Below are 70,556 nucleotides of genomic sequence, written 5' to 3' on the forward strand. Positions count from 1 at the left end.
GAAAAATATTAATCGTTAGATGCAGCCAGTGCATTTAATTGAATAATCAATGTGATAAAATATTGTTTTATAATCAGTAAAAATTTAAATTTTAAAATATTATCTTTCTACACACCAAAGTTTTTTAATGCCATTACATAATACATTTAATTAACAAATTTTAATAAATATAATTAAAATATTAAAAATACTAATTTGCCCCTATTGATAGGATCAATTTGATAGAAGCATTTTTGTTTAAATAATTAGAAATAATTTCATTGAAAGGACAAGAACGCAACTCGACACCGTCAAATAATTTGCTGAGAGTGCAGCGAGAGAAATTGTAATTTCTAGGAAACTTAGTTTCACTTTCAATAGAAGTTTATGCTGACTTTGTACTGCCAGCTCAGCCCACCAGACCTCGCGTGGATGTGTGCGTTAGCAGACTCCATCATTGCACGACCCCTACAAAAGAATAATTTGCGAGCCGTGTGCTTTAAACACAGCTTAGCGAGACAGCCTGCTGCCATATTGGCTTTCCTACCATCTTTAAAAAACACAACATTCTCAAAGGGAGAGGGTGAGATCGCTTGGACGGAAGCTTGAATTTCCGGCATTGGCAGTTTTGAGGATCTTTAAGAGCAGAACAGTGTACTTGTTTTTTATTGATGAATGAGAATCATTTTCTCTCAAATCTATAATTGTTTTCTGATCAACAAAATTCTCAGAGGAAGACTACTACGAACTTAGCTAGCCGGAAACAAGCTGAAGAGCGTGTTGAGAGAGCAGTAGTGCGGATTCAAGCCATGTTCCGTCCGAAGAAGGCACAGGAAGAATATCGAAGGATCAAATTGACCCATAACCAAGCAGGCTGTCTCAAAGATGATACTCTGGTAACTCGCCACCCTTTTATTGGTCAGAATTTTGGAAATGAAAGCCAAACCGATGTAAATTTCGAAGTTGATGGTGAAGAATTTGCAACTCACAAGCTACTTCCTGCAGTACGCTCACCAGTGTGCATGGCACAAAGTCAAACCGATGTAAATTTTGAAGTTGATGGTAAAGAAACTGCTGCTCATAAGCTGGTTCCTGCGTATAGGGCACAAATTTCTGGTCCAAGGAAGTATCAAAACACTCAATTCGAGGATTCATGGTCTTCTTCATGTGTGAAGAGCGGGAAAAACTTGAAGAGGAAAAAGTTTGAAGAAGAAGAAGAAACGGAGCAAAGAGATGATGCACTTAGTCCAACGAAGTATCAAAACACTCAATCTGCGGATTCATGGTCTTCTTCAAGTGTAGGGAACTGGAAAGACTCGAAGAGGAACAAGTTAGAAGAAGAAGAAGAAACGGTGGAAAGCGATGATGCAACTACGTCTACAAGGATTTTCTTTTTTGAGCCGGGATAGCCAGTAGGGCCCTGACCAGTAGGGTAAAACAAGATTCGAGAAGAACATGCTGATCGTACACCCTTGAGTCCATGGGTTGGCTTATTGTGGTAAGAGTTCCCAGCGACCTTTGACTTTTGCCCATTGGCATCTCCTCTGTTTTTGTTATGGCTTGAGATTTGAATATATTTTTTTTGCATTCCAATTATAATTCGATTCAAAAATTTTAAATTGTAATTCAGTTGGAATAAAAAGTGAGATCTGTAGGGTTAAGATTTAAAAATTTTAAGTGATTATATTTTAGTCTTTTCATCGTGGTAAAACTTTTTATTTTTTTCTCTTTTTTTTATATTGTGTGATTATACAATTTATATATATATTTTAAATTTGTATGCTAGTCATAACAGTTTTATTTTTCTATGTTTTTTATTTATGATTTGTGAACAAGGGTGCTTCACAATCCAATGATTGATTGGTGTTGTCTAGCAATCAAGATACAACAATTGCATTACATAGCCAATGAGGCATCAAAATACACCAAGGACCAAAGAGCAATGGGGAGGATACCACCCATATACAAGGAAGCTTTATCATCAAGAAAACAATTAAGCTACCCAATCTCCAACTCTATTAGCTTGACTAATGAACGATATTTGAAGATTTATCAACCTATAGTGCAAAAACCATTGAATACCTCACAGGGCATCTATCCCCCATGGAACATTATCTTGAAATGATTGTTCGCTTGATTTGAGGACTCAAATTGCAAAACGCAGGGAGTGGGCGAATCCGGTAACTATGGATCAACTTTCCTGAACAAATATTTGTCATCACTGGTATCTCTCATGCAATGGCCTTTTTAACTGAAACGACTAAGGTCCTTTTCTCTTTTCCTCAGTCACAATTTTGTGCTGCCCATGTTGTTTTTGATTCCATGTTAATGGGTCCAAGTAAAAAGAGAGCTTATTTCTCTAATTCTGAAACATCTCCATGTTCAGGGAGAAAATGGCTGCAGATCTTTTATCTGCAGGGGCAAAGCCAAACTGGTCTCATACCCCACTTCAGAAAACCCTGGTGGATGCACTGCTGCTGATCTTGCATCTGCGAAGGGTTATGATGGCCTAGCGGCTGACCTGTCAGAAATGTTTTTAGTAGCACGTTTCGAGGATATGCGTATAGCAGAAAATGTTAGTGGCTTGCTGCAAACTAAGTGCAACTGACACTGTAAACTCTATGAACCTAAGTGAGGAGGAGCTCTAATCTGAAGGATACTTTAGCAGCTTATCGAATAGCTGCTGATGAAGAAGCACGTATATAGGCTGCATTCAGAGAAAATTCTCAAAAAGTACGGACTAAAGCAGTCCAGTTTACAAATCCAGAGGATGAAGCATGAAATATAGTTGCAGCAATGAAGATTCAACATGCCTTTCACAACTATGAGACACGGAAAAAGATGACAGCTGCTACTCGTATCCAGTTTAGGTTTCGTACTTGGAAAATGCGGAAGGAATTCCTTAATATGCGTGGACATGCTATCAAAATTCAAGTAAGCACTTTCTTCCATCTTCAAGATATCCCTTCGCAATTGTTGGGCTGTGTAAGATGGTGACCTAATTCTAGTCGGATGCTCTGCTCTGAGTCAAACTAGGAAAAAATTAACAGTTGGATTACAATCCTTGGTCGATTTTATAAAATAAAAATTTCAATCTAGGTGATTATGAGTGGACCAACTTAATTAATAAAGATTTTTTTGATTAAACCTAGTAAGATCCAAGTTTGTATAGTAAAATTTACCTATTAAATATATAGATCTTATATAATTATGCCTTAAATTTATCATAGATAGAGTCTAGACAATAATTTTTCAAGTTATGATATTAAATATTTAATCTTATCGATAAAAATTGATTCAGTTAATAAGACTCAATCAGCGCATTCCATTAAGTTTTAATGAGTGTTGGAGTTGATTTTTAGTCTCTTCACCTAAGCTTTTCCCCTTCGGGAAAAAAAAAATCTTATTACTCCCTTTCATCATGAGTTAAACTTGATGAACTCAGTATGGTCTCAATTCTAAGTCTATTAAAAACATAAAACCCATCCGTTTCTTTCCCTAGTTTTTGTGATTACTTCATGCTTATGAAGAATATCTCATTTCATTTGCTTAAGAATATAAAATATTGAATTTGTTTTATTCTAATGCAGGTTACTTTTCGGGGCTTCCAAGTGAGAAGGCAATACCGCAAGATAGTCTGGTCAGTTGGAGTGCTTGAGAAAGCAATTCTACGATGGACTTTAAAGAGAAAAGGCTTTCGTGGGCTTCATGTTGATCCTGTTGAAGTAGTTGCAGATGAGAGGCAGGAAAGCGATGCAGAGGAAGACTTCTACCAAGCTAGCCGGAAACAAGCTTAAGAGCGTTTTGAGACGGCACTTTTACAGGTTAAAGCCATTTTCCATTCGAAGGTGGCACAAGAAGAATATCGGAGGATGAAATTGACCCATGTCGAAGCTGAGGTAAGTGATTTGCCTGGTAACCAAACAAAAGGTGATACCCTGGTAATTCGCTGTCGTGTGCCACACTGTTGGAGATGACCTGCTATAAGAAGTTGAAAGAGATAAATTCTCTTTTGCTGTTGTTTTAAATTCGTTTTCAAGTTTTTACATGTCTGTTTTAGTGAAGTTGTTGCAGTTTTGAAATTTGCTGGTCTCTTCATCATTTTTTATAGTTATTGGACATGCTTAAATCTCCTGGCATTTTGTCACTCCTTGCTTGATTTTGTTGTATTAGAGGTGCTTGACTACCTCATCTTCACTGGTTTGTGTTTGGTTTTTGTTATTTTTGGAGAAGTCCTTCTTACTCTCCTGACTTGGCTTAATTTGGCTTGATTTTGTTGTTTTTGGAGGCTTGGCTTGATATTGTTTTTTAATATATGAATTAAATGACAAAAATCTTCCGTGTTTCAATTCTGCCTATTTGTTAGGCTTTTTTTTTTCCCTTTTCCTTCCTTTTTCAATTTGAATCTCTCATATTGATAAGTCCTTTTGAAGGAAGGATCTGAAAACATACATTGAGACTGAATAGCCTACATTTTAAAAATTATAAACTTAAAATTCACAAGCATAATAAAAAGTTTAAAAACATTATAGAAGTTAAATTTAAAATTTAAAAACATAACAGAAAATTAAAAAACACGATAGAAATTGTTGGGAGCCTAAATAAATGCCTCTGTAATCAATAAAATGCAGACTTTTAGTCTCTATACCCTTCCTTCAAAAAACCAACACACAAACGGTCAGAATTTTGCAATTGGAAGCCAAACCGATGTAAATTTTGAAGTTGATGGTGAAGAATTTACTGGTCACAAGCTGGTTCCTGCGGTACGCTCACCAGTGTCCGAAGCACAGCTTTCAGGTCCAACGAAGTATCAAAATGCTCAATCCGCGGATTCATGGTCTTCTTCAAGTGTAGGGAATTGGAAAGTCTTGAAGAGGAATAACTTTGAAGAAGTAGAAGAAACGGAGGAAAGAGATGATAAACTTTCTGGTCCAACGAAGTATCAAAACACTCAATCCGCGTATTCATGGTATTCTTCAAGTGTAGGGGGACTGGAAAGACTTGAAGAGGGTTAAGTTTAAAGAAGAAGAAACGGAGGAAAGCAATGATGCAACTACGGCTACAAGGATTTTCATTTTTTAACTGGATAGCTGGTAGGGCCCTACTCATCTAAAAGGCCTTTTTATCCCATTGTAAAACCAGATGCAGATCATACACTCTTGAGTGCAGTCCAGCCCTTGGCATAAGCTAAATGAGCTGAAAGTTTCCAGTGGGCTTTGATTTGGGCTTTTGCACATTGGGATCTCCTTCGTAGTATTTTCCTATGTTATGAATTTTTTATTAGTGAACAAGGTCCTCCACAATGCAATGATTGATTGGTGTGTCTACCAATTCAAGATTCAACAGTCGCATTACATAAGGACAAAAGAGCAGATGGGAGGAAACCACCCATATACAAGGAAGCTTATCATCAAGAAAACGCTTAGCTACGCAATCTCCAACTCCATTAGCTTGACTAGTGAACGATATTTGAGGATTTATCGACCTATAATAAGAAGCGATTGAATACTCTTCACAGAGGCATCTTATCTATCTCCCATGGATATATATGCTGAACAACATTATTTTCAAATAATGAAGTAAGGGTTGCGGTAATATTAGTTCTTTTTCTTTTAATTTATTAATTATAAAATGCAAATTTGTAATGTAGAGGAAATAATTTAGCGATAGGAGAGAGAATCCTAGTTGTGAGTCCTTCCTTCCTTGTTCCTTGATGGGAAATAGAACTAAAATCAAGATGCCACATACGCTGCCCCGTCTCCATGTGCAATTAATTACTTGTCTCATGTAAACCAACAGCATTGCTGCTTTACTTTATGATGCCTACTTGCCCTTTGCACCATATAACTGCATAATATTAGCAATGAAATCTGTTTTTTTTCTTTTTTCCTACAAATTATTGATCCCTAATTAATTAGAAGAGCCAGAGCCGAGAACCCAGAGTACGTATATAAAACACTTTTAATGATGCAAATGCAGGCTAGAGCATCCTTTCCAATGAATAAGATTTGCCCTTTTCCGATCAAAACCATGAACCCAAGTCAAGTTTCATAGTCTCTCATCATTGTAGGCATTAGACAAGTCATGTGGATTCCTAAGTTTTTTCTATTATCCACATGCAGAGGACATTGCACTGAACAATCCCATTCTCCCCTCCAAATTATATTATACGCATGCATCCAATCCAATTTGCCAACTTGAGAGACCCATGATTTTTCTTTATCATTTTATCACCAAATTTTTAATTGCCCACTAACACTTCAACACTCTTGTTAACTGAATATATTAATCTTATATCTAACCCATTTATGAAATAGTCAGATCTGAATTTTAAAGATTTGAGCTACAACCACATTGTTTAATCAAACCCACATATACGAAGGACTTCGTGTTGTTAAAGACAATGATGCTCAAGTGATTGAGGACCGAACAATCAAGAAAATTCTTTCAAAATTAGCAGACTGAATGGTGCTTTTAATAGAAACAATGAATGAAGAAGGCAGAACTGAAGAATCAATGATAAGGTTGCATGTGAAAGGAAATTAAATGTTGGTGCTAGTTTCAAAGGCATCTTAGCATGGTAAAACTAAAATGAAGTGTTATAACTTGAGAATATGATTACATTCTTTGGTTTTGATGGGTATATAGAGATACAGTACAAGTAATAGTTACATCAATCTGATCTGAAAACAATAAAAACAAAATAGTCCTACTTGCTTGCAAGCCTGGCAAAGTAGTACTAGTGATATGAGAGATGTGGATCTAATTCCATCTACTACTATACCTTGGGCATCCCCTTTTCATTTACAGGCAGTCCCAATCTTGGATTCAATTATTTTGGACCCAAACAATTTTGGAACATAGAGTATAATTAGTACTGTTGAAAATAATTAAGATTAAAACTGAAAAAGTCCTTGTTAATTATGAATTTTATTATTAATAAAATTAAAAAATATAAAAAATATTAAATTATATTATTAAAATAATCTTTCAGTGCCACGTGCCCAAATTATCCCCCCACCCCATCCTGCAACATTATTGTTGTTGTGTTTCAACTTGTGCTGTTACTATAAATGGAGTTGAATTTGGGAAAGCAACCCATCTATCGTCAATCATTCACTTTGACAATCCTTTTGGAGGTCTTTTTCCACTCCAAAACCACTCACCACCTATGGATGAACTCATTAATTTTTCTTTTTTAGTGTGCTTCTATATTCAATCTATTTAATGAAGGATTAGAAAAAAAAATATATTAATTTTAAAAAATAAGCTTCATAAAATTAATCTCATAGATTTAGATAATGGTTACAATTGGCTTTGTGGAGCTTTACTAGAAGAATTAAAATTAGTGTATAAATAATTATGAATAATTTGATTTTATAAAAATTTATCCATATATACATATTTATTTTTATTATTTAATATAAACTATTATATATGAAATAATTGTTTTATTTTATAAATTATATTTTGGAAGTAGGCCTACTCACCCACTACCCACCTTCTTTTAGATCACAATTTTTCTTTTTTTTTTTTTTTTTAAATATTAGCCCAACCCCACTACTAACCTCTACAAGGGATAATATGTGTATCAACTGAGCACGTACACAACCTACGTGGGCCCAGTCGCGCTCTGTGGGGCCCATCCTCTTCCCGCGTTGTCCCACTCATGACTCAAAACATCCGTAACATATTGGCTTTTTTTAAAAAATTTTTAAGGGGGCCCGCTCTAGCACTAAGGACAGCACCACGTGTCTGTCCGATCGCGAGTTGAAGATGAATATCGTCTAACACGTCACGTCTATTCTTCCCTGAGCTGATGTGGACTCATTGAAAGTGGGTCTGCGGGACCCAATGCAGCTCTTTGGCTTATCTAGGCGGGGTCCTTTTTCTTTATTTGATAATTATTTTAATATTTAAAAAATGAAAATTTGTTAAATGTTGCTGTTAGTGTAGCTGGATGTTTGGTGTAAAATTTTGGGAATTATGTATTTGGCTTTGGCTTTGGCTTTGGCTTTGGCATTGGCATCACTGCAGCCTGTAACTGACCATTCCAACCAAACAAAAAGTTTCACAGCACAAGTTGTTGGGATAATTTGCCTTCTTTTTTCTTTTTTCATTAATAAATAAATAAATAAATAAATTTTAATCTTTTATTAACAAGACCATTAATCTTAAAATTTAAATATGATAAATAAATTTAAAATTTATTATTTTTAAACTGATTTTAAATAATTTTATCATTAAATCATAATTATTTTATTTAATAAAAATAAATTAAATTAAATAATAATTGATAAATTTAAACTTGATATCTCTCCACGTCAGACTGCCCTAATCAGCATTAAATCACATATTATTGATCTTTTGTGAGTGTCCATATTGCATTAATCACATATTAAAGAGGAATAAAAGAAATGAGAAATGCGAGATAATTATGGGGGAAAATGTATATAAATAAATAAATAAAAAAAAAATAGAAAAGATAAGGCTGAGGGGCAAAAAAGTAGGGAAAAGTAGCATGGACTTTTCTGCAAGTTCCATGAGAAGCCACGTGGCATAGGGTGAAAGAGAAAAAGCAAAACATAGTTTAATGCGCGCGTGATAGATTTACAATACATACATATATATATATATATATTCGATTTCCCTTAAAAGCATTCCATAAATAAAAAAATATTAATTATTAAATGATTTTAGGGTTTGAAGATTTTGGAAAGATCTATTGGGAAACTAATACCATGATGAAAAAGTTATATGCAACACTTTGGAAGTTTGCTATTGCTGTGAGCTTTTTATTGGGCTTTGAAGCTTCAAACCTCAGCTCTCTGTTTAAATTTTACCTAACCTGTAGTTTTCATATATTCATCGTAACAAAGAAAAGGCTTCACCCTCAGGCTCAGGGAATATACGTTTGCAGCTGCAGGATGCTACTTTACCTATTGTTTCACAACTTTTCTTGCAGTCATAAAGCAACCTATATATTCTTGTTTATTGTAATTTATTCATTAACCCTAAAGTAAAAGATTATTCACTGCAAAAATACGCTAAATACGAAGAAATGGGTACAGCAAAAAAGGCCAAAAAGATGCAGAGGAGGAGATGATCAGAACTCAACTGGGAAGGGAACAATATAAGCCAAGGAGACCTTATCTTAATTATGCGGCGGCACAAGACACGTGTCAGTTTGGGGGGAGAGAGAGAGAGAGAGAGAGAGAGAGATAGGCAGGGCTTAAAAAGAAGAGCTGAGGCTGAGCTGAGAGAGAAAGAAAAAGATACCCCATTAGATTAGAGTTCCGTTTGTTTGTTGGAGCAATCACGGGGAATCCGTAAGGACTTTGGTTATAGGTTGGGTTGTTTTCACCTTTTTTTACCTTTTGTGACCATTAAAGAATAGCAAGTAGCAGAAAGCTTTTGTTCGAGAAAACTTAAAAAAGAAAAAAGCTAAGTATAGCCAGTGTATTTTATGAATTTGGGATGATGAGATGACCACTCTTTGGAACTTCAAAAGTGGAAAACTATGTCTAAGCCAACCCACATTTGCAATTTGCAAGTGGTGCTTCTGCATATTTTGATTTGCACCCAAAGAATATATATATGTATTATCTATCTCCTTCATTTAGTTTCATCACTTTAAAATATCTCTCATATCACTAAATTAAACTTCATTAATTACCTAATCCCTTTAATTAAATCATAATAAAGAATTGTTTTCATATTTTTCATATGCAGTTTAGAGATTAGATTTAGATGTGCAAGCAAGGGTGTCCTGAGACTCATTATTCTTTTATTGCACAGAATTAAGTGGCTTCCGTCTGGGGTGCCACTTGCATGCTTCAAGGATTGTGACCTATCACCTATGCATGCTGCTGGGATCCAACTTATATTATATAGGTTGAGATTTTGATGGGTTTAATTACAATAATAAATTCATCATTCCAACATTGAATTTACTGTTAAAATCTAATTACCAACAGAGATATCAAGAGTTCCTTTAATGTCAGTGAATTAATGCTCCTCTAGTGCTACTACAACCTACAAAGAAAAAGAGAAATAGCAAATTTAATTAAAAAGAAATTAAGATTAATTAATTGCTAAAGTTGACATATAAATTACTAAAAATTAAGAAATTTTGTCTTAATTTTTTCTCAGATTGAAAAATAATTTGAGATCAATTTTTCTTCGAAATTCTATTTGCTTTTAAATTATGAGATAACCCAAGTTAAACTCTAGATAGTTACAGATCGAAAAAGAGAAATTTTACAGTAAAAAAAAGTTAAAAAAAAATTGGAGATAATCGTGAATGACATGAGAATTGACCAATCAAATTATGGTAAACGGGGGGCGGTAAAACTGAAGACCCAAAAGACGCAACGTAGTAAACAGTGAAAAAAAAAAGAGAAGACAAAAGTTTAACGTTGGGGGGGTGTTGTTGGAGTAGATTTAGATACGCGGTGGAGTTAGTTAACTTCATGTGTGAGCTGGATCCACTCTTCCAGGACTGACCCACTTTTGAATAAAATAATCCAAACATTTTTTTTTAATTATAAAACAATTAAAAAAATACCCAGAAAACAGAGAAATTGAGCTTGAAGCTGATACAAGCCATGTCTTCTTCAACTTTCAATCCCAAAAAGATATATATAAATTTTCTCTTCTAATAATCCAAAATCTGTTCCCTTTCCCTTTCTCTTTCTCCAATTTTTGCGAATCTCATCTGGGTTCTTATTGTTTTGAACTGGGTATCAGTCTTTTGATGCTTAGTTCTACTCCAACTTCTAATATGTGAAAATTTACTTGTTTTTCTTACTTACTGCATGTTTCTTCTTGTTTTCTTCCTTTCGGATCATACGTTTTTTCAAATATGAATCTTAACAACGGAAAGGGATCGATGTCAACGGCCAGCTCTAGTGCAGCTTGGAAAGCTGGGGACGTTGTTCCCGATCAGTTTCCGGCAGGGCTAAGGGTCTTGGTTGTTGATGATGATCCAACGTGTCTCATGATCTTGGAGAAGATGCTCAGGACCTGCCTTTATGAAGGTATTGTTAAAATTTTTATTTGCAAACTATACCTCTCTCTCTATACCACAGTTTCTGCTTTAAGAAATGATTTGATTTCATTTGGGCTTATCATGTTATTTATTTATCATTTCTTATGCTACTTTAATGATTTTCTTTACGGAGACGTGGTAAGGATGAATAATTTCAGCATATTTAGATTTGGGTTTGGTGTCGCATCTGTTGTACTTTGAGCTGCAATTGTGTTCTACCTCAACTGAAGGCCATGCTTAAGCTTTTGAATTTGTTTGACCTGATCTCTTTTTGTGTAATTTCTGCCAAATTAAAAGCTATACTTGCGTGTCCGTGAAGGATTAGAGCCCTTTTTCTTGTGGATGTGCGTTAATGAGAGATTAGAGGGTTCTTGTTTGTGTAATTGGATTGATTGATTTAATTTTCATGGAAATTTTTCAGTTACAAAATGCAATCGAGCTGAGACTGCATTGTCCTTGCTACGGGAGAATAAAAATGGATATGATATTGTCATAAGTGATGTTCACATGCCAGACATGGATGGATTTAAACTTCTTGAACACATTGGGCTAGAGATGGATCTGCCTGTTATCAGTAAGTATTTGGTTACAATCAATTTAGATAGATTTAACCAACATGTAGCTCAATTAGCTTAGATTGATTTGGTGTCTCATACGTGTATATAATTTGTGAACTACACAGTGATGTCAGCGGATGATGGGAAAAATGTTGTTATGAAGGGGGTCACCCATGGTGCTTGTGATTACCTTATTAAACCAGTTCGCATAGAGGCACTGAAGAACATATGGCAGCATGTGGTTCGGAAGAAAAAGAATGAGTGGAAGGACTTTGAGCAATCAGGAAGTGTGGAAGAAGGAGATAGACAGCAGAAACAATCAGAGGATGCAGATTACTCATCTTCAGCCAATGAAGGGAATTGGAGAAACTCGAAAAAGAGGAAAGACGAGGAAGAAGAAGCCGAGGAAAGGGATGACACATCCACATTAAAGAAGCCAAGAGTGGTTTGGTCAGTTGAACTCCACCAACAGTTTGTTGCAGCCGTTAATCAACTAGGCATTGACAGTATGTATCCTTACCATTTTCCTCCATTTCTTTACTCATATTTTTGAATTTGGCAATGCTTTTCTGCTGCCTAATTTGGATTTGCATTGTATACTTGTCGTTGGATAAACTTATTTAGATAGCTTGTGCATTTTGTGAATATGAGGAGAGATCTTAAGGTGATAAACTGGTTGTCCAGTGCTATTTTGAATGACCAAATGGAACCTATTGATATTTTTGAAAATTATGCTTGAAATTAGAATTCATTTCCAATAAAATGAAGGTAAGCTGAACAGAAAAATATTGTAAAATCATTGGATTCCTTATATACTGCTCTTATATTTTTGTATTGGTCTGTGGATACAGAGGCTGTTCCTAAGAAGATTCTGGAGTTGATGAATGTTCCTGGGCTCACCAGAGAAAATGTTGCTAGCCATCTCCAGGTATGGACTACTAATGCTTAACAAGGATATTCCAATGTATGCTAGGTGAAATTCATTAGGCAAGTAACTTTACTATTTGATTTAAACTCATTATTTGTTTGTATCGTATAGAAATATCGTTTGTATCTCAGAAGATTGAGTGGGGTTTCACAACACCAGAACAATTTGACCAACAGTTTTATTAGTCCCCAAGATGCAACTTATGGGCCACTGTCCTCGCTCAATGGACTTGACCTTCAAACCCTTGCTGCTACTGGTCAGCTTCCAGCACAAAGCCTTGCCACACTTCAAGCAGCTGGGCTTGGTCGATCAGCAGTAAAATCTAGAATGCCCATGCCCATTGTTGATCAAAGGAACCTTTTCAGCTTTGAAAATCCAAAATTAAGATTTGGAGAGGGACAACAACAGTTAAGCAGTAGCAAGCCAATGAACTTACTTCATGGAATCCCAACCACCATGGAGCCAAAGCAGCTTGCAAATTTGCACCATTCAGCACAATCTCTGGGGAGCATGAATATGCAAGTCAATGCCCATGGTGGCCAGGGTGGGCAGGGCGATTCATTGCTGATGCAGATGAATCAATCACAGGCCAGGGGTCAGATACTAAATGAATCCACCGGCAGCCATGTTCCTACTCTTACATCATCCATGGGACAGCCTGTTCTATCTAATACAGTTGTTGGTGGAGTCTTAGCAAGAAATTGTCTAGCTGAAAATGGTAGAGGGACCAGATATAATCCAGTTTCACATTCATCTTCAATGTTGAATTTCCCCTTGAACAGCACAGCAGAATTATCAGGTAATAGTTTTCCTCTGGGAAGTGGTCCAGGGATATCCGGGCTCACATCTAAAGGGACATTTCAAGAAGAGGTTAATTCAGAAATAAAAGGATCCGTTGGATTCATGCCAAGTTATGATATTTTTAGTGATTTGAATCAGCACAAATCACATGATTGGGAATTACATAATGTAGGCATGACCTTTAATGACTCTCATCAAAACAACTCTCTGCAAAGCAATCTTGATGTTGGGACATCAGTTTTATCTCATCAAGGGTTTTCTTCTACCCAGAGGACCGGACAGAACAGGAATATATCTGCTGTAGGAAAACCCATGTTTACAGCTGGGGATACAACTGATCATGTGAATGCGCAGAATGTTGGACCTATTAACACTTTTTTCACAGATAATTCAGTGAGGGTTAAATCTGAATTTGTTCCTGATGCAAGCTGTGAGACTAACCTCTTCCCTGAGCAGTTTGGCCAGGAAGATCTCATGAGTGCACTTCTAAAACAAGTGGGTTTCTCTCTCTGAATCATTTTCTTTTTTTTTTTTTCAAAATTTTTGAATTATGTTTGCTTTTTCTAAAACAAGTGGTTAGCCAAAGTTTTGAATCATTTTTAACAAAATTTCTTCAATTTTGCAGCAGCAGGGAGGTGTAGCACCAGCTGAAAATGAGTTTGACTTTGATGGGTATCCCCTGGATAATATTCCTGTGTAGCAGTTCTCTTAGCTATGTCAGTTTCTGATGCACATACTGCTGTTACAGATGATTTGATTTATCTCTTCTGCAACCATAGGGGAGCAGTTCAAGTTAGCATTTTGCTTGGCAGACAGGATTGCTTGATTTCAGTTAGCTGCATTTCCTGTGTATATCATCATGTTCAGCTGGTTTAATTTGGACATAAAATTAGACAAATGGTAAGTGGAGATGATATATTCAGTCCGAAGGTGCTTTCAAGTCTTGTAAGATACTACTGCATGAAGTGCCAAGGCATACATGCAAAATTTTGGCTTGCATTGGGTTGGAAAAGCTAGTGACAAGCAACTAACTTTAGGATGCTTGTGGAGGTGAACATTGGCTCAAGTTGAGACAACTTAGACATCTGCAGAATTTCAGGAGCCTTGCTAACTCTAGAAACAGATCAAGTTTTTTTTTTTCTTTTTACCTCTGTCTTTAATTTATATTTCTTATTTAAGGAATTGACCTTCATCAATGTACATATTCCATTTGATTGCTCTAGACATAAGTCTGGGTAATTTTTATTTCTTTTTTCTAGATGTTTTCTTGTACTTAATTTCGAAGATGTTATATTTTTTTTCCAACTGCTCCTTTTATGCTTTTTTATAATGAAACCTTCCTTCCATTATTAGATAGGAGTTACGATATTCGTTGTTACTAGATCGAAGCCAGAGTTAAAAGAAACCGTGCCAGAGCCAGAGATCTCCTCTGCCTCTTGTAAGCTGATAGTCTTGGCTCTTGAAGTAGCCTAGAAATGCCAAGAGGCTGATAGTCTGGATCGTATAGCACGCTCCTCCTCGAATCTGAGATGGATCTCCAAACACAATCTGGGATGTTTCCATCTCAAGATCTGTCATGGCTACAAGTTCACAAAAAAATTGCTTGGAAGTTCTTTTGCCTTGCGAAAACGCCATGTCGTATTTCCTTTGCACGTGGGCCAGATTAGGCTTGTCGAGGCCGGGGTTAAATGTGCTAACCAAAAAAGAGGACCTCTTTGCTCCCGCCATCTACATGTTACTCTTGCAGTTTACGCCCACATCTCAATAACCCCAGAATTTAATTAACAGCATTTCAGAGAATACGATTTAATGGAGACTTGGACAACTTATTTGCAGCTAAAGGTCTATTCTTTCTTTCTCTATTGTTCCCTCTATCTCCATTTCTATTTTCCTCTCCTGCTATCCGACTTATGATTCAGCATTTCAATATATTTCATTCAGCTAGTGTGCATGATTGATGAGAATGTAAAAAGTTGACCAAGGAAACAAATATTTACTCAAATTGATATAATTTGACTTTTTTCCAGAGAACCAAGAAGACCAAGGAAGGGGTTGATCAAGTTGGTACACTATAATTATTCTACGAAAGAAACGACGACAAGCATAAATTCAATATTTGAGTCTGGAGAATCGTCATATCCACTACATTTCACATTCAGAGCCATTAACCTGCTTTCAAAAGATGCAGGCTTAATAATGAACATTAAGCGTCTACCATCGTTAGACAACCTCACAAAGTAAGAATAATGAAACCACAAGAAACGAAACTAATCAATTACTAACACTGTTCAATCCTACACATGATATCAAATTTTACATTCGCTTTAAACAATGCTCTCATGGTATAGTATATGTTATCCATCCAGAATGTGCCGAGAACATCACACCCACTGGCAACAATCTATATAATATAGATAACAAGCTTGGGGTGCATATCTTCTGGAAATTCTGGCAATGTGAAACCTCCTGGATCAGGATGAGCATGTGTACATTTAAATCCTGAAAGAATGAAAAGAATTAGAAGCCACATTAATACCAAGCAACTTCTCATCTGACAGCTACTGCCACATCAGCATGAACACCATAGTTGCTAGGAAGATCCACAAAATCATGGTCGGCTCCCTTCTATTGCTGTTGCTTGTTGGGTATATTTTAGGAAGTGCGCACTCCTCCCCATTGAAGAATACTTTAGTCGGAAACCCATCTCCAGCAGCCACATTGAGTCCAGGCGTAGATTTCTTTGTAAATGAGATCACAGACTGCTGTTTTCCGGGCACCCTAGGATCCTTTTGTGGGTCAGCTCCATCAGTTTCAGCCACAAGATAGTTCAACCCTGGAAGGCCTTGCAAGATTATGGTATTGTTAACGCCCTTCACCATGCTTCCATTGAATGAATACATTGCTTCAAACCCAGTAGCTGCTTTGTCCAATTTTACTGCAGCAAACCAATCAGGAAATGCAATTTCATCCCAGTTGAAGATTGTGATCCTTGCACTCCATCCACGGGAATAATCTGTATAAACATGCCAGTTGATGCTAACCCCACAATTATCTCCACAGGGCATTGGGTTTGGCACTGTTCGATGTTTAAGGTCAGCCCAAGCTCTAAACATGGCAGTTCGATTATCAGAAGGTATAAGCAGTGCCTCTGGTGGAAGAAGAACAGCTGGAGCAGTTGCACTACAAGTTCTTGCTGTGTTACTAGCGCATCCACATGCACAGGTATTGCATGGGACAACAGAATCATTGTAGTAAGCAGAAAATGATACACAGCATCTGGGGCTTACACCTTTGGGATAAGTGATATTGCATACTACCTGCCAGCTAGCAACTGCAGTTGAATTTGATGCTAAGCCACTTGGGTCTGGGAATTGGCTAGGGCTCACTCTTACTGGGGGACCACATTGGTAATCAGGGTTAAGTGTGCCATTGATCTTCCAGTTTTGTGGCGGTGTTAGGTCAGACCGATTAAGAACTGGAGGCATTTTAAAAACCAGCATCTGGAAAACTGAAATTGACTTGCTTGGGTCCATTGATGGTGGCAAGATTGTACCATTTCGACAACAAAACGGCTTCAGCCCAAGAGTTGTGTCATTATACTTCATTGGAGGCAGGTCAATGATTGTTGGCCTTCTTTCACAGTTCAGTACATTGGCAAAGTCTAGTTCCTTATAGTATGTACCTTGTGGGCCAAATATACAGTCAGATGAATCAACAACAAAGGGATAAGCCCCTTTCATGGTGTAGATAAATTCATCCATCATCCAGTCCCAGCTCAATTTCCAGTTATCAAGACGACCAAGGGGATTGTGATTTTCAATGGAAACCTGTGCCCAATAATTGGAATCATATGTTCTGATTACATCATACATAATTGTAAGATCCCCACTCTGGCGAGGCAGGAATTCCTCCTCCACAGTGATGTTTGATTTAAAGTTCTGATCTCTGGTGCAACAAACATGCATCACACTACCTGGGAATACCAAAAATGATTTCCATCAATACGTGTAGAAACACATAAAACTTCAAAACACAACTCACAACAACATCAATATCCTATGATCTACATCTGATGATATTAAGCAGAGAGCAGCTGTTTTGCAGTTGTCAAGGAAATGCTCTGACAGTTGATAAATCTAAACTGATATACAAAAGTAAAACTTGAAGAAGCTATTGGAACATAATAATCTTTCCCAATGCTCAATTTCCTTTCGGCAAAAATTATGACTCGACATGATGAAATATGCAATAAACTCTCCTCAAGAATTTGAGAACAGCAACACGTTTGATGAGAAATATAATAAAAAATAGCTACTGATATTGGAGCCGAGCCTTCTTAAGATCAAATTGACACACTCACAGACACTCTTACAGCAACTGCTTCGTACACAACCAGTGTGACAATACGCTCAATCATATCAGCCATACATACAGGATACACTACTACTAAAGATCTAAAACTTGTTATGATCAATCACTGTTTTCCATGACAAATAGAGTTTCAATCTCATACCCTGATGATCCCCTTCCAACTCCAATAAGATCATGCCTTTTATCTTAAAAATAGTTAAATAACTAAATCAGTGAAAGAGGAGCTGGTAAGAGACTCTACAATAGAAAATAATCCAAGAATGAAAACCAAATATCCATGTAGAAAATTCATCAGTTCTTTCATCTTTCCAAAAGTAGGAAAAAAAAAAAAAGCTTACCACAAAATTAAACGCAACGAAACCGCCACAATGATAAAATCTAAACTATAACATAAATGCCCACGTATGAAAAACCCAGAAAGAAAAATCCCCAAAATCAGAAGTAGAAACACACAACAAAAAAGGAAGAAGGAAAAACTAACCTTCCTTGGCAGTCTTAGGACAAACAAACCCATCATTAGCAAGCGTGATATTAGAAGGCCAAGGCACATCCTTCAAAGGCACACCAAACTGGGTCCCCAACAGCTTAACCTGAACCGACGTCTGAGTGGAATCCCCCGCAGTCTCAATTGGCGTTTTAAGATCAGTCATAGGGTACCCAGCAAAAATAGTCCCATTACCAACGCTGGCAGGCAAGCTAGTCCCATCAGCAAGAATAGCGTTAGATGAAGAGACCAAATACTCATCATTCTTAAAACCCACAAAGACCTTCCAAGATTTGAGCTCATCAAGCCCGTTATTTTGTATACTCAGCGTGGACTCGAATCTGTAGGGCTGGTGGATGGGATCGGTGGGCTTAAGCTGGATTCCTCCTTCATATTGGTAGGACAAAAAAATCCCATTGCAGGAAGTGGCAGCAGGAGCCGGTGCTTCGGTGTTAGTCAGGGAGATCGCAAAGGGTACTATAGCAACAATGATCAGAAAGAGCAAAATGAAGTTGAAAGCCATGAACTTTGGGATGGTTGCTAAAGACAAATGAAATTGAAGTGGTTTTTGTAGTGAGAAAGGATGCGAAGCGTGAAACGAGTAGCTAGAATCTGTGCTGCTGCTGCTAGCCGTCACGGTATTCAAAGAAGCTGATTGGATTTCATGGGGCGTCCATAGGGAATTAAGGGGGAAAATTAAAAAAAAGAAGTGTTTTCCCGTTGCATTAAACAGAACTTTTCCCCTCATTTTCTATTTTGAATTCGTAATAGAGCACCTTTTCGTTCTGTGGTTCGGGTATAATTGCCTGAGGTAGAGACTACCGTAAACACATCCCTGGATTAAACAACGGCTGAGATGAGAGCTAGCACATTTTATGGGTGGTTAGATTTGATTGTGCCCCAATCCATTTTACATTAGGTCAATTTAGATGCGAACACGTCTCTTTCTAAAAATGTTGTGGGCCGGGCAGTCCTCGTCTGCGCCGTGTGCATTTAGATTAGACTTATACATTTAGTCAGTTTTATTTTTTTTTTAATATTTATTTTATATTTTTGAAATTACATTTTAAAATTTTATTTATAATTGTATTTTAAATACAAACTAAAATAAATAAATTTTTAATAATATGAGTATAATTTGTATTTAATAAAAGACATAAAATTGATGTTGTCGGAAGTTTTCGAATCTTGGTTTTAATGTTACGTAATTCTACAATAAGAGAAAAAAAAAATGTGAGCTATATGGCGTACTGACAAGTCACTATGACACTCAAGTTAGAGATTTTAATTAAGAAAATATTTAAAAAATATTTAGAGAGCTAGTTGATAAGAATTGTAAAGCGAATATACATACCTATTTCTAATCACTTTGTTAATATTTATAAATTTTTTAAGGAAACAACCGTTACTTCGTTTATAGTAGTGATCTTAACTGAATTTTCAATATTATCTTCATTAAATTTGCTTTTACTTAATTATTTATTGAAGTGATTATTGCTCGGCCCATGAGATTCTACTTGATGACATAGCTACTACTCAGTATGACTTTCATTCACCTTATTAGGCGAACGAAAGTTTTGTTTGATCTTCTTTTTGCTCGGTTCGTTTGTTCCTTTTAATTATCTTAATATTGTTAACTTTTTGACTACTATACTAAAAATGATTATGACAATTCAACTTCCACGCTAGATATAAATTTTTCTGTTTGACTTGAATTTTGAATAGATAATATCAAAAATATATAACATTTATTTTAAATTTTGTTACATATAATTCATATCTGATAAAACTTATAACTAAAATTTATCTGTTTTTATTTGTATTTTTAACTTATCTTTAATAATAAAATTTAAAATTATAATTTTCTCTATCAAAAATTTTTATTTAATAAATTTATAATAATTAGCCATATATTAATAATATGCATATGAAAAATCTATTTAAAATGTAAATAATATTATCACCTAAGTGCATAGTTGATGAAAAAGGTAAGAAAAAAAAGGGTGGAGGGGAAAAAAATGGTAAGAAAAAAGGAAAAAAAAATAGAGATATTAACGAGTAGGGTACTCTTAAAAATTATTATACTCGAATTTGATTGATATTCTCAAAATTTAAATTTATTTCAAATTCGATTAAAATTTATTATCAACTATCCGAATCTATCCCAAATTCAATTATTATTATTTAAAAAATATCCAAAATTCGTTTAATTTTATATATATATTTGAATTAATATTCTACATAAAAAATTATTTTTATTAATAATTTATATTTTAAAATTTTAATAATTTCATAAAATATTTAAATTCTATTTTATATAAAATAAAATATATAAAAATTTATAAATATTATTATAATATATATATTATATTTAATTAAGTATTTATATAAATAAATTTGGGTAACAAATACCATATATGTAAAACTCGAACCCGAACTTATTATCAATATTATTGTTCAAATCCAAACTTATCCTAAATCCAATCATATGCTATTCAAATTTATCCTATTATAATTTAGTCAGATCAAATACGAGCAAAAAATAACCTATTACCGCCCCTAAAAGGGAGGAAGGATGTGTTTATAATACATATGAAAGCGTTTTAATAATTTTTATTATTTTAAACTTATGAAATATATTTTAAATTTCATTTTATGGAATTTAATTATTGAAATAATTTGAATTTTATAAAATCTGATAAAATTTATTTAAAATAAACAATCCTTTTAATAGGAAAATTTATTTTTAAATTTTCAAACTGTATTTTTTATTACATTATATATTTTAGTTTTTTCAAGCCCACGAGTATGCTTAAAAAAAGGCCGACGAGTAGAATCCCAAGCCCATGGGCTGAATTCAAATTTATTTTAAAGTTCCAACTAGCCGTTACTGGGGAAAAGCTTCTTTTTTCTCCATATTTTTCCCCTGATAAAAAGAAGAAAGGCTTCTTTTCTTTTCATTTTTTTTTCCTATTTCTTTTTCCTTTATTTTTTTTTTTAAAAAAAGAAACAAACAATTGGTGGATGAATAAGGAGATGAAAACTTAAATTTGAATCTGTTATGTATTCAATCATTAGACCAAGGCAGATTAAATTATTATACCTTTTATTGTATAAATAAAAATTTAAAATTAATTATTTAAATGGTTATTACTTTAAATTGTATGTGCAACTCACATGCAATAAATATAAAGTGATAATTTATGTATAAATTACTAAATAAAGAATCATAATATACATATGCGCTAAGTGAAATAATTCTGTGTATAATTAACCACTAAGATTTAAAAAAAAAAAAAAAAAGGTGATAATTTGGGCCATGTCATGATGGAAAAACATTCACAAATCAAACATGAAACTGAAACTGTATTCAAGAATTATAGTTGATGTTGGCATCACCAATTCACCACGAGCCATTTGAGTCTTTGGAAGAGTGGATCAAACTCAACTCTCTACTTAGAATCCTAAAGGCAACGAATTATAACACTCAGGAAGTAACGAAGCTAAACGAGCCACTTCTTTGTTCCACAGGCTTTCCCCCTATTTTGCTCTTTTCATACAAGCCTGGTTTGCCCACTACCTCAGCCCATATTTACAGTTGTTACAGAATAGGATAGTAAGTCAGCTTGGACACGGTCTAGCTTAATATGATATTGGATTAATCTTTAGATAGAATTCAAGCTGAGTCCTTAAGGCGAGTCTAAAGCCAATAAACCAAAACTCATTAGTGATTATTTTGATGACTCAGTTGGGTATCACAGCAATTGAACAAGGAGCCAGAAAGCAAGGCATTTTTCTAAGAGGTAGGTAAATATCATTCTCTCTGATTCTTACCAAAAACATTGCCTCTTTCTCTATATATAAGAACCATAACAGTATGTCATGTAATATTATTCTCTTTGATTCTTAACATTTGTCCGATTAAGATTAAAGCTGTGTCTGAACTCTGAAGTCAGTCAAAGTTGGCTCCTTACATATGTCTGATAATGTATAATAAACCATTTTCCAAGCCGTACAGTACAGATGTGGACCTCAACGTACACATTAAATCAAATGCATCCTCCAACTCGGATAGAGGGCACGCCCGGGTTGCTGAAACCGGGTTGCTGAAAATAATAGACCTTCTCTTCGACAAGGACAATGATATTCAACACAAAAACCCAACCAAAGGTCTATTCTGAGAGGCCAATTAAACTCCTGGAGTAGGATTTATTAGATGCTTATCATCAGCAAGGTCCTGGTCTCTCTCCCAATTTCGAGATTCTGAGAACTCCCTGTTGTTTAATAATTTACTTATTTTGTTAGGTGCCATTGCCAATAGGCCTTCCAAAGGAGTCGATTTCTATTCATTGTTCTTGAGCTTGTTGCTTTCGATTCAATTAGTTAAATAGAAAAAGGCCACTAGCTATCCACCACATTCTATATGATCAATCATTTTCTAAGCAATAATATTGGTTATTGGGTTGTGATTTTATTTGTCTTGTAATTAGATAATGAGTTGGGTTCCCATACTGGGCATGTGGGAATAGGAATAAAGTGCATTGAGAATTTGCATCACTGAATCATCAAGGGCCCTCAGAATAACGCAGCTGCTGACTGTCAACCAACCAAGGATCTTGTCCTGGTTCATAGATTAAGATCTCAAGCTTTATATCGTATTATAAGAAATGTCATAGCCCACTATTTACAGGATTGGTATTACTGTGTTTACGATTTGAGTTTCTCCAACTAAGCACTCGTGACCAGAAAGAACTAAAGAAAAGGTCATAACATAAAGGGGAGAAGCTCCCATAAAAAATAAAAAATAAAAATTAGAAAGCAAAACATTTAAGTAAGGTGCAAGATTGTTCGCATTTCCAGTTTGGTGAATTTCATATTTGCTAGCTTTTCAAGTTATTTATTCTCATAATTCATTGGTTATTGAATCCTTCACAAAAGCATTGCTTAACTGAATTCTACTACTGTTTATCCATAATTCTAGTCTATCAAGGTTCTCTTTCAGAATTATATTAATTAAGAAATGCAATGCTGGGTTGGAGAGATAAAGGCAAGTCCTAAACAGGGTCAATTTGGCAAATGAAAGATTCATTATCATCAGTAATGTGGAACCCACAGATGAAATTTGTATCTCCAATATCAAAAAAATATATATATTACTATTAAGAAAATAATCTTCACAATAAATATTAATTTTTATTGATAATAAAACTTCTAATCACAGCAGAAGCAAGGTGAAGTACATATAATGTAAAATAATAGCAGCAAGTGAATAATTAAATTAAAATTAATTTTAGACAGTTATTAGCAAAATCTATCATTTTATTACGTCCTTAAATTATATATCCTTGCATATATGCTTCATTTTTTTCACGTGCCAGAAATGAAACGATTCTTATAGTATGGAGAATGGGGGCATGCAGCTGCACAATCAGGATTATGCAATTAGCTTCCCTTCAAGTTTTTTCAGAACGTGTTCTAATAATTTTTCTTCCAGACCACCCATGTGGATGTGGCCATGACACCATAGCTATACCACACCATCCTTTTATTCTATTTTAATTTTGAGTTTTAATTTAAGGTTAATTTTATTTTATTTTTTTTCAATTTAATACTTAAAATTATGGCTCCACATGCTGTTTGAGCTTTTAAGGGTAAAACAGTTCATTGAAAATGCAGAAACAATTAAAAGCAATTAATATTGTATACAATGTTATTAACTGTAATTATAGCTGGTGAACCTATTTAATAAATTTTAATGGAGATGGCCTACATTGGTCCTACCCCTTGATTAATCACCACACCTTCTAAAGAGCGACCCATGCTGTTGACAGGAAATGCATGTTCATATTGAGATGAAATATTTTGTAAGATGACATTACTGAGGAGACTTTAGTATCCCTCCTGTGCATGAGTATGATGGAGAGTTTGTTTAGTATTATTGTTAAAATAATTATTGGGGAAGATATTAATTAAAAAATATTAAAAATTAATTTAAAATTAAATTAGTAAATTTTAATTATAATGATATTAAAAATAATAAATTATTTTTTTTCTTAATTATTTTTTTCTAATGTTGCTTTTCTTGAAAATTACCTTTTATCCTTTCAACTACAATGGGAAAGAGGATTGAATCCTGACCAGTAACTACGCTGCACTGTAAACGAGAACGATGAGCACCACGTGGAGCTTGCGTATTCTTTACGTCTTCTCTTAATCTGCCACGTCACCAAAAATAAGAATTCGAGAATCCAGATCCTTCCACGTCTGAATGTTTCTGCGCCAAAGGTCAACTAGTCAAGCCCGTCATTCATGACTCCTCTTCCTCCTTCAAACCACACCATTTTAAGTTTTAACAATTCTCCTAATACTGCATTTTGGAGAAATTAAATCTGCCAGATTCCCTATTGTACCCCTCGATTTTCCTGAATCTACATAGTTAACCCTAAACGACGCGTTCTGTTCGTGCATTCAAGCCCTTCTCTTCTCTGGTAAAGTAAAAGTGAAACATGTCGGCGTCATCTTTTAGAATTTTAGGCTCTTAACCCTTTTTAAACCTTTTTCTTTTAATAAATTTTTAAAAGCATGATGATGATGATTGATGGTTGATTAATGGTGTGGCTTCCTTCAAAGATAAGAGACTCTGTGTACCACCCTAGCCCAATAGTCCCTGCTTCTCTTGTTTTCTCTGAGCTACTGGTCTTTCAATTTTCTCAAGAATTCCATCCATTTGATCTTTGTTTTCTTTTCTTGTTCTTGTTCTGCATTAAACAACATTCTTGAAATCTCTAGACTCGTTTCTTCTACTGTTCCCAGAATGGAAAGAATTCACTCGATCACTTTCTTTCTGCTAGCGCTCCTCATCGTGCTGCCTTCCATCAATCCCTTACCCATTCCAAAATCAAGAACACTGAACGAGATCGCATGCACAATGTGCTCATCGTGTTGCAACCCAGTGCCATCTCCGCCTGTACCATCTCCTCCACCGCCATCACCATCTCCACCACCACCAGCATCCACCTCTAACTGCCCACCGCCACCGTCTCCTCCGAGTCCGCCGGGCTCGTACTACTACTCTCCACCTCCACCTTCCACTTATACTTATTCCTCTCCACCACCACCTCGCGGCGGCGGCGGCGGCGGCGGTTACTATTACTATCCTCCACCAAACTATAAGAACTACCCTGCACCCCCTCCTCCTAACCCAATTGTGCCTTACTTTCCTTTCTATTTTTATAACCCACCTCCTTCCATATCTGGGTCTGTGAAGCTGATGGGTTCTATTAGTTACAGTATAGTTGTTGTGGCGATCTTTTTACTTTCCTTGTTTTGATAGAAATTATAAAGATGGTAAAGAAATTGAATAATGTGGCAGATTGGCAGATCTGGTATTTTGCAGCTGAGGAGAAAGAGAGGATGCGTCTTGCAGCTTGATATTTCAAGAAGAAGAAAGTAAAAGGGACAAGGATCGAAGAAAAACGCCTTTGTTTTATTTCACACTGAGCTTGAGGAAGAGGAGCACAGCACAGAAACCAGAAACCATGACAATTATGGAAGTAATAATTCTAATTCTCTCTATCCCCACTCTTGCTGTAGAGTGATCTGTAATTTGTTGACAATTTGTACGTATCTGTGATCTTCATTTTCTTTACATTAATTAAAAATAAGTAATTAGTCATTTTTGTCACCCACAAAGCTCGCTTTTTCTTCAGCTTAATGATTTCCTAGCATTATTAATTTAGTTTTAGTCTCGTAACTGTAATTGCATTGGATTTTATTGGAATCTGAATAAAATGCTCGGTAAGTAAATTAATATTTGGATCAAGCTCACTGTTAAATTCTATTAATGGATGATACAGACAACAACAGCTTAATTCTTGTGGGTGAGTGGGTGGTATTTTCCATTTTTTTTTTATTCTTTATTTTAATTGTAATAGATAATATAAAATTACTAATGTTATAACTGGTCTTGGCGTGGTATTGGTGGATGAGGATGAATCTTTATGAAAATTGCTTATCTCTTTCAGTAAGAGAGACTTTGTGTATTTCTAATGATGGGGGTTAAATAAACAATTATGTCACCATTTACTAAAATTTTATCAGTTCATAAAAAATATAAATGGGATTTAAGTGAATTTTATGTGTATGTGTTTTTTAATAATAAAAATAAAATAAAAAGCACTTTAAATAGCTGACCTGGCGACAGGTCAGGAATCAGGTACTTCATGGATCTTTTGTAACAGATGGTTCAATGAAATCAGCTCCGTTGGGTGTGCTGGGATGGTGTTTTCTGAACTCTGAGTGGCTCATGGGGGTGTAAGTGTAACTAATTTTTACTTTGAATGGATGGTTGACCCACACAACTCCATCTGCTTTCTTGGGGAATGTGGCGAGTGCCAAAACCCTATCATCAAAACCAGCTCTTTTTCTCACATTTCTCTTGTCTCTCTGCTTTAACGATTATTGCGTTTCGCATGTGAAAACGCTGTAGAGAAAGACAATGAGAACTCTCCTTCTCCAATCTCTCTCCATTTTTATGAAGGAGACAAAATACAGGAACAATTAGCTGGAGGGCACGTATGGTTCTGATGGGTGGTGGGGTCAAAAGCATCTTATGAGCTATGAATTTAATCAGTAGTGCCTCCCAAACCAAGTAAAAGGGGTTCATATAATTTTCAAATTTAATGAGAATAACGCCAATGTGAGGGATGTGGTGCCTAATGCAAACATTACATTAATAAGCAGCAGAGTTTATTTGCTATAGCTCTCATTATGCCTTAATAATTGACCAAATCGACTAAGTTGCAAGTGCTGTAAATTTATGACTTCTTGGTTGTTGAAGCAGTTGGTTCATAAATTTTTGCTAACTATACGGGATCAAAATTTATACGGGATCAAAATTTATTGGGCGCAATTAATTTTATAAGAAAATAAATTTAATATTTTTTTAAATAAAAAACTACCTCTATTGTATAGATATAGACTTGCTTTTCTTTTTTTTATTTATTCTCAATTATGTACCGCTTTTTATTTTAAAATAATAACTTGTTTATTTATTAGTTTATTAATAGATAGTATTTTATATGATTTAAAAATAAAATGTATTAGTTTTGAAAATAAAAATAATGATATAAATTATTTAATTTTTAATAAAATGATATGATTAAAGGATATAAATTTAAAGATATAGAATAAAATTATAGTATTAAAATAAAATAACAAATAATTTACACGTGAGCATAACGACTAGAATATAATAATTTATCGTCATCGAATAGCTCAGATAGTTGACGGAGACTTGCATGGAATTTAGTTGCCATTTAAGCTTGGAACATAAATGCTTGTAAAACCCAAAGTTCAGCCTGCAAATAGTTTGGGCCGAAGGACTACACCTAAGGCCCAGATTTTGATCCATGTTGTGTTGAGTGTCTACAGAACTTGGCGCTAGTGAAAATGTGTAAAATTTTTCAATTTGACACGTTGAATGCAAATCTTTGCGGGTAGATTTTAGAGGTGATTTGCATTTCTTGGATGCATATGCGTCGTCGTTTAGTCCTTGAAGAAGCATATTTGATCGAGGGCAACAGCTGAAGCACTGGTGGATGATGGTTTGAGATGATAGCCATAGCCCCCATACATGATGGCTTACTAGTGACGTAATTGCTACGAATTTCACATGGACATTGACATTTAGGCAGGAGGGCCAAGCTTTTTCACATGGCCTTAGAAGTGGAGAGGATCCTGGCCAGTTCTACTTAGGTTCGGATTGAAGTTATGAAATTCCAGTTAAGTACTTTTTATTAGATCACATATAAAAAATAATTTAATTTTTATAAAAATTTAAATTTAAATTATAAATAACTATTTTTAATTACATTATATATATTAATTATATTATAATTTTAAATAATATATTATTTTTAAAATATTTATAAATACAATAGTAGATATTTATAATATAATAAAATATCTTATTTTATGGAATGCTAGGATAAAGCAATAACTTATTTTATAGGAAAAACAAAAAGGAAAAAGAACAAAGAAAAGGAAAAGTGAAAAGTCACATTTTGAAACCTGAAAGGTCGTTACACTTGGAGTGTTTGGCTCCTAGGAAAATAGGATGGCGCTCAACAGACCGTACTAACGACACTTTGAATTTAATCTTTCGTTTCGCCCCAAAGCAGAAAAAAAAAAAAAAAGAAAAATCTCATTCCCGCTCCTTCCACTTTTGTAATTTCTCACACTATCAATAGTTTTTGGAATTCATCTTTCAATTTTATGCATCAGGAAATGTAAAATGTGGCACATTGAATTACTATGTCAGGCAAACTGTAGACAAACAATATCCGGTTGCTTGAATTCCTTCCGAAACCCCAAAATACAGTTAGCACAAAAGCTTGTAAAATCAACGCCTCAAAAAAATGAACAACATACACTTGACATTTCAACTTAATTGGGTCAGCTAATACAACAATTCTTGATTCCATTATTACCCCTCCTAAGCATACACTGAGCCATAAGATAGAGCCATTAATAGCACAGCTGCTTGCTCTTCCTCTCCTAGCTTCCTCCTCTGCTTTTCCACCGTTGATCTCTGCATCAATACCTCTCTACCCAAAGCCAACAACCTCTGCTTTAACCCATCTCCTAATCTATTGCTTGAACTATGATGATTGTTTCCTTTCTTCGCTTTCTTCTCATTTGCTCCTCTGTTCAAACCCAAACTGTCCCTTTTCTTCTTCCTGCTTCTAATTCCACATGCGTTGCACAGTGACTGCAAATCAAACACTAAATCATCAATATCGCTATCAGATCAAACCTTAATCAGTGCACGTATAGCTGATCTGTCAGCTATTACTACCTTAGGGCCAGCTGGGCCTCCTCTCCAGAGTGGCGTCTTTGAAGTTCCGCAATCGGCACAGGTCTTCTTCTGCTGATGTTCTCCTTCGGTTGATCTGCTACTCATATCCTCATTCTCTGATCCCTGCGCAGCAGACATAAATGGAGCTCGATTAGCGAAGATTTTGATGAGATCACAGATCAAATCAAGAAACAAACTCGAATTTGCTTACTTTTTCACTTGGATCCAGCATTTCAATGAACTACACTTGAGATCTAAAAGAAACCCAGGTGAGAAAAGTAGATAAGCTGAAGTGGGAAGTGAACGAAGATGGTGATTGAGATATAATAATATCAGAAAGTCAAGCTGCTAAAGCACTAAAAGCTCTAATTAATGATTGAAACAGAGAGCTACTGACGGACAGGGATCTAAGAAATTTGCGGCTATAAGCAAGAGATCAAGTAAACAAATCAATAGCTAAGCCCACAAGTAGAGAAGGAAATGATCAAAGACTCTGCGAGAGAAAGAGAGATGAAGAACCAACAACAGTTAAGCTAAAAAGAGGAAGAGTGTGCGTGTGCAGAGGTGAAACGAGGAATCAAATCCAACCGAACCGACAAAGACACACACCACACGCACAGGCGGATATGAAAAACACATTATAAATGGGACTCGAAACCCTAACGCCCGCAGAAGGAGACAATGACAAAAATGTCCCTGATTGTGAAGCTTTTTGCCCTACCGGAGAAAAGATACACCCGCCAAAACCAATAAACGGGCTTCGCTGAAAATGAACAAAAAGTGAAAGGGCGCCATTTTGTAGGTTTTTTTTTTTTTTTTGTCTCAACGAAATTAAAAAAAAAATGGCGCCATTGAGTAGGATTTTGGCTCGCAATTTGGAAATTTACTGTTTTATTCTGCCAATGACAATGAAGGCATGATCATGTGCTGCTAAATACACTCACAAGGTCAGAGATGTTACATCTGCACCGTCTGATTAGGTCAGCCCTTTTATGTTATGTTGTCAATCTTGTGCGCTTCATTATTGGAATTTGTACATTGTCAAACCATTATTCCTATTTCTTCCTAAATCTAAAACACATCACACTCAACACTTTTTTTTACTAAAAAATAAACCTATGTTAAATTTAAAAAGAATTTTTATCGAATTATAATTAATTTATTTTAATTTAAATTTATATAAATAATTAAATTATTTTATATATTAAAATAATTAATCAAATTAATATTATAATTTAATTATTTATATTCATCATTTTATACTTATACTTTTTTCATGTAGGATTTATAATCCCAACATGATCAAGTATCAGTTGAATAAATTTTGAAAGTTATTTTTAAATTTTAAAGATTATGATAAAATTATATTTGAATTTAAAAATATAACATAAAATTTTAAAATTTTATACAATAAAATCTTTTTAATTATCGATAGCTGATTTATGCAATCCATAATAATAGTAATATAAATAATTAAAAAAAAAAAGTAACAATCTTCCATATTATTGTCATTTTGGATTTTCACATTAGCACATGTGTTATTTAAATTTTTTTCAAAAATATTTTATTGTATAAAATTTTAAAATTCAATGAGTTTTATATTACATTTTTAATTTTAAGTATAGTTCTATTACAATTTTAAAGTCCAACGACGACTACTTAAATTTATTCAATATTAGTTTTGATTCAATTTCAAATTTAAATATGTGATTTCAAATTAAATTTTGAGACATCATAATCGATTCTTAAAGATTAATTTTTATTTTAATTTAGTTATAATTTCAATTAAATCTATTAATTAATTTATTTCTGTTTTTATTAAAAAAGAAAATCAATTAGATTTGTAATTCAACTTACTGGTTTTAGTTAATCTTAAATAAAATAACTTTAAAAAAGTCTTAAATAAAATTGCACAAACAGAATAGTAATTAGACAAGTTTTAAATGATTGAATTTAGGCGTTGAGCCTATGCATTATCATCTATGTATGAATGAAAAAGAAAAAGTTGCTCATTATTAACAATAAGAGTGTTTCCTATAAGTTTAACAATAGTGATTATTACCTTTCTAACTTATAACACTTTATTAATTTTATTTAAATACTGCTTTTATCTACTTTTATCCATCATTTTTTTTAAATTACTTTATTTAAAATTATCTATCACTTTGAAAAGATTAAGGTGTATTAATTTATTTTTTCAATTTTTATTCTTATATTTACTAAAAATATGTTTGGAACAAGATTAAAAAACGAACGGTTAAATATTACTTTTATAAGTTTTAATTTTTAAAAAGTGTAATTATTAAGTTAGGTCCTAAAAGTTAACATTTAACTTTTTAATAAGGTATAAATATTAATGAGATTAAAAGTTAATATAATTCTTTTAAGTATTCAAATAATATAAGCGAAGAGTTAAGAGCTTATCCCTTATTAATCTTATACCAATCACTCTCTAAGGATAATAATTATTTTAATAATTTTTTATAACTCATCGTATAATCTATCTCTTTTAATGAGATGAGATAAAAAAATAATTTAATCAATTTATAAAGAATTTTATTATAATTTAAGTAATTTAATTAATTTTTTAATTATTATATAAAATTTTAAATAATAAATAAAATAATATTTTTTAATATTTTTAAATTGATAGATAAATATTGATAAAATAATTTCTAACAAACGATAGACGGTAGAGGGAGAGTATTAATTAACATTTTGTATAATGAGGAGGACAATTAAAGCTTAAAAGCAATAAATAGACATTCATGGAGAGTAAAAGAAAGTGAAAGTTCATAACTCGAAAGTGGTAAGGTCAAATTTTTTTTTTTTTCCAAATTTATTTGATATTTTCAATGAGACCGAAAAAGAACGAACGTGGACAGTGCGAGTCTCTTATTAAATGATACAAACATTATTAATAGGTTCAAGAATTTTGCTTTTAATAAGTTTGCTGTTCTCAGTTATAAAAGTAAATAAATTTGCTGTTGTCTCACTTCCCCATCCACATTCATTAAGTTGGAGAATTGAGCCTCTCCCTTTTCCTTTTCGTAACCTTAAAAATCAAATATTTTTCTTGCGGTACTTATATATTTATTATTTTTAATTAAATTTATATAAATATTTAATTTAAAAATTATTAAACTCACCATAAATTAATAAATAAATTTTAATTTAAAAAATAATAAATAAAATAATAAATATAGTATTTAATTAATTTTTAATAATTTACTCACCCGCCCACCAACGGCAAGTACCAGCCGAATTTAATAATGCTGCTTGGAACCATAAGCACAAAGTTAAGCAACAGCTGTTAAAGAGATGTTCGGCTCGGCCCATTCTTTGTCTGCTTATAGGTCCATTTCAAGTTAATGAACTTTTTTTCTAAAAAAAAAAATAATTTGAAATTTATCAAAACATATTTGTTTTATTTTATGTTAATTTCAACATTATTTTACAAGAAAGCACAACTCAAATTAAAGATATTCATGCTATGAAACACAATATGTTTTTTTTTTTTATTAAATTAGTAATCTATGGTCAACAAGCGTTATCAAAATTAAGAAAATAATAAATCAGGACACTGACAACAGATTCTATAAATTGTTTGGCAAGATAACTCCTGCCTACATGACAATGAAATGAAACTCCCAATTTTCTTTCCAATAAAGAAGACTCTTTTAACATGCAATGTGTTCGACTGCCACTTCTCGAATCAAAACATGAACAGCAATAATCATTTTTTGTTCACTTGAAATACATCAGGAAAATGAGGTTTATGCTTAATATATTCACGGAATCAATGATAAAATGAATACTAATGGTGTAAAACTACTATTACAACCAAGACTCTGAAAACAAGGACCCATGTTGCACACAACTATACCTTCACCAGCACTTTAGCCCACCCATTCAGTGATTCAAGTAAGAAGGCCATACTCATGCAAACAATAAACCTTTGTGAACGCCTTTCATATCACATCATCATATAGTATTTTTTGGTCTAGGTAATGTGGCCATTTCAAGTCAACAGCTATGGAGTTGTAGAATAACTGGGCTGTCTAGCACCACTTTTAACAACAACAATGGACAGGAGGTGCTGCGATGGAGACTCGGACTGTACTCTACCCAACATATTTGCCACCTATAGTGTGATCTGCCCATGCCATTTATAGGTCCCTGTAAATTTTGTAAACCAAATGAATAAACCTAATCAAAGGATATTATTTTCTCATTCATTAAATGTTAAAGGCCAATGAGAACAATTAAATTGTATTACAGAGCTTCGAAATTTATAGGTAATAATATCATCAATCTAGGTTGATCACTCTAATTTAAGGTGACTTTATGCAAATACTCATTCTTTTAAGTGACACATACCTTCAGCTAAAGTTGAATCCACCAGATGGAACTGAGGGATCATTTCCACCAAACTGAAATCCTTGCTGGGAACCATCACCTGAAGGTAAAGTCTCATCATCTTCCTCTAACCAGTAAGTCTCAAGAATCTTCACGGCCTTCTCATAAATCTCATTATTGTCATGACTCTGTAGATTTTCAATCTTTTCTAATCCCTCAGCATCATCTATCATCTGGGCATACATATTATAATCTCCACTGTTCCCTAAATTTTTTTCGGCTTCCCCAACCTTCAGAATGTTCTCTAATCCTTCAAGACATACTGTGACAATCCTTGGATCAGGACAGACAAGGAGATCACACAATGGTTTTATGCACCCTTGACTCACCAAGTACCTATACAGAGCAGTAAATCATGTGACTAACAAGGATATGAGGGAATTAATACAAAAAAAAAAGGTTGAGAAAGCAAGCAATAATAGCATAATGCAGTTCAACAAACAACACATACTTGATTTGGTCATGAGTACCACCAGAAGTAGCGTTTGAAATTGTCCATGCAGCTTCTTTCTTTATATCAAACTCAGCATTTTGAAGCAAATTAAAAAGGGGGCCAATTAAACCAGCCTCAATTACAGCCTACATCATTCAGAAAAGATCAAGAATAAGGCCATGTACATGTGAAATTCATATTCAAAAAGCAAAAGAGAAGAACTCAAGTGTTTCATTGTGACATCCACATAAACAAGTTAGCAAATTTTGAAAATAATTAGCAGAAGCACTAGAACTTTAAACCAAGTCACACATCATAACTTAAAGCATGAACTTCCTGAGCAGTATAGACTTGCCTGAATTTGTTCCCTGTTTCCAGCTGTAATATTTGAGATGGTCCAGCAAGCTTCTTTCTTAATAATCTTTTTATGATTATGAGTCAATAGGCTTACAAGATATGGCAGTGCACCATTGTTTATTATACACTAAGAACAAGAAATTCATCATAGTTAGCCATCAAACATGTGAAGAGCAAAATTGTAAGTAGAGTTGCTAAGGAATAAAACGCACACACACACCCACACCCACACCCACACCCACAGACAGAGAACTTAAAACTCAATTTGTCCAGAGAGTTAGATTTGATCAGATGGTTATTTTGACTGATAGTAATACAATATAAAATAATCATACAAAATAATATACCACTTAGTTAAGGAATATACTCCACCAGGGAATATTCCCTAGAAAATGCTATTATATATAATCTTATAATTCTTATCCATTAAAGCTACTTCATTTTCCTTTTGTTCAAAATTGCTGAACTTCACACTTTCAATACCATAAGCAAATATTGTGAAACGGAATGTGGCATAAAAATAAAAATCACGCTGAGGAAAAAAAATTGCAATATTTTGCCAAAAAATGAAATGGAAGAAAAAGCCAATGAGAATATGAGATGTAATAACAAATGAAATGATAAGAGACTGAGTTCAAGCCACCACATCTTATACAGGAGACAATCCTTGAATGCAAGTTTTTATTTCTAGTTGGTCAAGTCTCACGAATTGGCATTTTTTGCCATTTCAAGTTGATGGGCTTCTGTTGTTTATTACCTTTCCCAAATATACAACACTTGTGGAGCGTAGGTAATATTCAAGGTGAAAGTAAATTGTATCATAAGCACCTAGATTTCTCAGCTTTCAAAAGCAAACCACTGTAATATTCAGAACCGTAACTCCTTCATGCATCCTAGTTTTGATTTCCGCGACATGATAATTTTTCAATAATGCCTCCAAAACTGATGCATAAGCCATGCTAGTATCATTTAAGGGACATAAGAACCATAAACATTTTGTTCAAAAATAATTTAACAAATTTTTATTAGAAAAATAGAGCAGATGAATGCAATTGTATTTCTATTGAAATTTCATACCTGAGTCTGGATATCATCCCCAGTCACAATATTTCCAACAGTGCGAAGGGCAGGAACAAGCACTGAAGGAGATGGATGGCTGAAACAGTAAAATATATTAAACCATCAAGTTTATAGAATGGGAAGTAAGGAAACGACTAAACAAAGCAATCAATAAAACGTTACTCACAGGAGGAGCTCAATAAGTCGGGGACAGACACCTGCCTCAATCACAGCTTGGATTTTGTCATTTGTACCATCAGAAAGATAAGAAAGTGCCCAACAGGCATCAGTTAAAACTTCTTCATCAGTTGAATGTACAAGACGTTCAAGTGCTGGAAGTGCGGGCCTCACCTGCCCATTTACATTCCTTGAGTTATGAACTTTGAAGAACAGCTACAGCAAAGCTTCAATTCTATGCCCAATGATGCACAAAAGCAGACAATAACCTGTTCAAATGGAGGCTGAGGCTTGCCCCTGCAGAAGTTTGATAGTGTCCAGGTGGCATTCCTCAACATTGAGAGCTTTGCATGCTCATTCAGCTGGGCCAACAAAGGAAGCAAAGCTCCCTTGCTGAGAACAAGATCACGACATTTTGGGGAGTCACCAGCAACATTTCCCAATGCCCACACAGCCTAAATTTCACCGAGGATAATATTAGAAAGCCCCAAATGCTATACCTTACGCAATTGCAATAACTGGACTGGAGTAGCTAAAAATACTACATACCTGCTCCCGAACATCATCACTAGGAGAAGCAAGAAGCTTAACAAATATTGGAACTGCACCATGATCAATTACCACCCTAGTGTTCTCCGAGGTTCCAGAAGCAATATTTGTGAGTGCCCAAGCAGCCTCAAACTATAAAAATTCCATAAATTGGCACATAGGGGTACATATTAGCAATCCAGGCTAGTTTAAACATATTAATTAGAGAAATATAAGAAATTGCGTTACTGTACAAATACGGACCTGAAGTTGAGGGAAATCGTCCCTCACAAGAAACTCAACAAATCGAGGAACAACCCCGGATTGTATAACTTCCTCAATAGGAGGACTTCGTTCTGATAAAAAAAAGTACAGAAATTTAGTCACAGCCAATCAAGGGCAAACAAAAATGAAACGAAACAATATACATATGCATAAATACCGATTGATAGCAGTTTTCGAAACTGAGTGGTCGCTTCTAGCTGCAAGCTGCCATCATCAGACCAAACGCTAGCGACCATTGAAGGCAAACTTTCTAACTGAAATTTAAAGAAAAATGGCAACCGTCAAAACCAATTGAAATCCAAAACCATGAACCCACGCTTCAAATTTCAAAACCCACAAAATCCAGAGTAACGTAAAAAATCCTAACCCAAGTGAAATCCATAGTATCATTTGATGCATAGATACCTTCTTTTCCGTAGTAGAAGAAAGGACAGTGGGAGGGAACTGCTGAGCCTGGAGGGCTTCGCGGCGTTTCTTCTGTAAGCTCTCTTCGCGCTTGCTTTTTCGGATCTCCACCATGTTGTCCTCTCTCCTCCGCCGACCTTCATCGGCGTCGACAGCGACCTTGTAACGGTTCCGGCGAACCTCGGTTCTGGTGCTGGGTCTCAACGACATGATTACTCGTAGAAACAGGAAAGCTAAGAAAAAGCAGGTGCAATTAATTTGAGATAGAGCGAAGCAAACCCTACTGGTTGATGGCTAGTGAGTGTAAAAATGAACTTGGAAACTTCTAACACAACTAGAGACTGTTCCTGTTTTTAACAAGTAAATCAGGCTTAATTAGACTTTAATTAAGAAGAGCCATTAACCCTACGTTAGGTTAATCTGGCACTAGAGTTGATACTTTCCAACCAATAAGAGTGAAATCGGAGTGCGACAGTGACGTCGTAAATTAATATTCCAATATATGAATCACTTTATATATTCATGTCAGGATCAATGTGGGACAAGATTCTCAATATACTGAAAACAGAATATGCTGATTGGGTTCGTCTCCTGTTTTGATCTGACGAACGAATCTTAATAAATTTAAGTTTATTTCATCTCGACATAACACTCAATTCCCAGAAATATGTTGTTAGAAAAAAAAAAAAAAAAAGAAAAATTCTTTTTACAAAAATAAATGAATTACACTTTTCACCATATCCTATGTAGCTTTGCTGCAAGTGGCGCCAACATGCATCTTTAATTTGCTTGTCTTACACTAAACTCAAGTTCTTGCTAAAAGCTTGTCGATCTCTAAATGGTGTTTGCACAATTTGATGACTCTCTCCAGCAATAGGATTCTCCCTTGCAGTGGCAGAAATTTGATGCGGAGGTGATCGTGGCGGTGACGCGTAGAGGACGGAGGCTTCAAGCATCTGTCGCCGCAGGTTTTCGTGCTCTTGGGATATTCTTTGTGCACGCAACGCTGTCAAGTATAACCCAGAAGCAAGAAACACTGTTAGTAATGAAAAGACTCCGGCAGCAGAGAACAAGCCTTGTTTGATGATGAGGCAACTTGGCCTTGGTCTAGACCAATTCTTCAGGTGCCCCGATTCCACACTCAGTCCGATTAACAGCAAGATTTCCCCAATAGCAAAGCAAAGCCTGCAAGGAATCATATTATTTTTCAAATTCATCAATTGAATCCTTTCTAATTAGGATGGATAATAAATGAAAATAGTGAAATAATATATAAAAAAAGGGCTGGTCCATTATTATACCAAGTAGCAACGAAGAAAAAACCTGCTTGCCAGGTTATAGTCTTGGCAGAAGCATAATTGTGGTCCCAGGTAAGCAAAACTGGAGGAGGTGCTTTACTTATCGCAATCAACATGTACCCGTGTTCCACTACCATGGCAACTGCTAGTCCCACAAATGCAACGGCAGCACATAACAATGGTGTCTTGCCACTGCCACTGTATACACATTCATAGTTCACAGTATTTCCTTTAACATCCCCAGCTACCCATGTTACCTGCAAAGTGACGCCAGAAAAATTGTGTTCTAAATTGGTATCCAAGTTAATAAGTTAAGTGTAATTCTCCATATTTCGCAAGGAGGTCCAGTGGGTTTACCTGGGAACGAGTGGCTTCGGCAATGAGACAAAGAATGAAGCAAAAAAGGCCACATAAAATGGTGAGGACCATTAGGAAGGCAGCTGTTTTGCTACCCAAATCTGTGCATCGAGGACCTGGCGCAAGATCAGCATGTGTGATTGCTTTTCTTTGTGGCATGGTTGAGTCCTGAAAGACTAACAATTTGTGCAGAATCAAGAAGACAAGGAAGAAAAACAATGAGGGCTATACGGATGAAATCCATTGATAAAAAGGCGTAGAATTGCAGAATTGCTTGGAGCAAAGGTTGCTTAAAGGCCAAAGATTCTCAGGTTCTGGGCTTTAGTGTTAAGCATTCACACAGGGATTGTTGGTTCTCAAGATTTCGCTTTAAAGTTATATTCTTGCTCAAACAAGATATAATGCAGCAAGAAATTGCCAATGGCGGACACGTGTACTATCTCCTCTCCTCCCTCACCAGCTAAAAGTACATTTTTTATCACTTGTTTTCTTCTCAGACTCAAAGTGCATTTTGGTATTCTGTTAAATTATATGCTTTCAAAAGTATATGATAGAAGGTGGTTCGTGCATCCAAATCCGATGACTAATTTTGATTTTAATCCATAATTTGAATCTTTATCATAAGATCCATCTCATCCTGTACAGAAACTTCACAAAAAAAAAAAAAAACTCTAAAATGTCTGAATTGGGGGTTACTGATTCTTTCAATTCTATTGAGAGGCATCTCAATGGAGAAATTGATCAGGTAAAAAATTGATTTTTCATTTCTCTTTTTCCCTTTATATATAATTTTCTCTAATATTCCTTGTTTCCTTTTAATCTCACTTTTTCTTTTTAAATAACTTGTCCCATTCTTGCAAAATCAATAAAGGCATTAATGTTGAGCAATTGAGTAACCTTCTTATCTGAGAGAGTACACCGTATAATCTTCTGAATCATGTTAAACCTGCTATGTTTCTGCAAAGAGGGCTTTGTTCTATTTCACCATCTCAATTGGCCTCTGCTCAACTTGTCCAACTTGGCTTAGCACCATCTGATCCAATGTTATTTTCTTAATTAAGTCGTTTTTCTTTTTTCTCTACTTAAAAAGATATGAGTTTTACTCGTTAAACCTCCATCAGTCATTAATCATCTATTTATATCGTTCGATCAGTCAGTGATTTCAAGTGGAGAGAAAGAAAAATAGAAAAGATGGCATATGGGTTGACTAAATTTTCGATGAGAAATTTTAATATGAGAATGGACGGCCTAACATTGCAGATAAAAGTCAACAAAGGAAAAAAGAATGGACGGTTGTCATTGTTGGCAACGCCATCATTATATCATTAATCCCCCAACAATTAACATTGAAAGGCACTGTGGCACCAAATTCAGACTATTCGCTGTGATGGCAAATCAGGGCTAGAAAAGAACAAGTGACAGAAAGTTGACACACAAGGAATATTGGAATGGATGCCCTTTTGCATTATGTGCTGCCCTGATGAATTGTCAAATATCTGCATAATTCAAATCCCTACACCAGAAGAATGGGACAGGCTCTGGTGGTGGTGAATTCACCAGAAACTCCTTCAAGCAACAAGCTAAAATATTCTATCCATTGAACTCCATTGCACTCAATACACCCTTTCTACTTCTCTGTTCAATCACATCAATTTGTGTATGCATACATGATGGATGGAGTTGAGCTAGGGCCTGGGGTTGACCTAATATATGAGTGCATCTGTTGGTTTTTATTATTTGAAATTCCAAAAAAGGAGAAATCCCTGAAATGAAATGAAATGATGGCGCTAATCACATTCAACTAGTCAATTCATGCACTCCCTTGTGCTTCTGTTTATGTTGTTTTCATTTGTTGCACAAACGGCAAAAACAAAATGTGGCCTTCTATATTCTCATTTATCTTTTCTACCAAATTACTACGAAAGCATATTAATATTCTTTGAGAACTCTTAAAACCAACAAACAACGGATGGAATTGCCTTAGACCTTGGTGCATCTTTTCTTGTGTAACCAAGAAGATTAGGAAACTTATTCCACGGGTAAGAATTTTACTAGTCGATGCTTTCTGCGCCCCACAGATATGGCTTCACCCCTAACCCCCACTTTCTTCCAACATATATTCCTTAGTAGCTTCCTAAGGCTTCATCATATTTAAGAATCTCATAGCTTAATTCTATAAAACCATAAGAACTTACCAATACCATTTTACATTGCAGTTCTGCATTCTGGAATATATGGCTTCTGAAGAGGACATCGTTGTGGATCTGGATGCTTGCACCAGCAACAAACAAGTAACTGAAGCAGATAAAAAGCCTAACACGAAAGGTGCCGGCAACTCTAATTTTGAGAAAGCACTGGCACGGAGAGCACTTTTTGGGTCGCACAATCATCGGGTTAAGGGCAGAAAAATTGTCAACAATGGTGAAAGATTGTCGCCAAGCAGGCTAAGCAAGGTTTCATTGGCTGACGAATAGGTAGACTGGGGTATAGGTCTTGCATTATTTAGCGTGTAAAAATTTCTGTTGTAGCCTGTATCAGTAGAAAAAGAAATGAAGAAGAATAAGATCCAACATGGATGCGTTAGACAGAAGGCATATGAATCTAAACAAGATTCTTAATCTGTCTGTAGCATGTGTAGTATTACCACTAAAACCATTTAATAGCAACTAAATAATGCATGTTAGAAAACTAGAATTTTGATAAGAAAAAAAAAATGAAACATCAAATCTAAATGCATTTCATATGTATCTGGAATTTTTTTTTTATGTAGTGAAGAGTGCTTAAATTTTTGTATGATGAAATTTGGAAAGGACAAAAACAGTACAAGGAATAAACAAAGACTATATCCTGTAATGCAATTGCTTCTTATACCAACTACTAGTGTACCACCACCGTTATTGTAGTTCGGATGTATCCTAGTGCAGCACCATTCAAATGATCACTTCCCATTATTGGACAATCTGATGCATCATGTCCATACTGACTGAGTCAGCTAGGACCAGAACAATGCCTTCGTTTGCTGGATGTAATCATTTTCATCTCTGGGCGTTCTCTCTTTTAGCTTTCCGAGACTGACTGAGTCATGAAGATTTCCAATTGCAACGGTCTGAACTATTCCATCAGCATCTTCTACATCTGGTAGAGTCAATGAGTCAGATGGGCAATTGTATGCATCATCCACATGTGCCTGCCTAGGAAGATCCTTAATATGTGATAATAAAATGGCAATTTGCTCACATTCAACATCACGGCATTCCTCTGTTTCAATTTATTCTGCAAAACTCCTACATTCATAGTCCTGTGTATTTCACTGTTCCGCTGACCGGTGTCGGTCCTGATAATTAAGAGGATTAGGACCATGTTTAAGTCATCTAGAAAAATCATGAATAAAAATAAATAGCCATTATATGATAATGAAATGAAAACTTAGAAAATAAAGCATAAAGGTTAAATGAGCCGGGGTCATAGCGATGAGTGACCGTACCTGAAAGTGAAAGTGACTGCGAATTCAGTTGTAACCCCAATTTCATACGGGACATTATTACATCGCAATCCTAATAATAATTGCGAAGCTAGTGGAAATAAGAAAACCACAGAAAAGAGTTGAGAATTAGGTCAAATAATTAGATCAGGGCTTAGAAAGAAATACAGTATTATTGAAAAACCGGATCAGACAGGTGAGGGGCAAATTGGTCAATTCACTTTTAGAGGTGACTCTTGGCCTAACATCCCAATAAAATGTGAGAAAATAAAATTTTAAAATATAGATGTAAATTAAAAAAATAAGGAGAAAACAAAGAAAAAAAAAGAAATTAAATTAACTTATATGACATCACTACAGTGACATCACCATGAGGCAATAATTAGAATTTCTTAATTATGAAAATTATGGGATAAATGTACACAAAATAAAAGTTAAATATACAAATTTAAAAAGGAGAAAAAAAAAAGTTGTCTTCAACCTCTTGTATGCCGTCCCTCTCTCCTCTCCCACCTCTCTCTCTCTTAACCTCCATGAAAGCTTAATTTAAGCTTTTTTAAACAAAAAAATTTGCCCTAATTTTCCCAACTCACTTAATTAAACCTTATCCTTGCAACTTGAAAAGAAGATTGAATAAGGAAGAAGAGGGAAAATTTGAGAAATCAAGGAGCTAGAAAAGCTATACAAGAGTTTATTCATCAATCACTTGATTTCCCTTTAGATTCATGCTCATATACATGAGTTAACTTAGAAATTGTGAAAAATTAAACAAAAATGTTGGATTATGGGACAATTAGGGAATTTCAGTTGCCATGGTGGTTATATGAATTGATGTATTTTAGTTTGATTAAACATGTATACAAGTTCAAATAAGTGTGTAGGTAGGAATTAGGTACTTTAATTTCACCAATTGTGCAATTTAGAGAAATCAGGGTTCTTGACTTAGGAAAATTAGGGGAAAATTTAGGGGTTTTTGAAATTGAGGCAAATTGACCTAATTAAGACTCAAAATGGTCAATTGGGGCCAATTAGAGTGTGTTGCGATGGTGAGAACTGAAATTAAATTCGGATTGGTAAGGGTCCAATTCTGGACAGCCAGACCTTGGTCCACTCAAAGGATCAAAACTGCAATTATGCTACTCCAATTGGTGTGAGGCCAATTGGAGATGAAATTAGACACATAATGCCATAATTTTTGTGTGGAAACCCTACCCTGAAAAAGACTTTAAGTTAGTGAAAAATTAGGTCAAACTCGGATTAGGCACACTGCCACTGTATAGAAATGACCAAATAAACAGTATTTATTCATTTGGCCATAACTTGGTGTAGGAAGGTCCAAATGACCTGAATTTTATAACGATGGAAAGCTAAAACATAGCACTACAACTTTTATGAAGAACATAAGCTCAAATTCTAACCATAACCCATCCAAAAAGTGAGCTGCAGTCGGCACACCAAAACTACCAGAGCAAAACTAGTGCCCAGAATTTTGAGTTAAAACCAATCCGGCCAACTACCTTAAAATTAACATAACTTGAGCTACAAAACTTCAAATAGAGTGATTCAAAAAGAGAATTAAAGCTAAGACAATAAGGAACAACTTTGATGAAGGAAAGTTGGCCAAATTCCCACTGTAACCAGACCAATGGAATAGTAGAATATAATGATCCAAAACTTAAAATTTAAAATTTCTCTTAGGAGGTTTAGAAATTGAAATGGCAACTAATGCCAACAAATTTGACACTCAAAATGTGGTATGTGAGTGTAATTGGAATTTACATACCTATTAAGAATGAAAAAGTCAACATTTTGACTTGAATAGTACAATAAATAGTAACTCTAAATTACCAAATTCAAAGAATTCCATTTTTAAGCAAGTTTAGGTGTACATTCAAGTATGCATGAAATTAACTATTAGATCAATTATGAAACTTGATACTGAAACACTGTAAATTGTGTGTTTTAGTTGGAAAAGAGACTGAGAAGGAAGATAAGGAAAAGTGAGTCAAGGCCTAGAGGCGACTCATTCCAGGTTTGTGCACAATAAATTTTGCTTTACTATTTTCAAGTTGAAAATTTGGTTTAGATATGCATTGTAAACTATTTGTATTAATTATTAGATTCGAGAAATACTGTGTTGCCCTTTATGTATGGAAATTTGAAATAAAAATTTGATTTGTGTTTTGCATGAAATAATTGAATAACTTGATTTAAATTGATTTTGGATTCACACTTAGTATGACAGTACCATTATATTCCTCATCCATTTATAGGCTTAAGATAGATTACTTTCCTCCCTTTCTGACTTGCCAGTTGAGGTTGAGATCGGATGAGTACTCATATAGCTAGCTAGCCACCTCCCTCATTGATTTCGATTAGTGGGGTTGAGATTGCTTTATCGTGATGTACAACACGGCATTGATTAGAAATTTTGTGTCATGACCTAAGTTGTGTATGGATTGGCAACACTGTACTTTATAAATTATTTGACAAAATTGTATTATAAAATGTTGATTCTAAAATTGTGAAATGTGATTGTGAAAGGCTTTGAATTACTGTTTATCGATGAATGTTTTATTTTCAGCATTTTTAAATTTTTATTGTGCACCACTGAATAAACGTTACTCAGCGATAACTTTATTTGTTGTCGCATATAAGGGAAAAGAAAAAGCAGTAGAGTGAGCTACTAAGTTGACAAGGGCTCCACTGAAGTTTTTGTACGGGTATTTATTTATACCCTTGTAAATTAAGTGATGTAAAATTTTGGTCATATGTATCGTTTGTTTTAATTGAGCAGTTGTACCCTTAAGTCTGTAATAATATTATTTTTTGATTTTTTTTCTGTAAATTAAGACTTGTGTATGCAAATTAAATTCAATACAATGTTGATGAGTTTATTAAACTGTTTTTAAGAATGTTTGAATTGAGTATTTTGAATTGAGTTTTGGTTGAATTGTATTGATTTGAGAATATATTGGCGTTTGGGGTTGAGAAATGAAATTATTGAGAGTGCTTTTACAGGTTTTGAAGAGCTGGTTTTTCACAATTATAGACAGCACTTTGCCGAAATTTTAATAAAATTTGTGGAAACTTTAAATTGATTGAAAATTTGATATGTGGTTTAACTTAAATTAAAAGTTTTTAATACCTACCAAAATTGCTCACCACCTTAAAAAGGAATGAAAATTGGTTTAAAATCCTTTGTAGTGTATTTAATGAATTATCGATAGACGAAGTTTGGTGATTCATTAGGTATACTACGGGATCATGTCGTGCCTTACGGAGGGGTAAAGTGTGACATGTTTTAGTGGTATCAGAGCATGGTTTTGAAATGAGTTTTGATTATGAATTTGATTATTTCTTTGATAAGTACAACTGCTTAAGTATCCTTTATTGATACATATGAGATATTTACATCATGAATGTGAACTAACGGAGGTAAACCTCCTTGTGTTTGTTATCAGGGAGTAGATAAATCAATTGAAATCGGAATGGAAGAAGGAGATCATTCCGTTGAATAATGTTCTAAGGCTGAGGTACAAGGGGAAGCCCCAGCTCTCCAAAATGTGAGTGGGTCAGCCACTCCAGCTCCTCCAATGCCACAGTTTCCTACTTAATTTGCTCAGTGGATGGCTGCGTTATTCCAACAAATGGCTGGCAATGTACCTACTCAAATATCTGCAGTACAACCACAACCCCCAGCCAGACAATATGAAAAATCAATGAAATTTGGGGCCACAGAATTCAAAGGAACTATGGATCCACTGGAAGTTGAGCAGTGGTTGGAAAGGATGGAATGGGTATTTAGGAAGATGCAGTATACAGAAGAACTTAAATTCGAATATTTAGTTTTCTTGCTGCAAGGGGATGCCTATGAATGGTGGAAGACCATCCCCCACAGTCTGGTTGAACCTCCAGTCCTTACCTGGTCAGATTTCTTAAGGGAGTTTCGACAGAAATGAAACTGCAAGAGTTTTTAAGTTTAAAGCAAGGAGACAGAACAATAGCAGAATATGAGAGAGACTTCTCTCGACTGAGCCATTATGCTGGAACCTTGACTGCCACCCCTAGAGATCGATGTAAGCAGTTTGAGGCCGGGTTAAGGCCTAATATGAGAATGCAAGTTGTGGGGTTCCGACATCAAAACTTCTCAGAGTTGATCTCACAGGCTCTAGAACTGGAAAGGATAGAAAAGGACGGATCAGTTAAAAAGAGTACAGAAGAGAAAGAGAAAACTAGGAAGTCTACTGGTCAAGCACCTGATAGTGGTTCAAGGAAGAGGAAATATTTTGGGAGATCCAGTTCACGCAAGTCGGGTAGAAATAGATCTTTCGGACAGAGACCACTCCAATCTGGTTAGCATACCCAGCAGATACCCAGAAGGGCATTATCGATCCGTGTATGTGAGACCTGTGGCAGAACACACGGTGGAGTATGCTATAGAGCCACAGGCGCATGTTTTAACTGTGGAGAGACCGGTCACTTTACAAAGGATTGTACAAGTGCATGCCATTCTGGACCATCTGCTACATCTGAGGGATCAGCCCAAGCCTCTACACAGAGGGGTTCATCAGCAGTTAGCAGAGGCAGAGGTAGAGATGCGGGTAGTACCCCAGGGAGTCAGAGTATAGTGAATCAGCCAGAACAAGGTAGTGCACAAGCCAGAGTCTACATGATGAGACAGAGAGAAGAGGTTGAGACGTCCAATATTGTGGCTGGTATATTCTCTATCTCTGGTCAAGATGTATTTGTGCTGTTTAATCTGAGTTCTACCCATTCGTATGTTAGTGCTAGCATCGTTGATTCTCTTTCCATTCCTTGTGTAAAAATATATTTTGAGGTGCTAGTAACTAGTCCATTAGGACAAGAGGTCAGGGTCAACAAAATGTATAGGGATTGTCCTTTGATGATCCAAGGACACACTTTTCTATCTGATTTGATAGAAATGCCATTCAGAGATTATAATACTATCTTGGGCATAAATTGGTTAGCTAGGCATCACGCCATGATTGACTGTAGATTGAAGACAGTCACTTTTGGTCTCCCTCAATACGGTGATGTGGTAAAACCTGGGGAGAGGCAGTTATTACCATCAAACATTATTTCAGCTGCACTAGCTAAAAAAATAATCAAAAAGAGGTGTGAAGCATACTTGGCATATATGGTAGACACCCAGGTAGGGAGTCCAGCACTGAGAGACATCCCTACAATATGTGACTTTTCAGATGTGTTTCTTGATGAGTTGTCAGGATTACCTCTGGAAAGAGAGGTGCAGTTTGAGATTGATGTTATGCCTGGTGTGAACCCAATCTCAATTACTCCATATAGAATGGCACTTGCTGAATTAAAGGAGTTAAAAGTACAGTTGCAAGAATTGCTTGACAAGGGCTTCGTTCGCCCTAGTTTGTCACCTCGGAGAGCGCCAGTATTATTTATTAAGAAGAAAGATGGCACTCTCCATTTTATGCATTGACTATAGACAACTAAATAAGGTGACAATAAAGAATAGATACCCATTACCCCGCATAGATGACCTATTTGACCAATTGAAGGGTACAGCTATATTCTCCAAAATTGATTTGAGATCGAGCTATTACCAGTTGAGGGTGCAAGAGCAGAGCATTCCTAAAACTGCCTTTAGAACTCAATATGGCCATTATGAGTTTTTGGTTATGCCATTCGGATTAACCAATGCTCGAGCTGCATTTATAGACCTGATGAACACTATCTTCAGGCCATACTTAGATCAGTTTGTGGTGGTATTCATTGATGACATCTTAGTGTATTCGAGGAATGTAGAGGAGCATGATAGACATCTACAGATTATGCTACAGACTTTAAAGGAGAAACAACTGTACGCCAAATTGTCGAAATGCAAATTTTGGCTGAAAGAAATTGCTTTCTTGGGGCACATAGTATCAGCAGAAGGTATCAAGGTAGATCCTAGTAAGATTGATGCTATCCTTAATTGGAAGCCACCTAGAAATATTACAGAAGTCCACAGTTTTCTGGGTTTAGCTGGATACTATCGTCGGTTTGTGAAAGGATTTTTCATATTGGCATCTCCACTGACCAAACTGCTTTGAAAAGATGTGAAATCTCAGTGGACTAATAAATGCCAGCAGAGTTTTGATGAGTTGAAGGGATATTATTTACCCGGTGTAGGTAAAGTCAGGACTAGAGCTTCAGTCAGACATCGAAATGTTACAGAAGTCCACAGTTTTCTGGGTTTAGCTGGATAATACCGTCGGTTTGTGAATGAATTTTCCATGTTGGCATCTCCACTGACCAAACTGCTTCGAAAAAGCCAGCAGAGTTTTGATGAGTTGAAGGGATATTATTTACCCGATGTAGGTAAAGTTAGGACTGGAGCTTCAGTCAGACATCGAAATGTTACAGAAGTCCACAGTTTTCTAGGTTTAACTGGATACTACCATCGATTTGTGAAGAGATTTTTCATGTTGGCATCTCCACTGACCAAACTGCTTCGAAAATATGTGAAATTTTAGTGGACTGATAAATGCCAGCAAAGTTTTGATGAGTTGAAGAGATGTCTGACTGAAGCTCCAGTTCTGACTTTACCTACATTGGGTAAATAATATACAGTTTATAGTGATGCTTCTCACAATGGGTTAGACTATGTACTGATGCAATATCGAAATGTCATTGCTTATGCATCACGCCAGCTGAAATCACATGAGAGAAACTACCCAACACATGATTTGGAGCTTGCAGCTATTGTATTCGCTCTGAAGATCTAGAGACATTATCTGTATGGGGAGAAGTGTTACATCTACACAGATCACAAGAGCTTGAAGTATCTGGGCACTCAGAAAGAGTTGAATTTGAGACAAAGGAGATGGTTAGAACTGATAAAAGAGTATGATTGTCTAATAGACTACCAGCCAGGGAAAGCTAATGTAGTGGCTGATACCTTAAGTCGTAAAACTATGGCAAGTCTAAGAGTTTCCCCTTTGTCCATGGTACATGAGTTGAAAGCACTACATGCTAGTTTAGAGGTTGATGATGAGGGACAAATGGTAGTTACATGGCAGGTACAGCCAGTGTTGATTGATCATATTAGAATGACTGCACAAAATGATGAGAAATATCAGAAATTGATGAAGGAAGCACGAGATGGCAAGAAACCTGAATTTTCTATGAGAGATGATGGCTTATTGAATTGAGACAGAATGTGTGTTCCTAATGATGTTGAATTGAGACAAACCATTATAAAGGAAGCACATGAGTATCCTTTTACTATACACCCTGGTGGCACTAAGATGTACAAAGGGCTAAGAGAACACTATTGGTGGAATGGGATGAAAAAGGATATAGCTGAGTAAGTATCCAAATGCTTAACTTGTTAGCAAGTGAAGGCAGAGCATCAAGTGCCAGTTAGTTTGTTACATCCATTGCCAATGCCTGAGTGGAAATGGAAAAGAATAATAATGGATTTTATAATGGGACTTCCGAGGACACAGAAGAACCACGATGCAATATGGGTCATAGTGGACAGATTGGCCAAGTCTGCTCATTTTCTGCTAGTCCGGATGGACTATAGCCTAGAGAGATTGGCTAAACTGTACATTGATGAGATAGTGAGATCGCATGGAGTGCCAGTATCTATTGTGTCTGACAGATATCCTAAGTTCACTTCTAGATTATGGAGTAGTCTTCAGAGAGCCCTAGGAACTAGATTGAACTTCAGTACGACATTCCACCCACAGACAGATGGCTAGTTTGAGAGAGTCATTCAAATATTGGAGGATATGCTACGGGCTTGTATAATTGAATTTGAAGGTAGTTGGGATATACACTTGCCTCTGATTGAATTTGCTTATAACAACAGCTATTAATCAAGCATAGGCATGCCTCCATATGAAGCTCTATATGGCAGGAAGTGCAGAACTCCTATGTGTTGGGATGAAGTGGGTGAAAGAAAAGTGATTGACCTAGGGATTGTTCAATAGACAGAGGAAAAGATCAGGCTGATCAGAGACAGACTAAAGGCTGCATCAGACTGACAAAAGTCCTTTGTTGATTTAAAAAGGAGAGATATTGAGTACACCGTGGGTGATAAGGTATTCCTCAAGGTTTTTCCTTGGAAGAGGATAATGAGATTTGGCAAAAAGGGAAAACTGAGTCCTCGCTTCATCGGATCTTATGAGGTTTTGGAAAGAGTGGGTCCCTTGACATACAAATTGGCACTACCTCCAGAGCTAGAGAAGATACATAATGTCTTCCATGTGTCCATGTTGAGGAGGTATAGATTCGACCCATCTCATGTTCTACCTAGTGAGGAGATTGAGGTTAATCCAGACCTCTCTTATGAGGAATAACTCATAGAGATTCTGGCATATGAGGTGAAGCAGCTGAGGAATAAACAGATACCATTGATTAAAGTACTGTGGAACCATCATTCAGGCTAGGAAGCTACTTGGGAACGAGAGGAGGATATGAGGAAGCAGCACCCATAATTGCTCAGAAACTAACCGCAGGTAAAATTTGGAGATGAAATTTATTTTAAGGGGGAGAGAATTGTAGCACTCGTACATGCATAGTCATGTGTATTTCACTATTCCAGTGACTACTGTCAGTCTGGACAATTAAGAGGATTAGGATCATGTTTAAGTTATCTAGAAAACCCATGAATGAAAATAAATAGCCATTATATGATGATGAAATGAAAACTTAGAAAACAAAGCATAAAAGGTTAAATGAGCCGGGGGTCACAGCGATGGGTGACCGTACCGGGAAGTAACTGCGAGGTTAGTTGTAACCCCAATTTCGTGCGGACATTGTGACACTGCAGTCTTAAGAATAATTGCGAAGCTAGTAGAAATGAGAAAACCATAGAAAAGAGTTGAGAATCAGGTCAAATAATTATATCAGGGTTTAGGAAGAAATACAGTATTATTGGAAAACCGGATTAGATCGGCGAGGGGCAAATTGGTCAATTCACCCTTAGAAGTGACTCTTGGCCTAGCTGCCCAATAAAATGTGAGAAATTAAAATTTTGAAATATAGATTTAAATTAAAGAAGTATGGAGAAAACAAAGGAAAAAGAAAAAAAATTAAATTAACTTATATTACATCACTATAGTGACATCACCATGAGACAATAATTAGAATTTCTTAATTATAAAAATTATGGGATAAATGTACACAAAATAAAAGTTAAATATACAAATTTAAAAAGGAGAAAAAAAAAGTTGTCTTCAAGCTCTTGCATGCCGTCCCTCTCTCCTCTCCCACCTCTCTCTCTCTCTTAACCTCCATGAAAGCTTAATTTAAGCTTTTCTAAACCCAAAAATTTGCCCTAATTTCCCCAACTCACTTAATTAAACCTTATCCTTGTAACTTGAAAAGAAGATTGAAGAAGGAAGAAGAGGGAAAAATTGAGAAATCAAGAAGCTAGAAAAGCTATACAAGAGGTTAGTCATCAATCACTTGATTTCTCTTTAGATTCATGCTCATCTGCATGAGTTAACTTAGAAATTGTGAAAAATTAAACAAAAATGTTGGATTATGGGACAATTAGGGAATTTTGATTACCATGGTGGTTATGTGAATTGATGTGTTTTGGTTTGATTAAACATGTATACAAGTTCAAATAAGTGTGTAGGTAGGAATTAGGTACTTTAATTTCACCAATTGTGCAATTTAGAGAAATTAGGGTTCTTGACTTAGGGAAATTGGGGAAAAATTTAGGAGTTTTTGAAATTGAGGCAAATTGACCTAATTGAGACTCAAAATGGTCAATTGGGGCCAATTAGAGTGTGTTGGAATGGTGAGAAGTGAAATTAAATTTGGATTGGTAAGGGTCTAATTCTGGACAGCCAGACCTTGGTCCACTTAAAGGACCAAAACTCTAATTCTGCTACTCCAATTGGTGTGAGGCCAATTGGAGATAAAATTAGATACATAATGCCACAATTTTTTGTATAGAAACCCTGCCCTGAAAATGACTTTAAGTTAGTAAAAAATTAGGTCAAACTCGGATTAGGCACACTACCACTGTATAGAAATGACTAAATGAATAATATTTGTTTATTTGGCCATAAATTAGTGTAGGAAGATCCAAATGACCTGAATTTTATACCGATGGAAAGCTGAAACACAACACTACAACTTTTATGAAGAACACAAGCCTAAATTCTGATCATAACCTATCCGAAAAGTGAGCTGTAGTCGGCACACCAAAACTACCAAAACAGAATTGATACCCAGAATTCTGGGTTAAAACCAATCCGGTCAGCCACCTTTAAATTAACATAACTTGAGCTAAAAAAACTCCAAATAAAGTGATTCAAAAAGCGAATTAAAGCTAAGACAATAAGGAACAACTTTGATGAAGGAAAGTTGGCCAAATTTCCACTGTAACCAGACCAATGGAATAGTAGAAAACAATGATCCAAAACTGAAAAATTTAAAATTTCTCTTATGAGGCTTAGAAATTGAAATGACAACTAATGCCAATAAATTTGACACTCAAAATGTGGTATGTGGGTGTAATTAGAATTCATATACCTATTAAGAATGAAAAAGTTAATATTTTGACTTGAATAGTGCAATAAATAGTAACCCCAAATTACCAAATTCAAAGAATTTCATTTTTAAGCAAGTTTAGACGTACATTCAAGTATGCATGAAATTAACTGTTGGATCAATTATGAAACATGATACTGAAACACTGTAAATTGTGTGTTTCAGTTTGAACAGAGACTGAGAAGGAAGATAAAAAAAAAAAGTGAGTCAAGGCCTAGAGGTGACTCATTCCAGGTTTGCGCACAATAAATTTTGCTTTACTATTTTCAAGTTGAAATTTTGGTTTAGATGTAACACCCCAAAAAATTTTAAATTTATTATTTTATGAGTAATATTGATATTTTAATTATTTAAATTTTAAGGAAATTATTTGAGATTTTTCGGTTAATTATTTAAATTTTAAGGAAATTATTTGAGATTTTTCGGATTTTAAAAATCGGGTTCGATTTTCTGAAAATATAAACTTTGATATTTTAAAAATTAATTTAAAGACCACGTAGCAAAACTAAAAATATATTTGGAGTCTACGAATTTTTCTGAGTTTTCTAGAATTTTTTTGGAATTTTTGGGCCTCGTTTTCGGTCCCAAGGCATAGTAAAAAATCAAAATTTTGTATCTGAATCAAACCGGACCGGATGAGACCGATCGAATTGGACCGGCCTCTTCTTCTTCTTCTCTTTTTCTCCCGCGCGCGTTTCCTCCTCCCTCTCTTTCTCTCCCATTTTCTCTCTCCTCCCTCCTCCCCTTGCCATGCCGCCACCTCCCCTGCTGCCACAGCCCGCCGACGCCCATCCCCAGCCATCCCAGCCCACCGGCCGCCGCCTGGAACGCCAGAAAAAGGCTCCCGAAGCGACGCTTCGCGCAAGTGCGCCGCTTCGTCTTCCCGGCCGATCCGGCCACCAATCGGACCTGGTCTTGTTTCTAAACTCATCTATTCGTCGAGAGCTTTCCATAGACACCAAGAACACCGAAATCCATCGAGCGGTTTGTCCAATTTTTGCCCATGAAGTTTTAGCCCATTTTGACTTTTGGGCTAGATTTCTCACAAACCGTAAACCCCAATAGAAAACCGAGAGTACTAGAGAGCTCCACTCGTCGAGAGCTTCGCAGGGATATAAATTTCAAAATTTTCCGATACTGTTTTTCGGTGGGTCCCACGGAACTTCACAGTATTTTTTCGAGCATTAAATGAGCTTAGAAAATTCCGTAAAAATTTTATATTAACCCCCGTATTGTGGGCTTCGTATAGGTATCCTCAATTCGCGAAAATTCGACAATTGTCCGGGTCTGTGAATTTCCGGCCAGACAAACCCGCTACGGGAAAAGTCTCCGAATTGGATCGAGGTTTTGGCTACCCCACCATTGTAAGACATCCCGAGCGTGTTCCGAAGTCAGAATCGGCAAAGGTAAACCCGAACCTTATTTTTTTGTAATTTTCTAGTGCTTAAATAGGATTAAAAATTCATAAAATATTCGTGGTAGCTCAGAAAATTATGATTCTTTTTGAAATAGCCTAGTAATATTGCTAAGGACTGCGGGGAAAAATTTTAGAATTTTTAGAGCTTATTTGTGCAGTTTTTGCAAAAATGATCAATTATAAAGACTAAACTGTAAATTTACATATTGTGATTGATGATTGTTTGGATGGGCCCAGGAGGGGCTGTGTGATGTGATTGAGTTGTGGATATATGGATTGTGAAAATAGAAATGTGTTTTGAGCCCTTTTGCAGGTTGGGTAGGTCCTAGGTATAGGGGAGACTCTGCCGGATTTTCGGCACGACTTAGGACGTATTTAGTCTTTTCATGATTTATATTGAGTCAATTGTGTTAAATAATTGTAATGTAATTGTCAGGTGAGCCGGGACAACCTTCTTCCTCCGCCCAGCCGACACAGTGATCGCTGTCAAGTCTGTGAGTAAAATATTAATTTTAATTGTAATTTTGATATTATTATATGTTCAAGCATGCCCATACATCACTTATATGTATATAATTATGTAGTTAAACTCTAAGCACATTTTATCTTGCATTCACAACTGTTAAAGTGACATGGATGTTGTTGTGGTAATTTGGAGCAGTGTGCGTGCATTGGCGTGCGTGTGATGTGGTGTGGACTATGGATAGGACGGGTAGACACGGCTTGAGATCTTCGCTGAGACCCGGTCCTTCGGAGTAGACACGGCTTGAGTTCTTCGCTGGGACCCCGAGTTGATTATTAAGTGGAAGTCCGAGTTGGTTATTCGCTGGCACAGGTTGGATTTAAGAGAGCTGTATAGGGGATCAGCTCTCATATATTATGATTGATATTACTGGGTGCGTGAGTGCTCCAAATTACCTTTTTGCTGTTATGATGTGAATTTATTGCTGATGTTGCATTTCACTTTGCAGGATGCATTAGTTTTATATAGTTATAGAGATTATGGTTGAAATTGATATTTTACTCTCTGAGTCGAACACTCACTCCTGTTCAATATTTTTCCAGGCCACAGGAGGATATTTTTGAGGTTAACCTGTTTTTCTTCCTCGCAGGTCATCTATTCATGTTTGTGTAATTCTATAAACTTCTAGAATTTCCGCATGTGTTAGAAATATTTAATTGATTTGAGTCTGTAATATAAATTGTTATTTTGGACCTGTAAAAATTATTATCATATGCATGTTTGATGGACTGGATGAGGGAGCTGAGCTCCCATTTATTTTTTTGTTGATATGAGTATGTGGAGGGTGAGCTGAGCTCCCCAATTGAGTATTTATTGTATTTACAGGTTGGGTGAGTAAAAAACTCCCCGTTTAAAGGTTCATTTTATGGCCGGACTCTGTCCGGTTGATTTCTTGAAATTGGGCCCAAATGGGCCTTAGAGTTGGGTTAGTGAATAGTTAGGCTTACTACGAGCCTCGGGGGCTTTAGGCTGGCCCAGATCCTAGTGCCGGTCCGGCCCATAGGTTAGGTCATGATATTAGATATGCATTGTAAACTATTTGTATTAATTATTAGATTCGAGAAATACTGTGTTGCCTTTTGTGTATGGAAATTTGAAATAAAAATTTGATTTGTGTTTTGTATGAAATAATTGAATAACTTGATTTAAATTGGTTTTGAATTCACACTTAGCATGACAGTATCATTATATTCCTACTCCATTTATGGGGTTGAGATAGATTACTTTCGTCCCTCTCTAGCTTGCCAGTTGAGGTCGAAATCGAATGAGTACTCATATAGCTAGCTAGCCACCTCCCTCATTGATTTCGATTGGTGGGGTTGAGATTGCTTTGTCATGGTGTACAACACGACATTGATCAGAAATTTTGTGTCATGACCTAAGTTGCGTATGGATTAGCAACAATGTACTTTATAAATTATTTGACAAAATTGTATTATAAAATTTTGATTTTAAATTTGTGAAATGTGATTGTGAAAGGTTTTGAATTACTGTTATTGATGAATGTTTTATTTTCAGCATTTTTTAATTTTTATTGTGCACCACTGAGTAAACGTTACTCAGCGATAGCTTTATTTGCTGTCGCAAATAAGGAAAAAGAAAAAGCAGCAGAGTGAGCTACTAAGTTGACAACGGCTCCACTGAAGTTTTTGTACGGGTATTTATTTATACCCTTGTAAATTAATTGATGTAAAATTTTGGTCATATGTATCGTTTGTTTTAATTGAGCAGTTGTATTCTTAAGTCTGTAATAATATTATTTTTTTAATTTTCTTTATGTAAATTAAGACTTGTGTGTGTAAATTAAATTCAATACAATGTTGATGAGTTTATTAAACTGTTTTTAAGAATATTTGAATTGTGTATTTTGAATTGAGATTTGGTTGAATTGTATTGATTTGGTTGAATATATTGGCGGTTGGGGTTGAGAAATGAAATTATTTGGAGTGTTTTTACAGGTTTTAAAGAACTAGTTTTTTCCAATTATAAACGACACTCTGCCGAAATTTTTATAAAATTTGCGAAAACTTTAAATTAATTGAAAATTTGATATGTGGTTTAACTTAAATTAAAAGTTTTTAATATCTACCAAAATTGCTCACCACCTTAAAAGGGAATGAAAATTTGTTTAAAATCCCTTATAGTGTATTTAATGAATTATCGGTAGAGTGTATTTAATGAATTATCGGTAGACAAAGTTTGATGATTCATTATGTATACTACGGGATCATATCGTGCCTTATGAAGAGGTAAAGTGTGACAAATTCTGTCATGAGTGTTGAAACCATAGAATCTAGTAACTGAATCCTCCCAAAATGCACTATTGTACTGAAAGATAAAATAACATCATGCCATCGGATAGGCAAAAATTGCTCTGGAATGTGAAAACAGTTATTGGTTGCAGCCACAACTGATGTGCTCTTGACAAGGATCCCAAATGACTTTGCACCCCCTAGATATCCGAGTATGGTGTGTGACTTGGTAACAATATTGATCAATTGGAAAAGATGCATAAAGTGGCGCTAACACAAGCTCCTCTTGGAACTTATTAAAGGTGTAAGGAGTAAAAACAGAGGCTGCTTGTGATTCAATTAGTGAACCTGTTTTGATGTAAACTTTCTGTGTTCTTCGTTGAGTCTGTGCCTTGACTTCAGTATGATTACTTAAATCGATAATTTCAGCTGCCTGCAAAAAGGATAATTACAATTTTAGGTTGTCAAAATCAACAAAAGATTCAAAGGAAACAGAAGGAAGGTTACACGTTCAAAAAAACAATCTAGTTGTGACTGTGCACTCAGAAACTGTTGAATAAAAGCATTAATAGATTCAGACTGAAACATATTTATCATTTCTGCAAAAAAGTACTGTCATAAATATGACAAAGCCCAATACATCCGCAATGCATACAAACTAGCAACATGCTTATTAGCATGGAGCCCATATTCGATGATGATTTCTTTCCATCCTTCCGCAAAGTCTTCCACAAATTCTAGTGTATAGAGTCAGAGAAGCTCAGCTTTCCGGTCATAATTACATGTCCCAAGCAAGCAGTATGGAAAACCAATCTGAGAATTTTGTAATGATGTGCCAAATACAAGTTTCAGGCATTTCAAAGCAATAGCCTCCTTTAGCCATATATTTTGGTCGGTCATAATAGTTTGTGGAGCCTTTCCTTTTATGAAGCCCATAAATGCCTGCATTAGTATAAAAAATATTAGGTTCACTTGGATAACCATGAGATACCACCACTTTACCAGAGAAAGGGTGAAAACAACAAAAAGGATCGCTTCCTCTACCAAAATCATCCCTTCCACGAGTACGGTGACATCTAATGGAAAAGCCACATTGCTTTGCAAAACTGCAATTAAATTCATAGGCAGCATCTTGAGAGACAAATCTTTGGTAAATGGAACAAGATTCACAGCAGTTTGTTGTGACAATATTGTATCATCAGGTATTTTTTCCATGTTGCCAGTATCATCGTGAGATATATCTGTCCCATTTTCAGAAGACTCCATCACAATACTTGTTCCTTCTGACATTCTTTTACCAATTGAAAATTTTCAGATATTAGGCCTGCAGGGAATAGTTGATAACGCCATTTTTTAAATTACGAATATGCCAATTAGAAATATTAGGAAGCATTTGCATAATTTAATTGCACTTTAAAGCATGCAGGCAATAATAAACTGAAACAGAATGGTGGACGCATGTTAATTGTAAGCAAAGGTCCTAAGAGGACAGTCTGCCTGCATAGAATAATCTGTGATTCTTACAGATCAATCAAAGGGATCTATTACCACAAAAATCAGACATTCATCACTTGTATAGATCTGTTGAGAAGATGTCTCAGTTGCCGATCTATTTACTGATGTGGAATGCTTTTATGCCTAATTAATCTCATAATAAAATTTCTTATTTGTTGTTCATTTTTCACTCTGCTGTGCCTCTTTTGTTTTCAAACACCAACAAGATCATGCATAACTGAAAAGGCATCAGTTGCTTAATATTAATTGATCAAGATCAATTACAGACTTTTGATTCACATTATCTGAATTTGTAATGATTCACATTCTCAGTTCTGTCACTCATCAATTTTAGACACTCAGATGGCATATTCTCACAAATTCTTGCTATATATATTATATATATACCATTTGGTTGTGTAAATTAGAATTAAATGTAGTTACTGGAGTCCTCTTCTTCTTCCTTATCCAAGTCCATGCATTTATTATTTTAATCATTTTATCCTTTTTTCCATCATTTAAGCAAACGAAATCCCTTTACATCCTTAAGCAGCATCCTTTCTTTACAGTTCATACAAGCATAGAATCATCCTCCTTTTTACACAAGCATAGAAACATCCTCCTTACTATACAGAAAAGAACAAGCTTCAGTAAAACCATAAGCTAAAACAAGTGTTGAGTTCATTCATCACTCCTCAATACACTCTCAAGAAAGACAGCCAGTGTCCTTTTCCACATCTGTCACTGGTTCTTTTCCAGTGCCCATTACATACAGAACAAAAAGAGAGGTGCTATTTGTTCAGGACAAAAAGGGCATCAAAAGAGGCTTAAAATGAGTCCAAAACATCTCCCTTAGATCCACTTATCTCCTTAAGCTATCTAATCCCATCAAAACCCACTAACCTACATACATAAAAGATAACCCAACAGGAAAGAAGCAAACTTTTATACAAAATCTGCATGCAACAATTGCGTAGGATCCAAAATATACATCTTATCAATATGGACATGCTCACATTGCATTCACATAAACGTACCTGAAATGCCGAAACAATTGCTTTTTAACTGTCAATAACTAGCTCCAAATTTAAAGAAAGGCGGAGAAAACATGAAACTGGCGGGGATGTTAAAGAGAGAGTGCGAAGAGGGGAGCAACGCGCATCCTAAAGGGAACAAAAACTGCTCACAGCGGAGAAGAGCTATCGTGCGCCTTATGGATGCAAGAAATTATTGAGCGCACACTGGACTGGAGTCGTTGGCACTAGGCCTTTGGATCGAAAAGGTCGGGCAGATTGCCCGATATTTGGGAGGAATGAGGATTAGTTTGGGACCGGCTCTCACGTGTGAAGGAGTCGTGAGGAAATCAACTAATCAAGTAATAACACGGGAAAAAGTCACTCCAGCCGAGATTATTCAATGCTCCTGTACACAAACACTCTCTTTCATAACAGTGCCCTTCTCTCTATCCTGACTCCAGGGTGAAAAGCACATGCCTAACTAGCCAATAATATTGAATGGTCTTGCTTCGTCGACCAAATAGACAACATGCATATCTTTCTTTCTTTCTTTCTTATCCCCAATCTATATTGTTCTTTTTGATGTTTTGCCATGCGTACATAAGATAAGCCAAAGAGATGTTTAGTGTCAAGTTTTGCCATACCACACCATTCATTCTCTCTTGTTTTGCAGGAAAAATATGGATATGGAAGAATCCAAGCTTAGTGGGGCAATATTCATGTCTACTTTAATAAAGTTTCAAAGCTATCTCTTCCGGTAACTTGGGCCTCCCAATCTTTGTTGGAGACAGATTAAAGGATAATATGTACTTGAAATTTGAGTCAACAACAAAAAAACCACTGACAAGCAAAGGACAAGAATGAATAAAGAGGACAAGCCGTTCTCTTTCAATGGTCTCTCAAGTTTCACAACTCACAAGACAAAAGAGAGCATGCGAAGTGAGATAAGCTCGTATTGCGGGGAACATGGTCATCCATCTTTCATTGAGTTATTTATATAGCTTGAAATTTAAATATATTTTTATAAAACTCAAATTATGATTGAATTCAAAAAGTCTTTTATTGCAATCTGACTGAAATGTTTTATATGATCAGTAATAAATTATGGTTTTGAACCATTGCTCCATGATATATATCAATATAAATATAAATATTATATTTTTTTTACCTTTTATATAATATTGTAAATTTCAAAAAATACATTTAAGTTAGAGTTTAAAAATTGTATCTTACTTTTTCATCTAGATAAATTTTTCCATCATATGCGTACAGCCAACGTTGGACTACAATCTCCCAGCATTAATTTTAGTGGCCGACGCCCTCTTCAAATCATTAACCATGCATATATAGTCAGCACTTGTTCCAATCACTCCTGAACATGATATACAGATAACATCTGATAAAACCATGCATCCGAGAACTGCTATAATTCAATATTTTAAGAAAGAAAAATATTCATATCTTATGCCAAAGCACCATCATAAATCTTCAACTTTTATTTATTTATAAATTCTCTCTCCTTGTGTAACAAGAAAATGATGAACAAGATTTCAATTTCGAACCTTCTTTATTTATTACAAGATGGATAGTCAATTATTGGAAATATTACTCTAATTATAAACAAATTTTGGTTTAGATTAAGCCATGTGCATGACTTGACAGTTGACATCAAGGAATGAAAAACACCTTATCTTTGTCGATAGCTTTGGAATTATGAGTAACAGGCAAGTGTACCATACCAATGTGTGCTGATGTATATATAATCCTTATCTAGTTATAGCTAACAATTCATACTAAGGATCACAAAGCGTATGAATCAAAGTTTGTATAGCTAGTAAGCTAGGTTTAGCATGATGAGCGCATCAAAAACAAGGAACGCATGCCTTAAAGAAAATCCATGCTCAGCTTTGAAGCTGTTCGGCTTTTCGTTGAAGGTGACTGGCTCTGAGGAATCCTCAGTGACAGTAAAAGGACCTTATAATGGATATAGGAGAAGATTTGAATGTCACTACTGTCACCGAGAATTCTCTAATCCTCAAGCTTTAGGTGGCCATCAAAATGCACATAAGAGAGAACGTCTACGTGCAATTGCAAGGCGAGCCCAGCTTGCAAACCATTATCATCAACAGCCCATAACAGCTGTCCCCGCCATCAACTCGGATTCAATGGGATCAGGACCCTTCATTTGTGCAACAGCACCACCTTTTTCAGAGCCAAGTCCTGGAGACCCTCCTCAAGCTGTCAGCACAGGTGGCTCGGGGCCTTTTGTTTCAGAAGTTAATGGAGGAGATGATGATGTTGATCTGCACCTGCGGCTGGCACTGTATCCATGACCTTTCGGTGATGTGTTTCTAGGTTTTAACTCTTCCATAGCAGATATAATTACAGGTTGATTTATCCATTTGGGATGAATATATAATATACTATAGCTACCTTTTAGTGTACTATTCTGAACCATTTAGAATCACCAGATAAATGTTTGGAAGTTATTTAGGTTTGACTGTAACGTGATGAATATATTAAAATATTAGATTTTTCATTCACTGTCTAGATTGATGCACATAATGTAATATGTAATCAAAATTTTTATTGAATTTTAGTTGAGTGTCTCAGTGGTTCTGATTGAGATCCACAAGTAAATTGGGCATGCCTAGCAGTTAATCCTTCGAATCCCATATTAGACGTGAGGTGTGTGTGTAAATTATATAAAACAAAAATTCTATTAAAATTATCATAATTTTTACAACGGATCAATTCTTATTACTAACTCATATATATACTATTGAAGCCTCGTTAATTAATTAAAGACATAAAATTAGCAAATGTGAGTTTTTTATTAGCAGAATCTATCATAGTAATAATTGGCCCCAAATCAAGCCAATAATATCTATTCTCCCTACCATTTCCTCTCATAATTTAAGTTAGCATAGTGAGACACCAGTCACTCACAAAAAAAGCTGTTTTGTCTTGAATTTAGGAATGCGGGATTCACCCCTTTATAGGATAATGCACATGCATCGAATAAGTTGCCATATCTAATAAGCCCAAAATCCCTGCCAATGAACAAAAACAAAAATAGAACATTTTGTCTCATCATTATCTAACTCCACCCTGCATTATTTTGCTGTATCCTTAATTAATTATCACAAAAAACCCTTTTAATTTCCCCCTCATAATGTGACCAACCTGGAGAACAAAATGACATTATAACCATAAAAACGTGTGCCCATTTCATCCTTTCTCCGTCTCTCTTCTTGAGCAAATATGAGTTTGTTGGTGGCAAAGGAAAAACCTCCATAGCGTATACCCATTATTCCATTCTTTCTCTTTCTGTCTCTTTGTGGCAACATGAATCTGGCAGAAAGTATGAAAGAAGTGGAAGAGTTCAGGGAAGCTCACTGGAGGCCTTGCAGTGAAGATTTGAGGTTTGAAGACAGACCCTGCAGCGGTTCTCCAGGAGAGGTAAAAACTTCATAAAAAATCGAACCTTCCATAGATATTCAAAATCAACAGGATCTTCCTGGAAACAAAAGAAAAGCAACACATATTCCTTGTCATCGAGTTTTAACGATCCTGAATTAAAGAGACAGCGGCGCGGGTTGCCAAGTACAAGGCCTATGCCGTTGAAGGCAAAATGAAGGCATCTTTAAGGAATAGCTTTCGCTTGTTCAAGAACAAGTGTTGTTCGCTTGTATATGCATGGATGCTAGCAATTCTCCAAATTAAAAAGATTGTTTTCAGATGTGTTTTTCTTCCCCCTATCTTGAACAGGAATATAATGCTTTTCAGCAATGGAAAAATGAGTTTTCTTGCTCGCTGCCATTAGCCTTTTCTTTCTTTCTCTGTTCTTTTATGATCATCCACGCAAAAGCTTTTGGAAAGAGGATGAAAAACATTTCTTGTGGAGATGTCAATTCAGGAAGATGGCGGTGATAATGTTATTCGTGTGTAAGGCCAATGCTTATATATGCCCTTATTTTACCATCCTGCATATCCTGGAAAATTTTTCATAGGGTAATTATATATGAGTTTAATTATATGATGAATTTTTTACATACCAAAAAAAAAACTTTATTTTCATAGTATTATGAGAGAAATTACGCAAAAAAATCTCAGATTTAATAGTTTAACTCCTCAAATAGATAGAAAATTGAGATTTATAAAGAAAATTAAGGGTCCTATATGAGTAGATGAATCTCAAAATAATTAATTAATTCTTCAATAGCGTCAAGGACAGATCAAACAATCAATAAATTGACAAATTAAGTGTGTTTTGGGTATTTTTCTATTTATATACATTAAAAAAATTAGCAACTAACCAAAATAATTGTTAATCCATTAAAATTAGTTGTTAATCGATTTAGAAGCCTGGTTTTAAATAGCAACCGACAACTAAATTGATTGTTAAATTAATTAAACTTAAAAAAATAAAATTTTTGATAAAAAACTATCAATTATTAATAGTAACCGAAAAATAATTAGTTGCAGAAAAATTTGGTGTCTTTAATTTTATAATTTTATAACTATTTTATAAATCGATTGCTATTTATAATTAATTTAGCAATTAAAAAGTCGGTTGTTAATTTTAAAAAGAATTAAAAAAATTCTAAATAACAAATAAAAAATTCAAATAAATAAAATTTTTAAAAATTACTAAAATAATAAATTATTAATGAAAATTAGTATTAAAAATTAATAAAAAAATATTATAACAAAATTACTAATAATAACTATTATAAAAAATGTTAACAAAAAATTAAATATAAAAACATATTTATAAGAAAAATTACTAGAAAAAATTACCCATATACATATATTATAATAAAAAAATTACTAAAAATTAATACTATAAATAATTTACTAACAAAAATATATTTGTATAAAAATTTTATTTTATAACTAAAAAAATAAATTAAATAGAAAATATGAGAAAGAAAAAAATAAGATAAAGAAAAAAATTATGAAAAAGAAAAAGATGACAAAGAAATAAAAAAGAAAGAAAAATATGATGAAGAAAATAGATAATAAAGAAAAATATAACAAAAAAGAAAATATATAAGAAATAAAAAGATGATTATGAAGGAAATATATGGGAAAAAAAAAGATGAAAACGAAAATAGATGAGAAAAAAATGATGAAGAAAATAGATGATAAGGAAAAATATGATGATAAAGAAAAAAATGATGAAGGAAATACATGAGAAAGAAAAAGATGATGAAAATAGATGAAAAAAAATAATAAAAAAAATTTATTAAAAAAGAAAAGATGATGAATAAAATAGATAAGAATTAAAAAGATGATGAAGAAAATAAGAGAAGTGAGAAGAAAGAAAAAAAAAATGACTTGCTAATTTAAAAAAAAAATTGAGCATGAATTTTTTGGGGAAAAACTTTGTAACTAATTCGCAATTAATTGCAAAATTGATTTGTAGAAACCGGTTATTGTTGCAAATTGATTGCAAATCAAAATAAATAAATAAAAAAGAAATTTTTTGGGGGAAAAAAAGGTTGCAAAATCGGTTTTAAAAATCAGTTATTTTTAGCAACCATTTGCAAATTGGTTGCAAAAAAAAAAAAAGTTAAGCTGAATTTTTAGAGGGAAAAATCAGTTACAAAAATTAATTATTGTTAGCAACCGATTCACAAATCGGTTGCAAATAAAAAGAAGAAAATAAAAAATCAAGCAAAAATTTATGAGAAAAAAATCAATTATAAAATCGATTGTTGTTAGCAACCGATTTGCAACGGTGGAAATTTAATATTTATCTATTTAATTAATTATTTATTTTAATTATCTAATAATAATTTAAAATATTTATCTAAAAAATAACAATAAAATAATATAAAAAATATTTTATTGAATGACCTGTTTATATATATATATATATATATATATATATATATTATTTTTCAAATTAAATATATATATCTATAATCTGAACAATCTAATTCAATAATAACTCTCATCCCATTTTACACCTAATAGAACTATTGAAATATATATATTCTAATAATTTCTTCTGCTAAACTTTGCTCTCAAAATCTGTTTGTCACCTCTTTTTCTATTAAATACTCTCAACATGTATTTTTATTATTTTTCATTTATTGTTATATATGTGTGTGTGTATATATATATTTACTATTTATAATCTAATGTGTGCAGAGAATTCATAAATTTTTACTTCTCTATTTATCACCTTGAATTATATTTTCAAGATAAAAATTTTCATTCTTTATTCAATAATAGGTGAATTTAATTTTATTTTCTCTCATTGATTTGTTACAACTACTCCAAAAACTTTTTTTTTTCCTTGACTATTGGTATTGAATTAGATTAATAATGATTATTATGAGACAAAAACCTTAAATTTAAATTATATATATATATATATATATATATATATATATATATATATATATATATATATATAAGCTATTTTATTTTATTATTATTTGATATTTTCTTTTATATTTTAGGTGTGTAGGAGATTTAAATATTTATTTTGTCAGTTAAAATTGTCTTTCTTTCATTGAAAATAACTATTATCTTAAAGGTTTTAGGTGAGTAGTGATTATAGTACATGGCATCGTTTTTGTCATTTTTAAAATTTCTTAACATTAAATTTATTATTAAATAAAATTTTAAATCAATATTTTAACAATTATTTTAAATGTGATTTCTAGAGTTTTATTTTATTATCGAATTTTATTTCGATTTTGATTAAATAATTGATTTTGTCAATTATCTCCGCATTAAAGTCATTAGGATTCTGGGAACAAGCCTTTAATGTCTTTTATATTGATTGATATCTAATTGTGAAATTTATAGATATGTTACATGAAATTGATTTGAGATTGATTTGATCTTGTTGACTCTCTGAAATTATTGAAATGAACTATTGGAATTACACTGTCAGTTATTGTTCATTATCTGAAATCTTTGGGTTGATTTTGATTGATTTTTGAAAATTGATTTTCTGTTTTGAATTAGTACCTGTGCCCAGTATCTGTATCTGCTATCTGGCCCTGCTGTGTGGACTATCACGGTATTAGGTTGCATTGTTGAGTCACGCATCATTGCAATTTATGATTTGCATTAGTATCATATGCATTGATATCTGTGAAGGAAGAGGAATGTATCAAATATCTGGTAGCGTGCTTACCATCTGGCTTTTGGTGATGTGGGTTATCATCACCCTGGTGTACTGTACCATAAAATTTTTATTGAATGAATTTCTTATATATATATATGTTTTATGAAATTATTTTATTAATGATTTTGATAACATGAGCATGGTTTTATTGAATAGAAAATTTATTGTGAAATTAATCAAGCATCTGCCTGTTCCTAATCCATTTTGTGCTATAATTATCATTAGCTCAAACCACATTTTCTCTGTCTGTTATCTGTTTCAGATCAGTAGAATTCTGCAGCTGATCCAAATATTCAGTCCATTTTCTGGAGAGGAAAAATCTTTGATTTGTTTTCATGGTATGCTCGAATTCATGTTTCCTCGGGCTAATAATTAGTTTAGTTTATTGAACAGTTTAAGTTTTTATTTGAAATCTGTACAGACTCCGCAGTTTACTTATGGGATATTCATGATGTTTATTCAGTATTTTGTTTATTTGGATTTTATCCATTTTTTTGGGATTAGTAAGTGACAATATATTTATTCAAGATACTCTGATAAGGCTTGCATGATTTAAGAATACTTAAATTATGCACCGGTCATGACACAAAATTTTGGATAGTGACAAAGTTGGTACCAGAGCCCGGTTGAAGTTTAGTAAACTTGTGGAGCATAGGATCCTTAACGTCTTTTCAGTTTATCATTGCTTTAGATATCTGCATCCTTCATACTTTTTCACCTGTCTTAATTTGGCTCACATCTTCAGATTTATTGCTTGTTTATTAAAATGAATAGATGCCTGGGTCTATTAGAAGTAAGAGAAGAACTAGAGCCAAGGGTCTTAATGGTGTAAACCTTGATCCAACAGGGGAGGTACCACCTCAAATTATTAATCAGACATCTGAACAGACGCCTATGGCTAAGACTGGAGCACAACCATTCCAATTAGCTACTGCAGCTCAAGCACCTAGAGCTGGTCAGGTTACTGTGGCAGATCTGGTAGCGGGATTGCATGCATTGAATCATGTTGTTAATACTATAACTGAGTACCTTACAACTCAACCACAGCAACCAGTGGTTGGCTCTATTTCAGCACCAGCTCAGGATAGGGCTCGATTCCTTGACTCTACAGACTTTCTCAAGCTAAAACCAAAGGAGTTCACTGGAGAGGATGCATTAGCTGATCCCTTAGATTTTCTAGATGACATGGAGAGGTGTTATGACACTATGGGTTGCAGTAGTGCTAGGATGGTGATGTTGGCAGGAAATCAGCTTAAAGGAGTTGCTTATGAGTGGTATATCTCTAAGAAGAATGGGCGACCCAAAGGTTCTATCCTCTGGCCTGAGTTTCACTCTCTCTTCTTAGAGTGATTTCTCCCTCCTAGTGTTCAAGAGGCTAAGGCTTTGGAGTTTGAAACCTTGAAGCAAGGCAACATGACATTTACAGAGTATGAGATGAAGTTTACCAAATTATTCTGTTTTGATAAACACTTGATTCCAAATGAGGAGAAGAAGGCTCGCAGGTTTGAAAGGGGGTTATGAAACAAGCTAATTGATCATGTGGCTCCTTTACGACTACCTAAATATGAGGAGGTGGTTGAATGGGCTAGACAGATGGAGATGTATGATGATGAATGTTGGGCTCATGAGCAGCATAAGGGGTTTAAGAAAGATAGTCAGGGTAATCAGTTTAACAGAGGACAGAGTCATCAAGGCTCTTATCAGGGTAATAAGCAGGGTTCTCATACTACAGTTGGTAATAGGGCACATCAATCTGGAGTTGGTCAGGGACGGGAGTAGAGGACTCATATAGGGAATGCTTGGTATAGTCAAATTAACACTGGGCTTGTTTCCACTCATTGTCAGCATTGTGGTAAGCCACATAAGGGCACTTGTCATTGGGCCACTGGAGCATGCTTTGGTTATGGACAACTGGGACACCGTAGACAGGACTGTCCTACTAGTGGGACAACTGAGGGTGCTGGTCAGGCAGCACATTCTGCTCCCCCTCAAGTTCAACCAATTTCACAGTATAGTGATAGAAGTCAGGGTTCTGGTGGTCATGGTCAGGGTGGTAGAGGTTCTGGTGGTAGAGGATCTGCTCAAACTCAGGGACAAACATCTGGTGGTAGAGGTCAAGCCAGAGTTTTTGCTTTGACTCAGCCAGATGCTCAGGCATCTAATGCAGTAGTGACAGGTACACTTCCTATTTGCTCATTTGATGCTAGAGTACTGTTTGATCCTGGTTCCAGTCATTCCTTTATTTCTCCATACTTTTCCATGAGATTTAGTACACCACCTACTTTGTTAGAGTATCTTTTTTTCTGTATCAACACCTATGGGGAATGTAATAGACACTGAAATGGTGTATAAGGGATGTATAGTTCACATTGGAGATAGGGAATTAGCTGCAGATCTTGTTTCTTTGGATATGTTTGACTTTGATGTGATTTTAGGCATGGATTAGTTAGCCACTTATCACATTTCATTGGATTGTCATAGTAAAGTTGTACACTTTAAAATTGCTAGGAAGGCAGAATTTTAATTTCAGGGAGATCACAGTATAGCCTCTGGTAATCTTATCTCAGTAGTGAGTGCTAGCCAATTATTGCGAAAGAGGTGTAAGGGGTATCTAGCTTATGTTAGAGACGTTCAAGTAGAAGGTGCAGGTTTGGAGAATGTTGCAGTGGTTAAGGAGTTTCTAGATGTGTTTCCAGAAGATTCATCAGGTTTACCTCGGAGTGAGAGTTAGAGTTTAGTATAGACTTAGTTCCTGGAACTGAGCCCATATCTATGCCACCTTATCATATGGCACCTGCAAAACTTAAGAAGTTGAAGGAGCAGCTACAGGACATACTAGATAAGGGGTTTATTCTCCCTAGTGTTTCTCCATGGGGTGCTCCTGTGTTATTCATACAGAAGAATGATGGGTATTTGAGAATGTGCGTTGATTATAGGCAATTGAATAAGGTGACTATGCGTAATAAGTATCCTCTTCCACGCATAGATGACCTGTTTGACCAACTTCAAGGTTTAAAGTATTTTTCCAAGATTGATCTTCGATCTGGGTATCATCAATTGAGGGTCAAGAAAGAATACATACTTAAGACGGCCTTTAGGACTAGGTATGGACACTATGAATTTCTTGTAATGTCTTTTGGTCTTACCAATGCTCCAGCCACTTTTATGGATCTCATGAAAAGAGTTTTCAAGCCTTTCTTAGATCAATTTAGTATAGTATTCATCGATGACATTCTAGCATACTCAAAGAGTAAAGAGGAGCAGGAGCAGCATTTGAGAATTGTCTTTCAGACCTTACGGGAACACAAGCTATATGCCAAGTTCTCAAAATGTGAGTTTTGGTTAGATAGTGTGGCTTTCCTAGGCCACACAGTATCTAAGGATGGGGTGTGTGTTGATAAGAAGAAAGTTGAGGTAGTGCTTCATTGGCCTAGACCCACAGCTGTGTCAGAGATTTATAGTTTCTTGTGTTTAATAGGGTATTATAGACGGTTTGTTTAAGACTTCTCTCGTATTGCAGCACCTTTAACTAAGTTGACACAGAAGAATGTGAAATTTCAGTGGTTTGAGGCTTGTGAAAAAGGTTTTCAGGAGCATAAGACTCGTTTAGCTACAACACCAGTGTTAGCCCTCCATCTGGATCAGGGGGTTATGCATTATATTGTGATGCTTCTAGGATTGGTTTAGGATGTGTTTTGATGCAGCATGGACGGGTTATTGCATATGCTTCTTGTTAGTTGAAAAGGCATGAGTAGAATTATCCAACTAATGATTTGGAAATGGCTGCAGTAATTTTTGCTTTAAAAAGCTGGAGGCACTATCCATATGGTGAGACTTGTGAAATCTTCATTGACCATAAAAGTCTTAAATACATCTTTGATCAACGTGATCTTAATCTTAAGCAAAGAAGATGGGTAAAATTGCTGAAAGATTATGATTGCACTATACAGTATCATCCTGAAAAAGCTAATGTGATGGCTGATGCTCTAAGTAGGAAGTCTTCTGGTAGTTTAGCCCATATATATACTAAAAGGAGGCCTCTGATTGGTGAATTACATGAGTTGTTAGATCAGAGAGTAGAGTTTGAAATCGTAGTTGGATCATTCTTAGCAATCATTCTTAGCACATTTTCAAGTTAGGCCTATCTTGATTGATCGAATTAAGGCTGCTCAGAAGAGATATTCTCAGTTGTGTGAGATTATAGATAGTATTCATCAAGGCCAAGCTCAAGGGTTCATGTTAAATGATGATGGAGTTCTTCGTTATGGAACTAGACTTTGTGTCCCCAATGTTGATGAGTTGAGAAGAGAAATCATGGAGGAG

General features: G+C 34.9%; 9 protein-coding genes across 10 annotated transcripts; 4 read left to right on the plus strand and 5 right to left on the minus strand.

Moving 5' to 3' along the window:
* The first annotated feature begins 1,343 nt into the window (after positions 1–1,343).
* On the plus strand, positions 1,344–4,097 carry LOC110660252 (calmodulin-binding transcription activator 5). Its single transcript, XM_058136545.1, is given in 3 exon segments — positions 1,344–1,477; positions 1,816–2,913; positions 3,570–4,097. Coding segments are annotated over 2 exon segments (525 nt in total). The 5' UTR covers positions 1,344–1,477; positions 1,816–2,775; the 3' UTR covers positions 3,957–4,097.
* A 6,429-nt stretch (positions 4,098–10,526) lies between these two features.
* On the plus strand, positions 10,527–14,620 carry LOC110660251 (two-component response regulator ARR2). The gene is made up of 6 exons (XM_021818482.2): positions 10,527–11,018; positions 11,451–11,603; positions 11,712–12,092; positions 12,438–12,514; positions 12,626–13,810; positions 13,941–14,620. The coding sequence occupies exons 1-6, from the start codon at positions 10,844–10,846 to the stop codon at positions 14,013–14,015; spliced, it is 2,046 nt and encodes a 681-aa protein (XP_021674174.2). The 5' UTR covers positions 10,527–10,843; the 3' UTR covers positions 14,016–14,620.
* An 810-nt stretch (positions 14,621–15,430) lies between these two features.
* LOC110660250 (COBRA-like protein 7) lies at positions 15,431–19,041 on the minus strand. Its single transcript, XM_021818481.2, has 2 exons — positions 18,168–19,041; positions 15,431–17,288 (listed from the first exon to the last, which is right to left on the minus strand). Exons 1-2 carry the CDS (start codon positions 18,916–18,918, stop codon positions 15,874–15,876), a joined length of 2,166 nt encoding a protein of 721 aa, XP_021674173.2. The 5' UTR covers positions 18,919–19,041; the 3' UTR covers positions 15,431–15,873.
* A 5,566-nt stretch (positions 19,042–24,607) lies between these two features.
* LOC110660249 (leucine-rich repeat extensin-like protein 3) lies at positions 24,608–25,854 on the plus strand. The gene has a single exon (XM_021818480.2). It carries the CDS (start codon positions 24,985–24,987, stop codon positions 25,498–25,500), a length of 516 nt encoding a protein of 171 aa, XP_021674172.2. The 5' UTR covers positions 24,608–24,984; the 3' UTR covers positions 25,501–25,854.
* A 2,735-nt stretch (positions 25,855–28,589) lies between these two features.
* On the minus strand, positions 28,590–29,765 carry LOC110660248 (GATA transcription factor 15). The gene is made up of 3 exons (XM_058136546.1): positions 29,240–29,765; positions 29,029–29,151; positions 28,590–28,941 (listed from the first exon to the last, which is right to left on the minus strand). The coding sequence occupies exons 1-3, from the start codon at positions 29,258–29,260 to the stop codon at positions 28,666–28,668; spliced, it is 420 nt and encodes a 139-aa protein (XP_057992529.1). The 5' UTR covers positions 29,261–29,765; the 3' UTR covers positions 28,590–28,665.
* Positions 29,766–32,599: 2,834 nt separating this feature from the next.
* LOC110660246 (importin subunit alpha-2) lies at positions 32,600–37,082 on the minus strand. The gene is made up of 11 exons (XM_021818477.2): positions 36,692–37,082; positions 36,444–36,540; positions 36,266–36,357; positions 36,023–36,154; positions 35,743–35,928; positions 35,484–35,647; positions 35,315–35,393; positions 34,236–34,364; positions 33,899–34,026; positions 33,409–33,783; positions 32,600–33,207 (listed from the first exon to the last, which is right to left on the minus strand). Exons 1-10 carry the CDS (start codon positions 36,899–36,901, stop codon positions 33,411–33,413), a joined length of 1,590 nt encoding a protein of 529 aa, XP_021674169.2. The 5' UTR covers positions 36,902–37,082; the 3' UTR covers positions 32,600–33,207; positions 33,409–33,410.
* Positions 37,083–37,306: 224 nt separating this feature from the next.
* Positions 37,307–38,855, minus strand: LOC110660247 (uncharacterized). Its single transcript, XM_021818478.2, has 3 exons — positions 38,347–38,855; positions 37,993–38,246; positions 37,307–37,876 (listed from the first exon to the last, which is right to left on the minus strand). The coding sequence occupies exons 1-3, from the start codon at positions 38,503–38,505 to the stop codon at positions 37,486–37,488; spliced, it is 804 nt and encodes a 267-aa protein (XP_021674170.2). The 5' UTR covers positions 38,506–38,855; the 3' UTR covers positions 37,307–37,485.
* A 17,757-nt stretch (positions 38,856–56,612) lies between these two features.
* LOC110632952 (putative protein FAR1-RELATED SEQUENCE 10) lies at positions 56,613–60,040 on the minus strand. Of its 2 annotated transcripts, none has more exons than XM_058136547.1 (3): positions 59,102–60,040; positions 57,573–57,894; positions 56,613–57,003 (listed from the first exon to the last, which is right to left on the minus strand). In XM_058136547.1, exons 2-3 carry the CDS (start codon positions 57,858–57,860, stop codon positions 56,710–56,712), a joined length of 582 nt encoding a protein of 193 aa, XP_057992530.1. In that variant the 5' UTR covers positions 57,861–57,894; positions 59,102–60,040; the 3' UTR covers positions 56,613–56,709. The 2 variants fall into 2 exon arrangements, with proteins under 2 accessions (XP_057992530.1, XP_021637040.2); XM_021781348.2 differs by having other exon boundaries at positions 56,648–57,512; positions 57,615–57,894; positions 59,102–59,492.
* Positions 60,041–60,883: 843 nt separating this feature from the next.
* LOC110632969 (zinc finger protein 5-like) lies at positions 60,884–61,674 on the plus strand. The gene has a single exon (XM_021781376.2). The coding sequence runs from the start codon at positions 60,931–60,933 to the stop codon at positions 61,411–61,413; it is 483 nt and encodes a 160-aa protein (XP_021637068.2). The 5' UTR covers positions 60,884–60,930; the 3' UTR covers positions 61,414–61,674.
* Positions 61,675–70,556: the final 8,882 nt, after the last annotated feature.

Source organism: Hevea brasiliensis, chromosome 15 (assembly GCF_030052815.1).
Source record: "Hevea brasiliensis isolate MT/VB/25A 57/8 chromosome 15, ASM3005281v1, whole genome shotgun sequence".
In the NCBI taxonomy this organism is placed as follows: domain Eukaryota; kingdom Viridiplantae; phylum Streptophyta; class Magnoliopsida; order Malpighiales; family Euphorbiaceae; genus Hevea; species Hevea brasiliensis.

What these genes read in the sequence shown, in the direction of transcription:
- LOC110660251 (XM_021818482.2), top strand. Translation starts at nt 10,844, where the DNA reads ATGAATCTTAACAACGGAAAGGGATCGATGTCAACGGCCAGCTCTAGT. An exon ending in CAGGACCTGCCTTTATGAAG is followed by an intron (nt 11,019 to 11,450) that starts GTATTGTTAAAA and finishes GAAATTTTTCAG; the next exon opens with TTACAAAATGCAATCGAGCT. An exon ending in GATGGATCTGCCTGTTATCA is followed by an intron (nt 11,604 to 11,711) that starts GTAAGTATTTGG and finishes TGAACTACACAG; the next exon opens with TGATGTCAGCGGATGATGGG.
- LOC110660250 (XM_021818481.2), bottom strand. Translation starts at nt 18,918, where the DNA reads ATGAGGGGAAAAGTTCTGTTTAATGCAACGGGAAAACACTTCTTTTTT. An exon ending in TCCTAAGACTGCCAAGGAAG is followed by an intron (nt 17,289 to 18,167) that starts GTTAGTTTTTCC and finishes TGGTATTCCCAG; the next exon opens with GTAGTGTGATGCATGTTTGT.
- LOC110660247 (XM_021818478.2), bottom strand. Translation starts at nt 38,505, where the DNA reads ATGCCACAAAGAAAAGCAATCACACATGCTGATCTTGCGCCAGGTCCT. An exon ending in CCGAAGCCACTCGTTCCCAG is followed by an intron (nt 38,247 to 38,346) that starts GTAAACCCACTG and finishes GTCACTTTGCAG; the next exon opens with GTAACATGGGTAGCTGGGGA. An exon ending in TTTTTCTTCGTTGCTACTTG is followed by an intron (nt 37,877 to 37,992) that starts GTATAATAATGG and finishes GATTCCTTGCAG; the next exon opens with GCTTTGCTTTGCTATTGGGG.
- LOC110660249 (XM_021818480.2), top strand. Translation starts at nt 24,985, where the DNA reads ATGGAAAGAATTCACTCGATCACTTTCTTTCTGCTAGCGCTCCTCATC.
- LOC110660248 (XM_058136546.1), bottom strand. Translation starts at nt 29,260, where the DNA reads ATGCTGGATCCAAGTGAAAAA. An exon ending in TGCTGGATCCAAGTGAAAAA is followed by an intron (nt 29,152 to 29,239) that starts GTAAGCAAATTC and finishes TCTGCTGCGCAG; the next exon opens with GGATCAGAGAATGAGGATAT. An exon ending in GAGGCCCAGCTGGCCCTAAG is followed by an intron (nt 28,942 to 29,028) that starts GTAGTAATAGCT and finishes TTTGATTTGCAG; the next exon opens with TCACTGTGCAACGCATGTGG.
- LOC110660246 (XM_021818477.2), bottom strand. Translation starts at nt 36,901, where the DNA reads ATGTCGTTGAGACCCAGCACCAGAACCGAGGTTCGCCGGAACCGTTAC. An exon ending in GAAACAGGGAACAAATTCAG is followed by an intron (nt 34,027 to 34,235) that starts GCAAGTCTATAC and finishes TGAATGATGTAG; the next exon opens with GCTGTAATTGAGGCTGGTTT. An exon ending in GGTACTCATGACCAAATCAA is followed by an intron (nt 33,784 to 33,898) that starts GTATGTGTTGTT and finishes TGCTCTGTATAG; the next exon opens with GTACTTGGTGAGTCAAGGGT.
- LOC110632969 (XM_021781376.2), top strand. Translation starts at nt 60,931, where the DNA reads ATGATGAGCGCATCAAAAACAAGGAACGCATGCCTTAAAGAAAATCCA.
- LOC110632952 (XM_058136547.1), bottom strand. Translation starts at nt 57,860, where the DNA reads ATGTCAGAAGGAACAAGTATTGTGATGGAGTCTTCTGAAAATGGGACA. An exon ending in TTGTTTTCACCCTTTCTCTG is followed by an intron (nt 57,004 to 57,572) that starts GTAAAGTGGTGG and finishes TCCTTTTTGCAG; the next exon opens with GCAGCTGAAATTATCGATTT.